This window comes from Corythoichthys intestinalis, chromosome 15 (assembly GCF_030265065.1).
Source record: "Corythoichthys intestinalis isolate RoL2023-P3 chromosome 15, ASM3026506v1, whole genome shotgun sequence".
NCBI classification, from domain to species: domain Eukaryota; kingdom Metazoa; phylum Chordata; class Actinopteri; order Syngnathiformes; family Syngnathidae; genus Corythoichthys; species Corythoichthys intestinalis.
Window position 1 is genome coordinate 53,159,613 of NC_080409.1, and position 72,089 is coordinate 53,231,701.

At 40.5% G+C, this 72,089-nt stretch overlaps 1 protein-coding gene across 1 annotated transcript; it reads right to left on the minus strand.

Moving 5' to 3' along the window:
* Positions 1-29,239: 29,239 nt before the first annotated feature.
* On the minus strand, positions 29,240-48,336 carry LOC130930715 (uncharacterized). Its single transcript, XM_057858759.1, has 5 exons — positions 48,133-48,336; positions 47,517-48,054; positions 46,332-46,340; positions 29,403-29,517; positions 29,240-29,357 (listed from the first exon to the last, which is right to left on the minus strand). The coding sequence occupies exons 1-5, from the start codon at positions 48,160-48,162 to the stop codon at positions 29,240-29,242; spliced, it is 810 nt and encodes a 269-aa protein (XP_057714742.1). The 5' UTR covers positions 48,163-48,336.
* Between the last annotated feature and the right edge of the window lie 23,753 nt (positions 48,337-72,089).

The window sequence follows — 72,089 nt, forward strand, 5'->3', positions numbered from 1 at the left end:
TGCGTCAACAATAATATACTCAAATAATTTGGGTAAGGTTTACTTAACCTTTTGACACAGATTATATCACTTAATACATATTTAAATTGAGTATTATTTACTCATGGTTGCAGTGTATTGTATTGTATATATATTTTATTGACATTTTTTTTTTTTAAATATTACCCTATTTTTCGGACTATAACTCGCACCAGCCATTAAATGCCCAACGAAGAGGAAAAAAACATATATAAATCGCACTGGAATATAAATCACATTTTGGGGGAAAATTTACTTGATAAAATCTAACACATAGAACAGATATGTCATCTTGAAAGGCAATTCAAAATAAAAATAGCATAGAGAACATCATGCTGAGTAAGTGCACAGTGTGATAATGTTAATTGATGCATGAACAACGAAATGCGAACGTGGCCGGTATGTAACGTAACATAGCTACTAAGGGTTATTCAGATTACTATAGCATAAAGAACATGCTAACAAGTTTACCAAACCATCAGTGTCACTCCAAAACACCAAAATAACATGTGAAATGATATGTGTGAAATTATCAACACATTATTATAAGTCGTTCCTGAGTATAAGTCGCACCCCCAGCCAAACTATGAAAAAAACTGACTTTTAGTCCAAAAAATACAGTACTTTTAATATAAACTTAATCATTACCATTGTAGGTTAGGCTTTTTTTTTAAAACTGAAGTCATTGTAGACGAGAAACATTTGATTGTCAACTGTTTTTTGACAATTTGCTCATTAGACATTTAACAAGTTGTCTTCCCAACATAAATTGCATGCAAACAGTTTTTCCTCATAGTATGAGTTCAAGTACAGAACCACTGATGAGTGAAGAACACGAGGGCATCTGTTCAAAAAAAGGTAACATGCAAAGAGCATGAGTTTCAGAACAGTTTTAACTGAACAGTGAACAACATGAGAGCATCAAGCATTTTTCAGTTTGAGATACAAATAAGGAAAAAATGCATTTGAATGAAATCATTTTGATAACTTAAGATGTAATATGTCTCATGAACAGTTTCACCAATTTTGAGTTGGATCCAATTAACTCCTTAGGTGCCAAGGTCTCAAATGCGCACACAGTACATCGATAAAAAATTCACATTCAAGCCAAAATACCAGATTTCCTGTTGGGTTTGGAATATGGATGCTGGAAAAAATTTAAAGCAATTTTGCACAACGTATCGACTCCCCAAATTTCATCGCTCTACGTTGAAGAAAAAAAAACTAATACGAGAAGCCTTTTTGAAATATTCATGGGGGCGCCACTGAGCCATTTTGCTACATTTTTTTGCAATGTTGCAAAATTATCGAAATTTACGCACAGCATGTATGTGCAAATTTTGGTGAGTTCAAACCTCCAAATAGGCTATTTTCCTTTGCCCTGAAAAGAAGAATAATCCTTTGCATATTGCATTACAATAGGGCTCTAGCACACTTGGTGCATGGGCCCTAATTAACCCTTAGATGCATAATTGGGTCAAAAATGACCCGGTGAGGTTGTTTTCTCGGAAATTGTTATCAATTCATATTCCAGGTCTTCCTTAAAAAACATGTTTTTGATATAATGCCATTCAAATCTTCGATGATTTTTTTTTTATACATTTTAAAAAAATGTCATTTTTGTATTACTACCCAAAGCTTCCACAAGTGGGTCAAAAATGACCCACATGCATTTTCTATGGAATTCAATGGGAATCCTTCATTCTTATCAACTTTGGCAGTCAGGAATAAATTTACCATGGACCACACAGACTTGGTATGTAAAAAGTGACATCCCTTAAGAAGATTATTTTACACAGCAAGAGCTGATACGTGTACTGTAAGTATTATGTCCATATAGTTTTTTGTGTGTGTGTGTCTTTCATGACTCTTTTTATCATTATTTATCAACAAATGAATCTACTTCATAACTAGCTAGCTAAGGCTAGATTGATACCGCAGATCCTAATGCACAATTCCGATTTTTTGTCATATCTATTTTTTGGGCGTAAAAATGTAGCCCGGATGGGAGTTTAACCACATACGAAAGTGACCTTGATCGAATTTAAAATGGTCCACTTTTATGCGATTTTTCCCGTTCAGTCGAGTCGGAAAAACACGAAAAAATCTGATTCGAACCTAGCCTAGATTAGCTAACATTATTGTATACATATAGTGTGTGTGTGTGTGTATTTATTTATACAGCTACATATTGATCTGTTGAAAACACTACTATTATGTTTTCTTATCCAAAATGTCATAGCTGCTAGATTTACAGCTGAAATGGTCCTACAGATGTTGGATGATGGAGAGGCAGTGACGGGGTTGGACTCAAGTGTGCAAAATTTCTAATGATGAGGACCCAGACTATTGTTCAGGTGGCTGTGGCAGTTGTCCACCTGGAAATCCAACTGAACAGGATCAATCTGACTCATAAGATTCCACTTATGTGTCCTCTGAAGAAGAAACTGTCCAAATCATGGCCAACAGGAAGAGTTGGTAGGGCTCTTACTAGAGTGAATTACCTGCCACCCATGGCAGAACACAGAGCCACAATATCCTCAGAAATATGTCAGTGCCTCCACAAGGGCTTATCACCGCTCCCTTACCAAAAAGATGCATGGGAGCTCTTCAACATTGATGATAAAATACAAGGAAGGATAAAGTCTATTGCTGTTCTGTTTTTGTTTTTTTCAAAAATGTTAATTGAATCATAAAGATATTTCAAGCATCAAATCATTCTTGTGTGGCCCTAAATATCATACTAATTAATATACAAGTGATTATTCTTCACCAAAATGGCATAAAAACACATTGGATCTAATATGGGTCATTTTTGACCCACTTATGGAAGAGTGTAGGGTCCAGTAACTTGTGCATCTAAGGGTTAAGGGGATCAAACAAAAAGGTATCAAAACTTACTTCAGCAAGCAGTACAAACCTTCGGGCTGGATTTAACACCCTGACGGCCCCTTCCGGCCCTCGGGTTTTGTTTAGCCTGTCAGGCACATTGTAGCTCATTCATACTGTACATACAAAATCACATGCTTAAGTTTGCACACTTTCAACCCTGAACTATACCCATATTCATAGCAGTACTAATAACGGCACCGTAACCACACAATAATTCCTTACTTAAGGTTAAAAAACATCACAATCATGCAACCTCTTACACATGCCATGATAATTTCCATCTGTGGTGACATCACTCGTGACACATCCGCGGTATGAAGGTATTCCGTCATGCAGCATGACATCCTCCAGAATTATCTACTAAAAGAGCCGTGACGCACTCCCACTGCAAGCTGTGCACAAATATTTCATAACGGACCTCCGCACGGTCAATTAAACTACATTAGACGCCAGCCCCGCAAATCAACCATATTCTTTTTTCAAATTATTTAATAGTTCAATCAGTGATTTAATGCGATGGTATTTTAAACGCCAATGCAATGCAGCACAATAGCGCTGCCTCTCATTCATAGTAAATCAAGAAATGTTTCCATATAATAGACATACTTTGTAATAGCCATCGACAAAGAATAACTCTGATTTAATCTCCCCGGCAATCAATATTTTTTGACAGCAATGACTGATGAGTATTAAGTAGGACTATTAACTGAGATGGAGTGGGGGTTGAAATCTACCGAGCGCTGTTCAATCAAAGAATTCATGTTAAAAGGCATAATTGTCAGCTCATTCAAAACTTGTATGGAAGTGAGAACATATTTACTGAATGAATATGTGAATTAACTCTATGCATTTCCATGACAATAGAAATCAATGCAAAGAAATGTCTGCACTTCATTAACGTTTTGCCCGGTGCGGATGCTGAAAGCAGCAGAATGTGTATTTAAACCCTCTGGTGGATCAAGGGTACGGCGCTGACCCTTTTAGAAGTAGCTTGTCAGACATTTAGCCGAGCAAGGGATCATTCAAACTATCCTCCATCTTATAACAACAGATCTTAATTGACTGCCCAATGTGACTTAGCTGACTGGACAAAAAAGAAAAATAACAAAGTGATACCTCAAGACACGAAATGAGTGGTTTTCGTATCACAATTTTTTTTTTGTATCATGAATGTTTTACATGTAAATCGCCTAATTCGTCACTAGCTCTACTAAAGCACCACATTACATTTTGTAATAAGGGTAAAACCAGAATGAAATATACATAACAATAGATTTGAGTCATTCAATATATCTAACCTAAGAGGAAGAAGGCCCAGAAAATATAGAAAATGGCGGGAAATATTAACACTTAACTTTATTAACCAATTAACATCTAAGCCTATTTTTTCCGAATGTACATGCCTTTGATGTTGCCTTTATATTGCAAAGAAAAAATTATTCACAATGGCCAGGTTGGGTCCCTTTTTTCAGGACACCATAACCTTCATGCCAAAACTGTTGTTTTCTTCACTGACCAATTATAAGCAACATTTTGGACCCAATGAAACAACAATCCCAAAATCTTTTGTCAAAATTTGTAATATTGATGTCCTATTGACAACCAAACATGTTCAACAAAACATTTTGAAGCATGCTTATATTTAACTTGTTTGGATTAATATTCAAACAGAAAAAAATAGACTGAATAGTTTTTTATTTGATAATTTAACAAAACCAGCAGGTGTGGTCTTTGTCCTTTCTACATTCTATGTTCAAAACAGGTTATATACAGTAGACCAACAGTGAAAAATACTGTATATGAATCAATTTGTTTGATACTTTTCCTCTAAATGTGCAAAACAGGCCACAAAAAAATAAAAAAATAAAAAAATAAACTACAGTGGTATGATAAAGTTTCTGAACCTTTTGGAATTTCCCACATTTCTGCATAAAATCACCATCAAATCTGATCTGATCTTTGTCAAAATCACACAGATGAAAAAAAACTGCTTCAACTAAAACCTCCCAAACATTTATAGGTTTTTCATATTTTAATGAGGATAGTATGCAAACAATGACATAAGAGGAAAAATAAGTAAGTGAACCATCACATTTAATATTTTGTGCCCCCCCCCCCATTTGGCAGCAATAACTTCAACCAGCGGCTTCCTGTAGCTGCAGATCAGACTGTCATATCGATCGGGAATAATCTCTACAAAACTGCTGTAGTTCAGTCAGATTCCTGGGATGTCTGGCCTGAATCGTTGTCTTTAGGTCATGCCACAGAATCTCAATGGGGTTCAAGTCTGGACTTCGTTTTGCTGCCTCAGGGCCTGGACAACTTGCAATCATTAATGGAAGAATAAATTCAAAAGTTTATCAGGATGTTTTGCAGGAAAACAGAGGCCGTTTGTCAGACTCTTGAAGCTAAAAAGAGGATGGATGCTGCAACAAGACAATGATCCAAATCACAGAAGTAAATAAACTTCAGAATGGTTTCAGAAAAACAAAATACACATTCTAGAGTGGCCAAGTCCAGACTTAAACCCCATTGAGATGCTGTGGCATGACCTAAATACAGCGATTCATGCCACACATCCCAGAAATCTGACTGATGTACAGCAGTTTTGTAGAGAAGAATGGGCCAAGATTAGTCCTGATTAATGTGCCAGACTGATCTGCAGCTACAGGAAGCGTCTGGCTGAAGTTACTGCTGCCAAATTGTGTGTGTGTGTGTGTGTGGGGGGGGGGGGGGGGGGGGGGGTACAAAATATTATTTATTTATTTATTTTATTTATTCTCCCTTCAGGCATGACAAATCTGAACAGCATTTTTTTTTTTTTTTTCTTTTAAACCTGTCCTGTTCAGCTGTTTGACACAGAAAATGGAAGTCTAAGTGCCCGGATTCTGAACAGTTTTAATGTTTCACATGGAGAGTCTGCCATACTCCCATTGTGATCCTTCAAAATACCTTTTTATTATGACAAAGCAGCGAACAGGAAGGGATTATGGGGGGACAGAAGAAAAGAAATACAAGAGAAGAAAGAAAAGAAACACATACACAAACAACAACAAGAAATACATTGAACATCTAAACTGAACTGAACAGCATTTATACGTGTTTACAATTATTCCATCTTTTCACAGAAGCCCAAACGTGTGCGCCACGAGCAAGATTGACGCTCCAACTCTGGCAATCAGTCCTCCAGACAAACAAACAAGGACAAAGACCAGCGCGCTTTGTCCTAAAATAAGTAGCGCCAGCCCGGATAACAAAGTTGATAGCAGGCGCTTGTGACGTCAAGACCAGCGTCGGTCGCTGTGGCAACCACATCTCGTCCACGCACGAACCTAAACAGCCCGAAACCGGCCAGAGAGGGATGATCCCACAGCAACGCCCGGACACACCTTCGGCCGGTCCACAGACTTAAAAAACACTGGACACTGAGATAAGACAGATTTGCTGCTCGGAAACATTTGCTATGTAGCCTTGCTTTGGATTCAGCATTGTTCCCTCCGTCGTCTGTTTTTGCCTTGTTTTTTACCAACCTGTTTTCGGTGCGTCTTTAAACTTTTGAAACATGGAGTCAGTACAAAGGGTTAAAAAAAGAAGAGAACGCGCGAAGTTCCGCCTTCCTGGTTGGCGCGTGCGGAGGCAGCATCGGCAGAGCGGCACTTTGTTCAACTGTCGCTGTTTCCGTGCGGCTTGTCTGAGGAGGCGAATTTCAACATGTTACTCAGCTTCTGTCATTGTTTGCCCACTATCCTCATTAAAATATGAAAACCTATAAATGTTTGGGTAGTTTTAGCTAAAGCAGTGTTTTCATCTGTGTGATTTTGACAAAGATCAGATCACATTTGATGGGGATTTTATGCAGAAAATTGCGAAATTCCAAAATGTTCAGATACTTTTTTCATACCACTGTACAGTATTTACACCCAAACTTCTTTCAAATACTCCGCCAGCAAAGCAATGTGCTACTGACCCTGTAAAAAAAGTCAGATTTTACAACAAAAGTCTTGATATGCGAACACAATCATGACAATAGCACAAGTAACTTTTGCGTAATCCTGTTGAGGGAAAACATTGCCTCTTTTTTTTTTCTCTGGCAATTATTCCTTTTGTTTTTATGCAAATCCTCTGTGTCTTTGTTAGCCTTCAGCACTTTCAAGTTTTTCCCTCATCAAATAGCTCCTCTCCTGGAAAGCCATTCGTCATCCGCTCTATAACGCAACCATTTGTGGAATTGAAGACAACTTCAGTTTCAAGCGTTGAACTTTGGTTGCCCTCTCCCTGTGCCTTTTTTTGCAGTCTCTATACACTTTTGTGCTTTCTTACCACTCCGTCAGGCAGTCTTGCCAGGTTTATCAGTGAACCACATCATTAAGAAGCGCCCTGCGGATCCCTGTCTAAACTGCACGCCGACTCGCTCCCGTCGGCTCCCCGGATAAAAAAGCTCAAGGCTGAGCGGGTTGACATTCCTGCCATACAAAAGGTAAATGATGGCAAGGAGGATGGTGGTCCAGAATCCCTCTCAGTGGTGTTGAGGGGAGAAGACAGGGAAGGAGAATGATGATGGATTGCCAGCAGGAGCAGGCCAAAGCGAATGTGCCCGAAGAGCACCATCTGCTGTCAGAATAGGCGACTCATTGCACACCACGAACATGTAAAAATAGACTGCGTCTCATTATTACTTCACATGTTAATTAACTCGTTTCCAGTAGATGAAAAAAGAAAAGGCGTATGTCAAGGAAAGGCAAATTACACTGTTAAGAGTAGGCTGCAGCATTTATTCCCAGAATGAGATTTCAGTCAGAGCTCTTAACTTTTCCCCCAGTGGCAAAGGAGACTTTGCGCACATCTCTCACCAGCAATGTGCACTCGCCTTATAATGGCAATACTTCATCCACGGAGCTCCCACGTGTGCCACTAGAGTCAAATAACAGGATAGCTTAGGGGTGAGGAAGCATTCGAGTGCCAGTATCAAATGACCGTGGCTGGCCTTCTGAAAAGAATGAGCGGTTTATTGATGATTTTAAGCATCTTAAGCATCGCTTCTCAGCCAACCAAGCCCAAATGGTTTACAGTACTGGCCAAAGGTATTGGGACCCCTGCAATTCTGTCAGATAATGCGCAATTTCTCCCAGAAAATGATTGCACATAAAAATGCTTTAGTAGTAATATCTACATTGATTTTGCTTGCAATGAAAAAAACACAAAAGAGAATGGGGGAAAAAATGAAATCATGATCATTTTACACAAGAGTCCAAAAATGGGCTGGACAAAAGTATTGGCACCATTTGAAAAATCTTGTGATGCAGCTCTAATTTGTGCAATTAACAGCACCTGTTACTTACCTGTGGCACATAACAGGCGGTGGCAATAACTAAATCACACTTGCAGCCAGTTAAAATGGATTAAAGTTGACCCAAGCTCTGTATCATGTCCTTGTGTGTACCACATTGAGCATGGAGAAAAGAAAGAAGACCGAAGAACTGTCTGAGGACTTGTGAAGCAAAATTGTGAGGAAGCATGGGCAATCTCAAGGCTACAAGTCCATCTCTTGAATGTTTCTACCGTGCGCAGTGTCATCAATAAGTGTAAAGCCCACTGCACTGTGGCTCACCTGCCTAGCTGTGGATGGAAATGAAAAATTGTCGAGGGATTTCAACGAAAGATTGTGCGGAATGTGGATAAAGAACCTCGACTAACATCCAAACAAGTTCAAGCTGTCCCCCGTACCGAGAGTACAACAGTGTCAACCCGTACTTTACGTCGGCGTCTGAATGAAAAGGGACTCTGTGGTAGGATACCCAGGAAGACCCCACTTTGGACCCGGAGACATAAAAAAGCCAGGCTGGAGTTTGCCAAAATTTACCTGAGAAAGCCAAAAAAAGTTTGGAAGAATGTTCTCTGGTCAGATAAGACATAAGTAGAGGTGTTTGGGAAAAGGCATCACCATAGAGTTTACGGGGGGAAAAAAACGAGGCATTCAAAGAAAAGGGTTCCCGCGGTCAAACATGGCGGAGGTTCCCTGATGTTTTGGGGTTGCTTTGCTGCCTCTGGGACTGGACTGCCTGATCGTGTGCATGGCATTATGAAGTCTGAAGACTACCAACAAATTTTGTAGCATAATGTAGGTCCCACTCTGAGAAAGTTGGGTCTCCCTCAGAGGTCATCCAGCAAGACAATAACCCAAAACACACTTCAAAAAGCACTGGAGACTTCTAAAGTGGCCAGCAATGAGTCTAGACCTAAATCCCATAGAACACCTGTGAAGAGATCTTAAAATGGCACCCTTCAAATCTCAGAGACCTGGAGCAGTTGGCAAAAGAAGAATGCTCTAAAATTCGGCAGATCACTGCAGCGTCTGCACCGATTCGTAGAGATGAAGAAGGAGCTGAGCCGAAAAGCGAAGCTCTCGATTTACCAGTCGATCTACAATTTACCAGTCGATCTACGTTCCTACCCTCACCTATGGTCAGGAGCTGTGGCTCATGACCGAAGAAAGAAGATCCCGGATACAAGCGACCGAAAGGAGTTTCCTACGCAGGGTGTCCGGACTCTTCCTTAGAGATAGAGTGAGAAGCTCAGTCATCCGGGAGTGACTCTGAGTCGAGCCGCTTCTCCTCCACATTGAGGGGAGCCAGTTGAGGTGGCTTGGCCATTTGGTTCGGATGCCTTCCGTCGTGGTGGAACAGTCCATTGTAGGGCTGGTGTGTGTGTGTGGGGGGGGAGATATATAAATATATAAATGCAGCATTCAAATGGCTTTCTATTTTGTTTTGTTATTTGTTTGTTTGGTATGCTGACATAATTATACATGATGAATAGTTGGGGGTGCTGCTGGCTCCGGTGGCCCAAGCCCTTGCTCGTTGGGGCAAAGGCAAGCTGGTTGGGGGCCCCCTACTGGTTGGGGGCCTAAGGTGATCGCCTACTTCGCCTGAATAGTAGATCCGCCTATGTTTACACAAAAAAATGTATGTTAAAAAAAGACACTACATTGCGGTTTTTCACTTTACGTGGTCGGTTCTGGTACCCATTAACAGTGATAAGTCAGGGATCACTGTATTCCACACAATCAACAGCATTCTTGCCGAATTGACCGTACTAGCTTTTTTAAGTTAATAGTTTAGTTTGCTACTCCTACCATGGCATTTCTGACACAGCCCTTGCTTTTATCCATTTTCTTTAGTAAAGGTGTAACAATTGAAGTAGCCTACTGCTGAAAGCCTTTTTGATTTCCAAATGGAAAAAAAATGAATTCCCCTCTGAGGGGGCATGCAGTTACATATTTCAGAGATGAGGTGTAGGGTCAGGATTAAAGTGGGGTCTAGTCATCTAAGATGTCATTTCAAGGGGTCCACAGGAGCATGATTGTCAATAAGAGGCAGCGGTATTGACACCTGTGACACCCTGCCTGGGACTTTCTGCCTCTGTCGTCAGCTCCTAGGCATAAGAGTGATCGGGCCATGCCGATAGCAAAAAGGTTGTAATTTATGAAAGGGCGTGACATGAAAGCGTGGATCAATGGCTTCCACGGGACCCTCGCGCACATCTCCGAGATTGACTGTATAGGTGATATTGTTAGTAGCGATCTGCGGGCGGTGTCAAGAGGGGATGCATGCTCAAGTTGAAAACGAGCCATTCTATAGGATTTGCGTCAGTCAGGCGGCAGGCTTGGACAGTGATGGGAGACCCCCGCTGACCTCCTCAAAGGATGATGTGCGCTTGTCAGTGGAAGACAGGTTCAGGCTATAGGGAGAATATTGTATTACGGCGAATAGGCCGAATGCTGGCCGGCACCAATCAAGAGCAGCCTCGCTCGGCTAAAAGTGTTTCGTAACAGTCGGCGCGCGATGAGACGGAGAGATGGATGTATGGGATTGTGATGAGATGATCCAGACAGATCTACCCAAGGGGAGGTGGAGTACATTAGCGAGCATCAGTGCCAATGGAAGAAAGCTTAAAAGTGAAGACACACACAATGTGTTGTGCATATAGCAACGCTCCCTTGAGCTCAGCAGTGACTTAAGCGTTGGATGACTTCCAGCAACAACAGAAGCGTCGCTTGAATAATATATCAAGTATTGAGATGCTATCAAAAAATAAGGAGCTGTTTGTCTTTTAAATTATGAACATTTTGAGAGTTTTATTATAAATACACAATGGCTGTTCCATACCTCTTGAATGTGAAATGTATTCAGGAGAATTAGTTAAGAGTGATGGGGCTCAGCAGTTGAGCTGAGATCTCCAGGAAGAATAAACCAATTCCAAACTAATTAAAATGTATACGCCACTTGCATATATGCCTGGTTATAACCATTATACATACACGCATAATTGTCTAACCTGCATGGTTTCATTGTAAAAGACAGTACAGTACTGCCTTCCGTTGTGGCACATTATGAAGCATGTAATATGACAACGGAGACCCCTAATTGTGGAACAGCTGAAGCTGAACATGAAGCAAGAACGGGAAAGAATTCCACCTAAAAAGCTTCAAAAATGTGTGCCCCCACTTCCTAAATGTTTATTGAATATTGTTAAAGGGATCCTTGGACTTAAAGACTTGTAGGCTCTAATAAGCCACAACTGTTCTCTTTTACTAAAATATTAGGGCTGTCAAACGATTAAAATTTTTAATCGAGTTAATCACAGCTTTAAAAAATTAATCGTAATTAACTGCAATTCAAACCATCTCTAAAATATGCCGTATTTTCTGTAAATTATTGTTGGAATGGAAAGATAAGACACAAGACGGATATATACATTCAACATACTGTACATAAGTACTGTATTTTTTTATTATAACAAATTCACAAGATGGCATTAACATTATTAATATTCTTCCTGTTAAAGGGATCCACGGACAGAAAGACTTGTAGTTCTTAAAGTGATCCTCTACCTTAAATGCATTTAGGCTCTAATAAACGACAATTGTTCTCTTGTACTAATTTATGTTGTTAGAAACACATAAAATGTTAAATCAAAGGCAATATTTTATAATATTCACTACATATTTTGACCGTTAGTTGGCGCCATGGATTGCGGGCTTACAGTGATGACGTCATTGGGATCTTTCCAAATGTGTAGCGTGTTCAACAATTGCTTATTGCTGCCTAAACTCGCGAAGTAAAATGCCACGATGTGCTGCTTTTGGATGAAATTTCCATTCCATTCCATTTTTAAACTGTAATTAACTTGATTAAAAATTGTAATCGTTTGACAGCCCTACTTATTAGCCAGAGTCCTCACAAATACAAGGAAGCTGGACCACATTACACCGGTTTTGAAATCGCTACACTGGCTTCCAGTGAGTCAAAGGATAGAATATAAAATACTACTGCTTGTCTACAAAACACCTGATGGCCTTGGACCAAAATACATGCTTGACTTGTTGGATTCCTATGAGACATCTAGACCCCAAAGGTCGTCTGGAACCGGTCTTCTGCATGTTCCAAGAACAAGAACCAAGCAGGGAGAGGCAGCATTTAGTTATTATGCTCCTCACCTCTAGAACAAGTTACCTGAACGTCTGAAGTATGCTCAAACTGTTAGCTCTTTCAAATCAGGGCTAAAAACACTTTTGTTTAGCACTGCATATCCATAACTGTCTATATATGTCAATCTACCTGCTTTCTATTCCTCTTGTGCTTATCTCCATTGCTGATTTCAAATTATTATTAGTAGTAGTGTTTTATTTTTATTTATTTATTTTTATTCTATTTGTGATTAAATGTGATCTTTTGTCTTGGTTTTTACGTTGTATTGATTTAAATGTGATTTTTATGATCTTCATGTGATGTAAAGCACTTTGAACTGCCTTGTGTTGAATTGTGCTATATAAATAAATTTGCCTTGCCTAGTAAAATTTATAGTGAATGTATATATAACAGATAATAGTAATAGAGATAGGTTTTTAAAAAGAGTTTGTAGAGAGGTTAGCCACCTCTCAGCATAGTTAGCCACACTAGAGAGGCGCTACATATGCAATCCCTATGTTCTTGTTGTCTGCTTGCTGTCTGAAGTCTGGCGCATTTTTTTAATGGCGACCTACTTGGGAACCTAATTTTTCAAATTTTAGAAAACGAAAACATTAGGAGGGCATTGAATATCAAATTATAACTCTTACTAACATTTGTCTTACAAGAGCTACAAGTCTTTCTGTCCATGGTTCCCTTTAAAAGAAAATGTTATGTAACAAAGTGGAGTGGTTTAAAAAAAAAAAAAAAAAAAAAAAAAAGACCCTTTCCCAGCATCTTTTTTGGAACATGTTTCAGTCGTAAATGTCTTGTCTTTGTTTTTTATTCAATTAAATATAGGTTGAACATAATTTGCAAATCATTGCATTTTGTTTTAATGTAGGTTCAACACAACATCTGTACTTATTGGAATTTGGTTGCATATATATTCAACTTTAGTGTCACAGGTACAGACTTTAGTCTTTTATTAACACAAATAATCAGGGGCAGGAACAAACTAAGGGCGCTCCAGAAGGAGTAAATAATAGGCTATTAAACAAAATGATACAAAGGCAAAACAAGAGAGTCATGCAAAATGCACTGGAGTAGATCACTACAAGAAAGGGCTAAGCATGAAGCACAAAATAACAACAAACTGTGGCAGAACACTACAAAACAACATAGCATGTCTTTGGCTATTGATAACAACGAAGGCCGAAGACACTTTGGTGACAAGAAATTTAAGCACATGAGGAATGGAGCACAGGTGGGAACAATAGGTAATCACAATCAGAGACAGGTGAGGCAGCAGGAAGGGTGAGTGGTGGAAATAGGAAGGTGAGGTTTCAAAATAAAACAGGAAGAGACAAAAATATACCTAGACAGGACAGCCCTTACCCAGGCGAGACATTTAGTCTGATTGGGAAATTGACTGAAAATAGTAAGCATTACTTTACTATTACAAAAAAACATACAAATGATGCATTGGTCTCCGCTAAAATGATGTTTGAATGGACAGGAAGACTCTAGAGTATCATGAATAATCATGCACCAAAAGCAAGAACCCCTGTTTCAATGTGAATGCTCCCATCCTAGAAATAGGCTGCTTTCAAACTGCAGACATATCTGATTCCAATAGTATTCCTTCTCTAGTTCTGACTGTTCACACTAGTTTTAGCAAGTGTCCAAATCAGATCTGGACCTGTTCAGACTGGGCTTCGTTATTGACACACCTGACAGCTTGCTGTGACGTCAAAGGCGTCATCCAGCATGGAGTGACGTCATGGAGAGTCAAATCCCGTTTGACCTGTTCAGACTAAGAAGCATCTTGTCCAAATTTGATATGAAACTACCCACAGTGGTATGAAAAAGTATCTGAAGCATTTGGAATTTCTTACATTTCCGCATAAAATCATTATCAAATGTGATCTGATCTTTGTCAAAATCACACAGATGTAAAAACAGTGTCTGTTTGGCTTAAAACCACCCAAACATTTATAGGATTTCATATTTCAATGAGGATAGCATGTAAAAAATGACAGAAAGGGGAAAAATAAGTACCGTAATTTCACGAATATAAGGCGCACCCGTGTATAACGCGCACCTCAAATTTACTTGTAAAATCTAGGGAAAATTATTGGACCCGTGTATAACGCGCACCCTAATTTTAGCACCAATAAATAGAAGAATACAAGAAAACAGCTCATGTACAGATACAGAAATGTCATTTTACTGACTGGTGAAACACAGCACAAGCATAGCACATTGGTAGTTCAAAACATTACCATAAACTGACAATATTTACGGTAATAATATGATTTGACAACTTCTCCAACTTACCAGAATCTAGGAGAAAACAAAACAGATGTGACTTTTCTTTTAAAGGCTGCTGTATAACTTGCTCGTTTCATCATGATGAATAAATGTTTCTTCCATGGATTGATACGGTAAAATGAAAGTGAGAACGTAAGTCGGAAATCCGTGAGAGCTCATCGATGTCGACACGATAGTAACAATAGGAACTATTGTTATTTGGGTTTGAGTTTCCCGAGGGACAGCTATAGTTGACGGACACAGGAAGTCTGTGTGCTTATGTTTGTTATGGTCCGAGTTGCGGAGCTGCAATAAACGTTGACTCAAATGAGTTCAAGAAACTAAATTCTGTGCTTTATGAAGAGTGAAAAAAGCAGAATTTAACACAGACGAAATCATTCTCCCGATCAGAGTGAAGTATTACCGAAACAAAATGGTGACGTCACGCACCGTAATGGTCGGCAACGGATCGCCTCATAAGTTTCTTCAACACAACGTGGCCGTGTCAAAAAAATAAATAAATTGGTTTATACAGTATATTTCTGTCTCCAGCCATGTACCCGTTTATAATGCGCACCATGATTTTACAAGTTGATTTTAGGGGGATAAAAAAGTGCGCGTTATATTCGGGAAATTACAGTAAGTGAACACTCTGTCGAAGGAGACTTAACGAGCAATTGAAACCAATTTTTACCAAACAATTTAAGTCAAGTGTGTGCCCAATCACTGATGAGTGGTTTAAAACTGCCCTGCCCACTATAAAACACACACCTTGTAAGAATTGTCTTGATGAGAAGCATTGTCTGATGTGCGTCATGGCTCGGTCAAAAGAGCTGTCTGAAGACCTCCGATCAAGGATTGTTGATTTGTATAAAGCTGGGAAAGGATATAAAACCAACTGTAAAAGTCGGGATGTTGTTTAATCGACAGTCAGAGAAGTTGTCGACAAATGGAGAGAGTTTGGCACTGTTGCTTCTCTCCCAAGGACTGGCTGTCCACCAAAGATGACGCCAAGAGTTCAGCGCAGAGTACTCAGAGAGGTAAAAAAAGAAACCTAGAGTGTCTGCTAAAGACTTACAGAAATCACTGGCACAGTCCAATATCTCCATATGTAAAAATATGGCCAAGAATGGTGTTCATGGGAGGACTCCACGGAGGAAACCACTGCTGTCTAAAAAAAAAACAAACAAAAAAACATCGTTGCTCGTTTAATGTTTGCAAAAAGGCACTTGGACGCTGCACAGATGTTTTGGCAAAATATTTTGTGGACCGAACAAACCAAAGTTGAATTGTTTGGGAGTAGGACACAACGTCATGTGCGGAGGAAAGATCACAGCTGACCAACATCAACACCTAATCCCCACCGTGAAGCATGGTGGAGGGAGCATTATGATTTGGGGCTGTTTTGCTTCCTCAGGGTCTGGACAACTTGTGATCATTAATGGAAGAATGAATTCAAAAGTTTATCAGGATGTGTTGCAGGAAAACCTGAGGCCATTTGTCAGACAGTTGAAGCTGAAAAGAGGAGGGTGCTGCAACAAGATAATGATCCAAAACATAAAGTAAATCAACTTCTGGATGGTTTCAGAAGAACACGTTCTGGAATGGCCAAGTCAAAGTCCAGACTTGAACCCCATTGAGATGCTGTGACATGACCTAAAGATAGCGATTCATGCCAAACATCCCTGGAATCTGACTGAACTACAGCAGTTTTGCTGAGAAGAATGGGCCAAGATCAGTCCTGATCAGTTTGCACGGCTGATTTGCAGCTACAGAAAGCGTCTGGTTGAAGTAATTGCTGCCGAGGCAGGGGCCACAAAATATTAAATGTAATGTTTCACTTACTTATTTTCCCTCCCCATTAATTCTTTGCATACGATCCTCATTAAAATATGAATACCTATAAATATTGGGGTGGTCTTAGTTAAAGCACTGTTTTTTCATCTGTATGATTTTGACAAAGATCAAATCACATTTGATGGTGATTTTATGCAGAAATGTGAGAAATTCCAAAAGGTTCAAATCTTTTTTTTCATACCACTTTATGTTGTTTCAATCATTCTCACAAAAATCGGATTTCTGTGCTTTGTGACTGTTCAGACTACAAAACAGCAATCCAGTTTCAATCTCGATTGGCTAAAAACCGGATTTTGGCTTCCGGTCTGAACAAGACCTCAGACATATATTCACAAGCGTTTTAAATTCTATGTGACATACAGACAATGTACCGTGTGAAACACATTTGCGTGAAATTCTACATCCTCATATATGGATCACAATGGCCGCCTCGTGTTAAATTTAAAAACATAAACCAACACATTTGATCACCTCAAGAGGCCGTGCTCACTCACACTGATCAGCAACATTGAAAACACTTCATTTTTTTTTGATGAATTACAGGAGGCTTCTAAACAAACAAGACCGATGATGCAGAATACATCCAACTCACTATGCAGAGGATAATCAATCGATGAACCCAGAATCCCACTCTAAAGCACCTTTAGCCAACAGTACAGTATGTGCTTGTTGACATTAATTGCATGCGCAGGAATGGTGAAGCCGAGCCCTGACAATTGATAGTAGCCATTAGTGAATGATTAGGCGGACAAAGATGAACTCAGTTGCATCGATTCGGGCCCGGCTTACATTTCCGACTTTTGCAGGCGAATAAATAAATCCACCTGCAAATCTATAATGCATGACTGTACATTCATAATGGCCACTAGAGAGGCTCCTTAGCGCTCTCATTTCCACGGTGTACACTGTAAGTTTGGCAGCTTGTTGAAATCACGCGTCCATGGTGGTTTGTGCCAAATCATAACTGTTTATTCAGCCAAAAGCCACGTTATGAATCACTGTGAAGATTTATAATGAGATCAGGATGAGGAAGCAGAACTCATTCTCTCCCTTTAACTCATTTCAGTCTGGATTTCGGCCACACCACAGCATCGAGACCGTGCTTATCAAAGTCCTAAATGATATCTGACGGAATAATGACGCAAGAAAATCATCGGTTCTGCTACTATTGGATCTCAATGCCGCATTCAACACGGCTGAACACAACATACTTCTCAGCAGATTGGAACAGTGGGTCAAGCTCACTGAAACTGTTCTTCAGTAGTTTACATCTTATTTACATGATAGGGATTTCTTTGTTTCAATTGGAACGAACCAAATTCACATGTGGTGTTCCTCAAGGGTCCATTCACAGACCGCTTTTATTTAACTTCTACAACCCCTGGCAAAAACTATGGAATCGCCAGTCCAATGCAGATTCTTGACTCCTGACAACTCTTAACAATTCACATGCGGTGTTCCTCAAGGGTCCATTCACAGACAACTTTTATTTAACTTCTACAACTCCTAGCAAAAACTATGGAATCACCAGTCCAATGCAGATTCTTGACTCTTGACAAGGGGATGATGCTGGAACTTTGGTTTGGTGCTGTTCCAGTGAGATTTACAAAGATGACCGCCTAAAGAATACATCAAAATTCCCTCAGTCCTTGATGATATGGGGCTGCATGTCAGGCAAAGGCACTGGGGAGATGGCTGTGGTTAAATCTTCAATAAATGCACAAGTTTACATTGAAGTTTTGGACCGCTTTCTTATCCCTCCAATTGAAAATATGTTTGTCATTTTCCAAGATAACAATGCATCATGCCACAGAGCTAAAACTGTTAAAGCATTCCTTGGAGAAAAACTCACCGGGTCTATGTCATGGAAATAGCCCAGATCTCAAACCTATTGATAACCTGTGGTGGAAATTGAAAAAAAATGGTCCACAACAAAGCTCCGACCTGCAAGGATGATCTGGCAACTGCAGTTAAAGAGAGTTGGCACCAAATTGATGAAAAATACTCCTCAAGTCCACGCCTCAGAGATTGCAAGCTTTCATAAAAGCCAGAGGTGGTGCTAGTAAATACTGCACATGTTTTGATTGTTATTTCTTTGTTTGTTTCTCATGATTCCATATTTTTTTCCCTCAGAATGAAGTGATTCCGTATATAGTTCCGAGACTGGTGATTCCATACTTTTTGCTAGGGGTTGTATAAGGCCAAATCTAGACCTCCATGGGTTGATACATTTGATTTTCAAGGATTTTGTGTGACTTTATTTTCAGCACATTCAACTATAGAAAGACCAATTCAGATCTACGTGTTACGCTAGTATTCCCTTTATATCAGGATAATCCAGAGAATTGCCAAAAGTCAGGGTTAACTTTTTTGCCCCATAGCCAAGTGCTCCAGAGTGATTTCAAATCCTCATAGGACTGCACTGCTTCACACAACATGACTGAGCTTCTGTGCTTGTGTCCTCACCTTCAAAACTCCCAAATTGCTTGCGTGCCAGGTTCCCAGGACACACGGTTAGGTTGTAATCAAATGTGTGTGGCGTCCTCCAACCTAATTTGGCTGTTTGCGCCACTGACCTCCCGACATATGACATTCCAACCCACCCGGTCGAGGTACGTGGCGATTTATTTACTTTGTCAAGACACAAGCCAGACGAGCCTCATGGCAAGAATGTTTGGAACTCAAAATACAAATAAAAGCCAAATTAAACTGGAACCAGCCGAGGCCACCCAATACAGGATGGCGCGGTAACAGTCAAGCCCTTTTCTATTATTAATTCATATTGGCGCTATTCAAACATCTTCACCCTTTAAACGAGTTCATTTTCACTGACTGCAATCAATACGATCATTTATCGAGACAATAAGCTGCAGCGAAGGCGCATGCTCGTCAATAGGAATGTTCCAAATTGCAGCCTTAGGAGGGTAATATGCATATCAATACAGGAATCATTAGTCTGGCTGCTTCACAAAGAATCTTTTGTGGCCAGCAAATGGAAGGAATCAAACATCATTCAGGGGTGAAAGGTGATGAAGGAAAAACAGAATGTAAGAGCACTTACTACAGACGACCAAAAAAAAAAGCTTCTCGTTCCTCCCATCTCCCCCCTTTCCTGTCTCTCTTTTATGGCTGGTTTGCTTTTGCTTGTGCAAGTGTTTGCTTACACCTGCCAGGGTAGGAACAAGCAGTCGTTTGGCATGCTGTGCTGGAAAAGAAATCGCGTGATCATTTCAGTGCAATGTTAAAAATGAAAAACATTACAAAACTCTCGCTTAGACACGGCTGAACATAACGTCAATTATATATCAATTCTGACTTTTTGTTATTTATCTAAAAAAATGAATTACTTTTGTTTCGAATTACAAAATACTGTATTCCTAAAATGTTGTTTTTTGACAGACAATCCATATTGTAAATATAATCAGGTAAATTTACCAGAGTTAGCCAAAAGGCTAGTTTTCATAAGTTCTCCTCTGCCAATTACATAGGGACCCGTCGGCGTCTGAATGAAAAGGGAGTCTACCCAGGAAGACCCCACTTCTGACCCAGAGACATAAAAAAAGCCAGGCTGGAGTTTTGGAAGAATGTTCTCTGGTCAGATGAGACAAATGTAGAGCTTTTTGGGAAAAGGCATCAACAGAGTTTACAATGAAAACAAAACAAGGCCTTCAAAGAAAAGAACACAGTCCCCACAGTCAAACATGGTGGAGGTTCCCTGATATATTACAGGGTCCCCCCAGTTTTGATAAATCTAAATTCAAGACTTTTAAGACCTTTTTTAATGCCATTTCAACTGAAAATTAATACTTTTCTCGCACCCATTATTTAGATAATATTGAATCACATTAAAAAAACAAAGCACTGAACATCAAATTTAACCTCAATTACTAAGTGTGTTTGACAAAAGAATGCACATTTACTGAATATACAATTAAAACACATTTAAATATAAGGTCTTTCAGATTTTTTTTTCCCAGGATAAAATGGATTTTACACTATTTTTGTAAAGCAACTTCAGAAATTACATTTGCAACACAACAGGTTTCCCTTTTAAGAGGACCTAGTCAAGGTGGTAGGTTGGTGATTGTCAAGTGGGTCACCTTAACTGGTGATTGTCAAGTTGGTCACCTTAACTGTAAAGTGCTTGGGAAAATCTTGCAATTGGCAGTGAAAGTTTAAAAAACAGCCACTAAATGGCAGTAGTTTACCATTAATTACCACAAAAGAAAAAAGCTACACATGACCATTTCCCTTGGTAACTGTTTTTTTCTAATCACATTACAAGAAGTATACAAAACACATGTTAATCCTTTGTTAGCTATTGAAGACATTTCTTTTAATCAGATAGAGAAAATCCATACTCTTATTCAATCAAGAAAAACATTTAAATATACCAGGAGGTGTTTTACTATCACCTACATTATAATTTGCCTATCACCATGCCATGTTATTCAGATCAACTTTACCCCGCACTCGTTCCAATAATAGTATCAAGCGTGTTGTGTATCTGAGGGTGATGGTGGATCTACGACTCCGGTTTATCCATGCTAAGGCTAGTGCACCTGCCAATACCCCATTGAACATGGCTAACTCTTGAGTTAAAACTACGAAATTCACATTCATTCGAAAGGCAAACCGTGCAGAAATACATTATTGCATCTAACACATTTTAAATGGAGAAGTTGGCAACTTACTTTGAAATGTTAAGCAGGTCCACTGCCTTCGCATGACCCATAAACTGCGAACTAAAGTATCTGGCTGCAACTTGGTCGCCGATCCAATACCTCACATGCCGGTCCAACTGTTTGGACTTGATTGTCTTGTTGAGGCTTTCGTCAAACATAACAACTAAGGCATCTGAGCAGTTCCTTACGTTAGCACACAGTACTGTGCGATTGCCTGCTGTTGTGATGTTGATGCTAATGATGCTAACAGCGCACACGCACGAGGTGCATTATGATTTGTAGTGCAGTGCATCGTACAAATTCTACGTGTCATCTTTGTTATGGATTAAAAAAAGAAAAAACTTCGTCACGGATATAATTTAGGTTGCACTGAGATGTTCTTCAAAATTAAAACCACGGTGAAAAAATTCCAGACTTACGACAGCTAATTTAATACTTTTAATACCTTTAATAATGGAAAACTAAATTCAATGCTTTTTTAATACTTTTAATAACCCGCGGGTACCCTGTATATAGTCCAGACCTGAATCCCATAAAACACCAGTGGAGAGATCTGAAAATGGCACCCTTCAAATCTCAGAAACCTGGAGCAGTTGGCCAAAGACGAATGGTCTAAAATTCCAGCAGAGCATTGTAAGAACCTCATTGATGGATACCGAAAGCAGTTGTTCACAGTTATTTTGTCCCTAGGTTGTGCTACCAAGTATTAGGCTGACGGTGCCAATACTTTTGTTCGGCCCATTTTTGGAGTTTCATGTAAAATGATAATGATTTTTTTTTCCCCCCATTCTCTTTTGTGTTTTTTCATTGCAAGCAAAATAAATGAAGAAATTTACTACCAAAGCATTTGTAATTGCAATCATTTTCTGGGAGAAATTGAGCATTATCTAACAGAATTGCAGGGGTGCCAATACTTTTGGCCAGCAGTGTATTGCTATCCTGCCTCAACACAATACTGCTTTAAACTTTATGGAGGAAGTCGGACATCCGGGCATTTAATGACGTCACCAGCCACAACAAAGCGTCGCTATATTGACAATGGGGCAAAAGACGAGTCACAAGCAGTTGCTCTGTCGTGCATTGTAATGCAAACGCGTTTAACTTTCATTTTATTTGCGGTCTTTTTTCCGTCGGAATGACTAAAAGTTGCTGTGTTGCGGGTTGTCACACAAGGAAGAGTTCGGAGCCCCATTTGAAGTTCTTCATTCTTCAACGTGAGAAGAAAAGGAGAAACAAATGGCTGAGAGAAATTAATCGAGGAACCGTAAAAGAAGACGGTTCCGTGGACTATTTTCGCCTGTGGGAACCTAAATCCAAGCACATTTACGTTTGCAGCCGACATTTTATTACTGGTGAGTAAACTTTAATTTTTGCCCAATTAGCTGCTAGGATTCAATAGACTAGGCAGTGGTTATTATTACCGTAACCGGCAACTCGCAAAGCGTTATTTTTCTTTTGCCGTGAACTGCTCTGATTAGTCGATCGGTATATTATTGGCCTGGTGGGAATTGGTAATTTTGCCGTGACGTGCTCACAGCTAAATAACGCTTGGAGGCGAATTACCAGTTACGGCAGAAATAATCACTTCGTACTGTATATACTACCAATTTTCTCAGTTCCACACAGTACATATGTAACCAGTGTGTCAGCGCCGCCCCGCGTTCCGCTCGAACCCACGCGCCACAACCCTTCCACTCGGCAGGCAAGGACGGTAATCATTGCGCCAATAAAGCTCGAGCCAACGGCACAGCCGTTAGCGTCCTTACATGAAAGAATCGGCAGGGAGGTTTCCACGCTCCACAACGGACCTGCGTGTACTCGTTACACATATTCCACGTAAATGATAAAGGTCAACTTACTGGGTGACTTTATGAGGTAGTTGTAGATGTTTCCGAACTCCACTGCAGGCCATTCCTTTTTTTATCCAGCTATCAGCTGCGACTTTGTATCGGCAGCCTTGCTAGCCTATAAACGCTAATTTTAAATTGCATCGCCTCCTCGCATCTGTCGGCAGTGACTCGTGATAATAGTATGCCACGTTTAAGACGTTTTCAGGAAAAAGGACGCAAAACACACTTGAAATATATTAATTTCAGACGTTTGTCGATGGAACGTTTAGCTGTGCGTTCCGCCTTCACAAAATGGCGACACGTTGCTAATCAAGGTGACGTCATCGTGACATCACGCCGACTTCCTCCATTGGACTGTACCCGTCTGTGGAATTTTAGCTTACCATACATAACTAACAAATTTCCATCCATCCCAAAGAGACAATAATGTGCTGTGTCTTTGCATTTACATACCAGACACTAAAGGCTACTGACGAAATTGAAGAGGTTGTTGAGTTTTGCACCATAACTCTCATGGAGTAAGGCATCCATAGAACATGCATTTCTAACCGTGTCCCTGGAGAGTTATGCAACAGTAGTTTGCCCCCAGTTACACAAAACAAAAAGTCCCACCTAACATTAAAGTTTTCAGCGCAAGTAGCCTCTCTGAAGACTTCTCATTTTGCTGAGTTTGTGCGCCTCATCCAATGTTCCACTCCTGCGCAGCTGGTGTCTTTTCCCTCCTCTCCAAAAATAGGCCTGTGGCTGGGCCTTGGAACGTTTGGCTGTTTCCTCCCCCCCATCTTGTCCATGCCTGTTAGACAGTTCAAACTACTCTCATGCTGACCACAGTTTCCATTGCTCATCAGTGTTTAACTCACAGACTCCTTCTGGAGTCTATTAGCAAGACGAGCTTCCCCCAGATTTATCGCCGCTATGACCTGCAGCAGCCCAAACAGCTGCGTGAACCCACTCACTGCTGATGCTGGACTATCATTGGAAGTGCAGGGCTGCAAATAATTGAAATGCAAGTTCTGTATTGTGCAAACTTTGTTTATGTTACATGCACTAATTTCAGTTGTTTTTGCAACACTGCTAAAACCTTTTATCATAATGTAAGGCAACTCGGTGCATATGCAGCTAAAAATGAAAGAACTCTGAAATCTGTATCGGTAAGGAAAAGTCAAAAACAGGGGTGTCAAACATACGGCATACTGTACATGTAAAATCATATGCTTTTATTTTGGCACTGGTGGCGTAAAACCGTAGATTTGCCATTTGGTAAGTGGCCAGTACTTATGTTGCGCATTTATCTACATGGTTACCATGCTCAAAGCGCTTTACATTAACACACATTTACCCTTTCACACACACATTTACGCACCAATGGTGCTGCTGCCATGCAAAGCGTTGTCAACCCATTGGGGGCAAATTAAGGTTCAGTGCCTTGCCCAAGGTCACTTCGACAGTGGGCAGTCGTAGCCGGGAATCGAACCGGCTAAGGACAACTCCAGCTACCAACTGCACCACGGCCGCAGGTACGTGCCTCACTGCGACATGGCTTAATTTCGTGCTTGCAGTTACATTCATTCATTTGCCCTCTTCCAGTCAAAATGGATTAGACCAAAAGCATCATAAATAGCCGCCAGTGAGTTAACAAAAAATGTGCAAAAAATCAACATGAAATGATCAAAAATTTACAGGAAGTGAAACTGAACCTAGAAAGTTCGGTTGGCTCGGTGTGAATGCTGAACCTTTTCAACAACTCATTTGTTGCGAGGTGAAGGGAATAGGTACCGTTCTCACACACACCATATAATTGTTTGCATTAGTCTAACACATTCATCTAACTATAGGCAGACTTCACTCCGTGCCCTTGAACACAATAAAGTGAATCACCTTATCGGCGCTCATGAGGGAGAAAAGGAAAAATGGTACCATTTGTCATATGCACCGTCTAACTTTGCATTATTCGAACACACGTAATCAGGGAATAGTATCATTTCTCATATTTACTGTAGGACTGCACTACTGTAACACACCTAATGTAAAATAAATAGCACACCATAGTTTAAAGAAGCAGAATAGATACACAACGCCATCTTATCACAGAAGCCCAACGCGTGCGAGCAAGATTGACGCACCAACTCTTGCAATCAGTTCTCCCGACAACGAACAAGGACAAAGACCAGCGCGCTTTGTCCTAAAACAAGTAGCGCCAGCTCGGATAACAAAGTTGATAGAGGGCGCTTGGGACGTCAAGACCAGCGTCGGTCACTGTGGCAACCACGTCACATCCACGCACGAACCTAAACTGGCCACAGAGGGAAGGTCCCAAAAACAACGCCCGGACACACCTTCGGCCCGGCCTCCTGCACCACGGACTTAAAATACACTGGACACTGAGATAACACAGATTTGCTGCACTATTCAATGTAGCCTTGTTTTGGATACAGAATTGTCCCTCTGTCGTCTGTTTTTGCCTTGTTTTTTGACCATTGTCGACGAATAAATTTTCCACCTGCTTTCGGTGAGTCTTCTTCAAACTTTTGAAACATGGAGTCAGTACAAAGGGTTACAATAAGAATAGAACGTGCGGCATATCCGCCCTCCCGGGGGGTGCACGGAAGCGGTAAGCAGCGGAGCACCACTCCGTCCGGCTGTCGCCACTCCCGCGTGCGTCTTGGCCGGGGGGGGGCGAATTCCAACAGAGGTTGCAAGTGTTGTTGCGAGAGGTACTGTAGCTCTCCAACCGGACCCTGGTCCTCTTGATTGAGTGCCTTGAAAATCCAAAGTGAAAACATTTTCTTCCAAATGATTGGCTTATTAGAGTAGAACAGGAAACAGCGACAAAGTTATACAGTGAAATATTGAATGTTGGATAAACTTCACCTGTTTTAAATTGCTCTTTTCAATTAACATTTGTTTGCTTGCCCCCATGTTTGTTTGTTTGTTGAACATGTTCATTTCATGACTTGCTTTATTATATAGTAAAAAGCTAGCTGTACGCAATGAAGTAATTACACTTTAATTGATGAGCTAATAGACGTGTAAATTATGCAGAAGCCGGCAGCCGAGTAGAAAGAACGGATTGTGTTGCATAATTACAAACGCCAGCTGCCACGCTCCTGTACAAGAGTCATGAATTAAGCTCACAAAATTTGAATCAGTGCACCCTTTCTCCTTTGCTGCGCAGTATTGATGTGCAGCAATGTTGCATGTAGTTATTACATATTGTGGTGGTGGTGTTATCAAGCTCACAATTACGAGACTATGGCTACTGCAGTGCATGAAAAATATAGCCTATATATATAATTATTGAAGGAATAGTATATTTCACGAATTTACTGTTTGTATAACTCTAACATACCCAATATAAAATAAATAGGATTTATATGATAGTTTAAGGAAAACAAGCAGAATAAAATTAGACATAGGGCATAAGAGATACATGACGCCTTCTGACCACGGAATCCCAACGCATGCATCATGCAGCTGACTGAGCAAGATGGACGCTGACTACCAGGTGATAGACAAGACATCTACAGGCCCACGTCTGCAGCACCAAATCCTGCAATCAGCTCTTGAGGATAGTCTAGAACAAATGGCGGGACGTGCTGTCCCAACACAAGGAACTCCGGAGAACGCCCGATATCCGAGTGATAACACGACTGATAAGACTCCAAGAGCCCCTTTAATGCTGAGGTGGCAAAATCCACAACCCTCTTTGCCCTGACAAAAGTAACTCTCGAATCCTCCTGTACAATCCGCAAACAGAAAATAATCCTAAACAGCGCCCAAGCACACCCATCTTCTGCCCACAGCCCGGCTCGCGAGAGCCTTCAAAAAGACTGAATGTTTAACTAACAACATCCGATAACAAAAACAATTGTAAGTTTGATAGCTCGGCGCCTCTCAGACGGTGAGGCGTGCCGAACCTCCCACCTCAGTTGCCTAATTAACCATGACCCAGCAACGGTGACACAAGAACTTGACCGCCCAAATCTGCAACAGAAGAAGACCCAAACACAACCCTCTTCCTGCCCACGGCCCGCCCCGCAAGAACCTTCAAAAAGACTGAATATTTAGCTAATCATTGTCATTTTTTTCGGGAACCTTTTGTTGACTTGTGATATGGTGACAGTGAGTCTGCCTCCGCGACTGGGTCTGTCGCTATTTTGCCTTGCATTTTGATCGCTGTCGACCTGAATAAATTGTCAACTTGTGTTTCGGACCCTTTTTCCAGCTTTCAAAATGGAATCAGTACAAGGGGTTAAGACTAAGGTGAACGCTCGGAGTTTGGCCTTTTGGCCGGGTTGTTGGGGTTTGCTAGCCCGGGTCATTGGAGCTGCGCCAGCACGTTCCGGCGGTTCAGCTGACGTGATTATGGCAATTTGCCTAAAAGGTCAGATTCCTTCAATATATACACTGCTTAAAAATATAAAGGGAATGCTAAAGTACAGCATTGTAGATCTGAAAGAATTAAATATTTCTATTAAATATATTATTCTTTCCATAGTTGAAGGTACTGACAAGAAAATCAAATGAAAAATATCAATGAAAATCAAATGTATCAACCCGTGGAGGTCCTGATTTGGAGTTACACTAAAACTTAAAGTGGAAAAACACAATACAGACTGATCAAACTTTGATGTAATGTAGTAGCGGTAGTGTGTGAGGCTACCGTGTGCCTGTATGACCTCCCTTGAACGCCTGGGGATCCTTCTGATCAGGTGTTCTCCTGAGGGGTCTCCTCTGAGATCTGGACAAGGGCATCACTGAGCTCCTGGACAGTCTGAGGAGCAACCTGGTGGTGCAGATGGCCCTAAACATAATGTGTCAGAGGTGCTCTATTGGGTTTAGGTCAGGCAAACTTGGGGGCGAGTCAGTGTTATCAATTCATTCTTCCTTTAGGAACTGCTTGCAAACTCCAGCCACAAGAGGTTGGGCATTGTTGTGAACTAGAAGGTCCCACTTCACAAGTGTAGCTTATGAAGGAAATCTGACCTTCTAGCCAGATTGCCCGAATAACACCAGCCAAACCGCCGAACCTGTGCTGGCACAGATCCAACAACCCGGCCAAAAGGCCAAACTCCACGCGTTCACCCTATTCTTAACCCCTTGTACTGACTCCATTTTGAAAGCTGGAAAAATTCTTTGAAACACACACGAGTTGACAATTTATTCTGAGTCGACAACAATCATACAGCACAGAGGGTCCCAGGCAAGGATTCAGGGTCACCATATCACAAGTCAACAAAAGGTTCCCGAGAAAAAAATGACGATTAGTTAAACATTCAGTCTTTTTGGAGGCTCTCGTGGGGCAGACTGTGGGCAGAAGAAGAGTGTGCTTGGGTGTTGTTTAGGATTATTGTCTGTTTGTGGATTGGACAGGAGGATTCGGGAGTTACTTTTGTCAGGGCAACGACGGTTGTGGATTTTGCCACCTCAGCGCCAAAGGGGCTCTTTGAGTCTTATCAGTCGTGTCATCAGCTGGATATCGGGCATTCTCCGGTGGTCCTTATGTTGTGACAGGGCGTCCCGCCATTTCTTCTGGACTGTCCGGGAGAACTGATTGCGAGAGTTGGTGGTGCAGACGTGGGCTTGTCAGCGTCAATCTTGCTCAGTCAGTTGCATGAGCCACACATTGGGCTTCCATGATAAGAAGGCGTCATGTATCTCTTATGCCATATATTCTGCTTGTTTTCCTTTAACTATGGTATAAGGGCTATTTATTTTATATTGAGTGTGTTAGAGTAATACAAACAGTCAAACAGTAAATACAAGAAACAATATTATTCCCTGATTGGTTATATTACGTGTGATAGAATAATGCAAACAGTTAGACGGTGGTAGGTACATCTCCTTCACTTATGGAATGGGTCCAAGGATTTCATCCCGATACCTAATCGCAGTCAGGGTGCCATTATCTAACCTGTAGAGGTCTGTGTATCCCTCCAGGGATAAGCCTCCCCTGACCATCACTCACCCACCACCATAAGCTGATGTTGCAGGCAGGATGACGTTCTCACGACATCTCCGGACGCTTTCAGGTCTGTCGCATGTGCTCAGGTTGAACTTGCTTTCATTGGTGAAGAGCACAGACCCAGTGGCATAGTGGTAAATTCTGTTGGTCTATGGCAGATGCCAATCGAGCTCTACTGTGATTGGCAGTGAGCACAGGGCTCACTACAGGATTTCACGCCCTCAGGCCATCCTCATGGAGCCCGTTTCTGATTGTTTGGTAAGAAACATTCACACCAGTGGCCTGCTGGAGGTCATTTTGTAGGGCTCTGGCAGTGCTCACCCTGTTCCTCCTTGAACAAAGGAGCGGATACCGATCCTGTTGAGGGTTTAAGAACCTTCTACGGCACTGTCCAGCTCTTCTGGGGTAACTACATATCTCCTGGAATCTCCTACAAGCCGCCAGGTTGCACCTCAGACTGTCCAGGAACTCGGTTATGTCCTGTTTCATATCTGGGAGGAGATCCCTCAGGAGAACACCTCATCAGGGGCGTTGTGGGGAGGTCATACAGGCACGCGGAGGGCAGAGACACGACTGAGCCTCATTTTGACTTGTTTAAATGACATCAGCCTGTATTGTGTTTTTCCACTCTACTTTTGAGTATGAACTCCAAATCCAGACCTTCTTGGGTTAATACATTGGATTTTCATTGATAATTTTTTGTCAGCACATTCAACTATGGAAAGAACAAAGTATTTAATAAGAATATTTCATTCATTCAGATCTGCAGCATGCTACATTAGTGTTCCCTTTGTTTTTTTTGAGCAGTGTATGTCTATAGGTAGAGAGATATTTTTTAGTGACTGTCATGACCAATCCTCAAAGGTAGCACAAAAACGCTTTCACACTCCAGTGAGTACCTTTGGGTAAAGCCATCTGCAAACATTGTGTAAGCATATTTCACTGCTAAAATGATGCCCAACGAGGGTTTTCAATCCCCTTTTTTAAATTTTTGCAATGTCATTACCTGATTGATACATTAGACAGAACTAGCAATATTTTCACAGGTAACAGCATGCTGTTCGGGTCAAACATGGTTTGTTATGATGATCTAAACATATGTAAGAGTAAGCTCTTCCTGTGAGCGAGGTTCTTGAGTTTCAGTGCGCTCTGAGTGCTCATTTTCACCACGTTATTTCCGCTTTTCACATGCGGCTGACATCAGTGTGAAGCAGATGTCTTCTGGCGTCATATGCTCCTGGAACAACATGTCCAAAAAGCACAACTTCTCTAATATTGATCAATCAAAACAATATGAGCTGATAGAAAAAGCATTTGAATCTCAAACAATTAAGTATTCCTAAAAACGTTCTGGTAAAAAAAAAAAAAAAGTACCGTAATTTCCCAAATATAACGCGCACTTTTTTTCCCCCAAAATCAACTTGTAAAATCATGGTGCGCATTATAAACAGGTACATGGATGGAGACAGAAATATATATATTTTATATACACTCACCGGCCACTTTATTAGGTACACCATGCTAGTAACGGGTTGGACCCCCTATTGCCTTCAGAACTGCCTCAATTCTTCATGGCATTAATTCAACAAGGTGCTGGAAGCAGTTTGGTCCATATAGACATGATGGCATCACACAGTTGGTGCAGATTTGTCGGCTGCACATCCATGATGCCAATCTGCCATTCCACCACATCCCAAAGATGCTCTATTGGACTGAGATCTGGTGACTGTGGAGGCCATTTGAGTACAGTGAACTCATTGTCATGTTCAAGAAACCAGTCTGAGATGATTCAATGGCGCATTATCCTGCTGAAAGTAGCCATCAGAAGTTGGGTACATTGTAGTCATAAAGGGATGGACATGGTCGGCAACAATACTCAGGTAGGCTATGGCGTTCCAACGATGCTCAATTGGTACCAAAGAGTGCCAAGAAAATATTCCCCACACCATTACACCACCACCACCAGCCTGAACCGTTGATACACAGCAGGATGGATCCATGCTTTCATGTTGTTGACTCCAAATTTTGACCCTACCATCCGAATGTCGCAGCAGAAATCGAGACTCATCAGGCCAGGCAACGTTTTTCCAATCTTCTATTGTCCAATTTCGATGAGCTTGTGCAAAGTGTAGCCTCGGTTTCCTGTTCTTAGCTGAAAGGAGTGGCACCCGGCGTGGTCTTCTGCTGCTGTAGCCCATCTGCCTCAAAGTTCGACATATTGTGCATTCAGAGATGCTCTTCTGCCTACCTTGGTTGTAACGGGTGGTTATTTGAGTCACTGTTGCCTCTCTATCAGCTTGAACCAGTCTGGCCATTCTCCTCTGACCTCTGGCATCAACAAGGCATTTCCGCCCACAGAACCGCCGCTCACCGGATATTTTTTCTTTTTCGGACCATTCTCTGTAAACCCTAGAGATGGTTGTGGGTGAAAATCCCAGTAGATCAGCAGTTTCTGAAATACTCAGACCAGCGCTTCTGGCACCAACAGCCATGCCACGTTCAAAGTCACTCAAATCACCTTTCTTCCCCATACCGATGCTCGATTTGAACTGCAAGAGATTGTCTTAAACCATGTCTACATGCCTATGTGCACTGAGTTCCCGTCATGTGATTGGCTGATTAGAAAGCAGTTGGACAGGTGTACCTAATAAAGTGGCCGGTGAGTGTATATATATATATATATATATATATATATACCTTTTTTTTTTTTTTTTTTTTTAATTGACACGGCCACGTTGTGTTGAAGAAACGTATGCGGCGATCCGTTGCTGACCATTACGGTACGTGACGTCACCATTTTGTTTCGGTAATACTTCACTCTGATTGGCCGAATGATTTCGTCTGTGTTAAATTCTGCTTGTTTCACTCTTCATAAAGCACAGAATTTAGTTTCTTGAACTCATTTAAGTCAACGTTTATTGCAGCTCCTCAACTCGGACCATAACAAACGTAACAACACAGACTTCCTGTGTGTGTTCGTCAACTATATCTGTCCCTCGGGAAACTCAAACCCAAATAACAATTGTTTCTGTTGTTACTGTCTTGTCGATAGCGATGAGCTCTCTCGGATTTCCGACTTACGTTCTCACTTTCATTTTACCGTATCAATCCACCGAAGAAACATTTATTTATCATGATGAAACGTGCAAGTTATACAGCAGCCTTTAAAAGAAAAGTCACGTCTGTTTTGTTTTCTCCTAGATTCTGGTAAGTAGGAGAAGTTGTCAAATCATATTATTACCATAAATATTGTCAGTTTATGGTAATGTTTTGAACTACCAATATGCTATGCTTGTGCTGTTTCACCAGTCAGTAAAATGACATTTCTGTATCTGTACACCAGCTCTGTTTTCTTGTATTCTTCTATTTATTGTAGGGCTGTCCCAAACGACTAATTTTCTCCCGATTAGTCAGCCGACTATTTTTATGATTAGTCGACTAATCTAATAATTAAATGTCTTTTTTTTTTTTTTTTTTTTAACTAATTAAGCAATTATTTTTTTTTTGTTGATGCTTATCAATTCACAAAAAAAAATTAGAACCCTAAAATTATTTATTAAAGCACAAATAAAAACATAAATAACAGTAATATATCGCAAATAAACAATGAGTCCAAATGCTGATAGAATTAACTCGTGCAAAATAATGGAATGTAAACAGATTCAGAACACTGACTTCGCCTTTCCAACATGATTCAGAACAATTCTTAAAAAAACACCTAGCATTAATATTATAGTATAGTACTATATATAATAGTATTATAATAATTATTCATTGCCAATTGCCGATTTTTCATAAAGGGTATCTTATAAAGGTATTCTTAGTGTAGAATCTGAATTCTGAAGTATGTGGGATTAACTCCAGAAATCGTTATACGACGAACATGACTTGCTTTTATTTTGAAATGCTCACCGGAAGTACGTTCGCTAAACCACTAACTTCAGCTTTACATTCCGCAAAAAAGCACTTTTTGTCATTGCATGTGGTGTCAGTGATATTTTTTTTTCATTTTTTTCGTTTGCAAATGCTGTTAACCAGCGATTTTTCATGTTTGAATTGTCACCTTTTAACCGCAAGTTTGCTTTCACGAGACGACTGCCAATGTTTTATAGCAGGATAAAGTAGGTTGCCTTTTTTCCCCCATTCACCTCAGTGTAGCAGTGCTAACATTACAGTGTTTAATATAGATGTGTTTTATTTTGTATGTCTGAACTTTAATTCTACAGCGTGTTGATAAGAGAAAGGAACTGGAGTCTCATAAGCCATCAGCACGCACGCACCAATGATGCACGCACGCACGCACGCACGCGTGCAGCATGAAACGCAGCCGTGAAAATTACCGCCCTCATTTTGATTTGCCGTGCGATAAATGGACTCATTGCATATCGCGACAGGCTTAGCAACTTTAATAAAACATGTCGTTAGTTAGTTAGTTAGTTAGTTAGTTAGTTAGTTAGTTAGATGGACTTACAAACTGGGTGACGGCGCTTTAAGTGTTTATTCACGGCCGACGTGCAGCCAAGCTTGGCATTGAAGAGACAGGACACAAGCGTGTACCCTCCTTTGTTTCTTTGAAATAAGTCAATGTTTTGGACACTCTGGTGGGGTTTTTTGGCTTTGTGCCGCTTTCCCCGCTTGCATACAGAGCGTCCGACATTCTGAACTTTCCACGCATATATTTTTTTAACCCTTCATTAACCGTCGATGGGATGTCGTGCTCGTCGACGGATTTATGTCATTGTCGACTAGTTTAATTGATTGGTGCTAAAATTAGGGTGCGCGTTATAAACGGGTACAATAATTTTCCCTAGATTTTACAAGTAAATTTGGGGTGCGCATTATACACGGGTGTGCCTTATATTCGGGAAATTACGGTATGTTCCCCGAGGTCACATGTGCCACCCTGTGCGGGGGGGTGGCACACCCCACTATTTGAGAAGTACTGCACAAGGTCAATGAGTCTAACATTCCTGTCTGCCATGGTGTATTCTCTTGTTCAGAAGATTGTTCTCAAAGTCCCTTTAAGGCACTTTGCTATTGAGAAACTGTTTCAAATGCAAACATTTGTCCTTTGTTGAAAGCTGTAGCACCGGTGTCTCAATTGACTACTGTTGGCTTGAATAAGACACACTAAAAGTGAATGTAGCCTGGCAGCCAGAAGAGTTCATCTGCTGTTCATTCCGACCTGGTTTGAACGTCTGCTTCAATAGGCGTTCCATTCCAATTTGCTGTCGTTTCCCTCTCCGCCGTTATTAGCCTTCTCTTGCCTATGTGAGATTTTGGTTTTCTTCCTAGCTATTCTTTTCCCGGTAAAGTAGCAAGGACAGCGCAATCAGCATCGCCATTGTTTATTGTGATAAGTTGGGATAATGAACAAATGAGCTGCCACCTGGAGCACTTAGAGTCCGGTGTTAAACTTGGGTTATAAAAACCTCTCCCGGCTCTATTGATTTACTGGCAACATTTGATTGTACCCATAGGGCAGGGGGTAGGCGGTGATGGGGCTGCACAGAGCTCTTACTGTTTTACAGTCCTTATTACAGCAAACAAATAAATCTCCTGACCGTTCATTTACCGCCTGTGTCTATAGCCGACTGTTCCCCAGCGGTAGGCCAAAAATCGGAGCAGTTTCAGGATGATTGGCAAAACGAAGTTACAGTGCCCTCCATAATTATTGGCACCCCTGAAAAAGATTGTGTTTTTTAGCTTCTAATATATTTTTTTGAAAATTCAAATAATATGGGACCTTAATGGAAAAAAGAGAAAAATCCAACCTTCAATACAAGTGCCTTCATTCAGTGGGGAAAAAAAATCCCACATAATGAAAAAAATATTTGACATCAAATAATGTGTGTCACAATTATTAGCACTACTGGTGTTAATACTTTGTTCAACCCCCTTTTGCCAACAAAACAAAGTCTGGGGACTGAGATGGCCATGGGAGGAGCTTGATTTTGTGTCTGGTGAACCATTTCTGTGTAGATTTGGCCATATGTTTAGGGTCATTGTCTTGCTGAAAGACCCAGTGACGACCCATCTTCAGCTTTCGGCAGAAGGCAACAGATTTTGATTTAAAATGTCCTGGTATTTCAAAGCATTCATGCACCCTAACAAGGTTCCCAGGGCCTTTGGAAGCCAGACCCACTTAGAGTGTTTGTTGCCAAAAAGCTCAATCTTGGTCTCATCTGACCAAAGCACACGGTCCCAGTTGAAGCCTGTTTATGTAACAGTTGACTTTTTCTGACTGTTATCAGGTATGTCGTGGCCAGTGTTGTTAATCTTACTGAAAAAAAGTAATTAATTATAGTTACAAATTACTTCTCCCAAAAAGTAATTGCGTTAGTAACTCAATTACCTGAATGTAAGAGTAATTAGTTACTTGGCAAAGTAATTGGTGATAATTACTTTTTTTTTTTTCCCCTCAAAAAAAAAATAAATAAAATAAAACATTGGCCACACTATGTGAAGTTTTTTGTGAAGGTTTTTGGTACAATTGGCCCGAGCCCAATTCTTTACCCTAATTTACCTTTTACCCTGAATCAACTGTTAAAAGTTGTTAAAATTGCTCCCATTATTGCATTAGTTCCCTTCCCTCTACTTTCGACATATGAAAGTTTTAAAACTGCTTCATCATTTAAAGATAGATTCAAGTCAAGATTTTGCCGATTTAGAAGTATTTTAGATAAAAAGTTACTTAGGTTCGCTAGGAAGGTTCTCTACAACAGAGCCGTCCTAAAAAGTCTACTGCTTTAAGATGGCGGCTGTCTACTAACGCATTTAGTGCCATGTCTGTCATTTTGCATCTAGTTATATCTATATACAGTACATGTGATATCTACCATGTCTACCATATCTACCATAACATGCGGGCGTAGTTTGTAGGCTATCAGCTACAACATGTATTATTGGAGCTACCTAGCATCGCGTTTGCTCGGCGTCACAACTTTCTTGCCTCCTCCCCACTCCTGCTCTGCTCTGTCGTCTCGGTCAGTCCGTCTCCTTCAGACTTTTCGACCAATATTGTAACGCATAGTAACGCATGCCTTTCCGTCCTCAGTAACGGTAACGGCGTTGCCAAGATGAGAAAAGTAATTAATTAGATTACCCACTACTGAAAAAAAATAACGCCGCTATATTGTAACGCCGTTATTAACAACACTGGATGTCGAAGGAGAGGGGCACATTGTTAAAGCCATGTTTAATGGGAGGATTGACTTTTTCTGACTGTTATCAGATAAAAAGCAAGTCACACCAGACTCTTGACTCCCGTCGTCATTCCAAACTAAACATACAACGCAGAGTCGAAACCCACCGGTCACACTGAATCGTAATTGAATCGAATCGTGGGGTGCCCAAGATGGCACACCCCTATTGAGCACTTACTAACAATGGACTGAAAAAGACGATCCAGCGACATGGTGGATCTCTGGCCTGCTTATGTAGGCTGTTGATGATGATTGCTGACACCTGATCTTGCTCCACCTGTCAGGTGCTGGTCCTGGAATGGGATGACTGACACACCCACACACTTGCCCAGCCCGGGGCCCTATAAAATAAAATGAAAAATGAAACATTTTTGCCAACTTGTTTACCATACTCTAAATCACCAGCATACCATCTGATTGTAGACTTACGTAATGACCTGTCAAATCCACTTTAAGGGCTGCCAACTGCTTTCCCGCTGCAAACCAATGCGTAATCATGAACATATGCAACGTATACTCATTCTGTGGTCGCGCTCGCATTAAAGTACACGCACGCATGCAGGATGCACACTCATCCTTTGCGTGATGTCGCTTCCAAATAAAAGCTTGAATGGCTGATGCGCAAACCTCAGCGGGCGCTGCCTCCGATTAAAAAGCTTGCTAAGCATATACACTTACCGTTCTTGGAGGCATATGCAACTTTCCCGGCCCTCGGAAGTCCTCTCCTTTCTTATTCCCTCGTGGCCGAACATGGCACGTAAACATTGGTACATCAGTTAAATCAATGCAAACACGACAGCTTGGAATCATCAAGCTTAGAAAAGCATTTTCTCAAGAGGAGACTCTGGATAAAGAAAGAAAAAAGCAGCAGACTATTGACCACCTAATCCACAGAATGTTGCGCTAATTAAACAGGCTGCATTGAAAAGTAAATATACAGAAGAGCTACCACAAAGGGAGTAACGAGGAGCACTTTTTTAATGTGGTTACCTGAAGAGGTGGGAACAGTAGACATTTAAAAAAAAAAAAAAAGATTACTCAAATAAAAGTAGTCATCCAAAAACTTACTTAAGTACAAGTTAAAAAGTATTCGTTGAGTTATGGGTAACATTGTGAGTAACAGCTTACAGTGTAAGATTTTTTGAATAACGGTATATCGTGTTCTCAGCACAGCTTCATCTATATAAACTGTTATTATTATGCTGTACTACAACCTAATACATAACCATATTAGGCCAAAAAGATGACACAAAAATCATCAAATTCAGAGCAGAACAACACTATGAAAAATCACTCGAACAAAGAGCAAGAGTGCCCTCTAAAAACATTGTTACCTCTCATTGTTAAAATGGAGTCATGTGGTTATTCTTGTGACGTCTCATTGGTGAAACTGATGCTGCATTCGTGGAAGGTGGGAAGTCAGTCTTCCAACCTCCAATCAGGAAAAATATCTTTGTGTTGAGTCAGTCACGAACGATTCGTTTGGAGGAAAGAGATTGATTTAAACACCTTCTGCACTGATTCGTTCTTAACCCTTAAAAGTCGTGGGGCACGCCCACACACGTCCTGCATGCATGTCATCTTTGAAGCTTCGTCATATAATTCGTCGTCGTATAATTACGTCACCTACATGCTCTTTTATACCGATAATGAGTTAAAACAGGTGCCATTAATTCAGGTAATGAGTGGAGCCTCGTTAGACCTCGTTAGAAGATGTTAGACCCCTTTGACAGACAGAAATCTTGCTTGTTTGTAGGTGACCAAATCCTTATTTTACACTCTAATTTGGAAATAAATTCTTTTAAAATTAAACAATGTGATTTTCTGTTTTTTTTTTCCACATTCTGTGTCTCATGGTTGAAGTTTACCCATGTTGACAATTACAGGCCTCTCTAATCTTTTCAAGTAGGAGAACTTGCACAATTGGTGGTTGACTAAATACTTATTTGCTCCACTGTATCTTATAGAGTCCACCCCACCCCCCTCCTTTCCCTGGTCAACAGGCCCCCCACGGTGTCAACCAGAAATACGTCTAGCTGATAGCATCAACATATTCATAGTTAGTGTAGGCGTTCAACGTATTTCTTGTTGTTGTTTGTGCTTCTTTACTTTCTTTTCTTGTGTTTCTCTTCTTCTTCCCCCAAAACCCCTTCCTGTCTGCTGCTTTGTCTTAATAAACGAGGTATGTTGAATGATCACATTCTCCGTGTCAAACAGCTGAACAGGACAGGTTTAAAAAAAAAGTTTTGGGCTACTCTGCCCACTTCTGAACAAAGGTGATACGTTATTGCGCAGCAGCAGCAGCCTCTATTTTAATGTCAAGCGCAGCTCTAGACTTGCGTGTCAAATTCGACCAGAGCGCAGGCAGGTGCATTTGAAAAACCCTTGATTGTGACCACTGGCATTCTCTTTAGAATTGGCACAGTACGCAACAGTACTCAATTTGTTAGATAACATAAGCAAGTTCCCTCATCAAATGAGCTGTCAAATAAGTTTACTGACATGGCGTGTTGTTCATCTGGCCGGTCTATCTTCAACGACACACCTTGGCGAGCAGGTAAATTCCCAAACTGGTGCAGTGTATTCAAAGATGAAGATGTGCCGTCTATGAAAAGAGAGCCCTGATGCCAGTAATCGGGCTGATGTAATCAACAATGTCAACAATCAGAGCCATGAATGATAGATGGGTGCACACATGCTGCTATGACAAATGACCTTGTTTTGTCAGTTGCAACATCAGTAAACGACTTTCCCAACCCCAGTGATACATCATCTCTTCTTGGGATGATTATTTAAATGAAGTAAAAATATATGAGTGCAGTATGAATGTTTATGGTGGACTTCACATGCATTAATTTTCATTATTTTTATCTTCACTGATTAGCTGTAGTAGGGTGAGCAAACGTCCTCTTTTGCCCGGACAAGTCCTACTTTCACGTAGTATCCTCGTCGTCCGGGCAGGTTTTATAAATTCATAAAAATGTCCGGTTCTTATGATTTTTCACGGTGAAGAGAATCCCTCCGGCCGCTGAGTGGCAGCGCCTGCCTATAATGACATGGCTCCTAGTAGTAGGGAGGGAAGGAGTAGTTCTTCTTGTTTTTGTAGGCAGTTTACCCCTATTATGAAGCATTACCGCCATCTACTGGGTTGACGATTTAGCCACCACGCCTGAAGTTTTTATTTACGATAAATATGTATATAATGGCAACTGTTGACTTCTGTCGGAGCTTTGACTGTAAAATCCCGTTTGGTGTCGCATTGATGCGCTGCCGATGATTGTAAACTTTAATAGCAAAGTTTGATTTTTGCCTCAGCTAGCTAACAGTAAGCTAAACCGCGCTAGGCATTATGGGAAATGTAGTTTTGAACTGCTACGTTTGGAAACATCCTAGTTGAATAGTTTGTCTTTTTATTTCGGTTTTTGTTTGTGTGCAATCTAGAACATTGAATGAGAATATCAATTGAATGGGAATAACAATTTGTCAAGCACAATTGTCGTGATAGTAATTTATAAAGATGTTTAGTTGGCACATAGCCTAGTGTGTGTATGTGTATTGACTGGACTACATTTCTATGGGTCTGCATTATATTTTATACTTGTATATATCTAATTTTTTTTAAGTCATTAATTTTTTTTTTTTTTTTTTTTCCAAACTGCATTTTTCCATCCAAAGTGAGGGGGCACACTTTAAATATATTAAAGTGATATAGGCATTTTTGAGTGAACTTGCAGTAAAATTCAAGTATCTTGAGGCCGGGCTGAGTGTCCTCTTTTTTGGAAATCAAAATATGGTCACCCTAGCTGTAGGCAATTGCATAGTGAATTTCCAGATTTTTCTTCGGTACGGTCAGTGCAAGATTTTGCCTTTTTACCATCTGCTTGTTTGGTGACATTAGCGACACCACTGAGTTGCATGTTAATCTGCCAATGGCGTACCGTACGCATGCTATTTTTAGACCATGACGTCACATCGTAAAGCGGAAGTGAAGCCGAAGTGGGACATTATCGACCTGCCCTCGCATAGAAACAACGTAATTTGTGCAAATTTTCGCCGGTAATCTTTCAAAAACGAACATGCCAATCACGCATGGCTTTTTTGGAACTTGTAGAAACGACTCTAGACATTATGACACATGAAGGATGTTTTCTTCAAACGTTTCCGGAAACCAAAAACTGTGAGAAAAAAATGTGAAGACCGAATCAACTTGCGCGGACTTTAACACCAGCTCGGTGAATCCATTCACATTTCATATGAAGTAAACATTTTGTTGGGTTGGCATGGTCTTTCAGAGGACAAAAAATTAAGCAATTTTTATATCTTTAACTTATTTTTTTTGTGTAACGTTGTGCCGTACTGCTTCTGTCTGACAATGAATGACCTGAAAAGAATTACAATGGTATCTGACTGCCACTGTTACCGTTTCTGTTACATATATAACAACTTTAGTAAGGGGGAAGTGTAAATAAATTATAGAATTAAGATTTGTTATCAATGAAAAAATGAAAAGTGTTCGTTGGCTGTCACTGAGTAGCATTTGCGATCGCTACACAAAGCTAATTAAAATACCCCCAAGATCGGTCAGAGACGTAGGACAACCAGAGGATATATAAGAAAGACAGGGCTGATGGTAAAGGATAGCTTGTTAAAACGGGAGAACGTCCTTTGTCAGTCGCGTCGATAAAAAAGCTAAGGCTATGCTTAGGTCGGCTCGTTTTTTTCGTCTTTTTCAGCCTTCGACACTATAGCCATCTCTTTAACTGATCATTTATCATTTTTATGTTCTTCCACATCTTTGCCAGTAAATTTGGCACCAGGCACATCATTTTTGGAGACAATTTGTAGGTTTAGCTCTGTAAACATCTCCTTCGTACACGATTTCCATTCATTTCCTATTAGGGACAAATGGTGGCTTGTCCCTACTTAGCAACAGTAGATAATGTCATGAATATTAATGAGCGGAAGTGACGTGTTGCTTGCGGTACGCCATTGAGGTGGGAAGATCAAAGCATTAGCATACTCTAAAAATTCTAAGCTAGTTCTTTCCTAACCCTTTATCAAGATGGGTTATTATTTATACCAACATTCTTTAATGAAATTCTATTACATCACTATACTTCACTGGTGGAACCCGGCACATCCATGGACACATGTACATATTTGCGAAGCTGGTGCAAGACATGCGACATCTGTTCTCTCGATGGTGAGCTAATGTCCTCGACCTCATTCACATTTTCTGCGAACACCTGGAGAAGGGGGCAATGTATGACAAGGGGATGCAGCATAGAAGAATGGGTGGCATGTGTCGCTTGGGTTTGAGTGCAACTTTGTCAGCAGGACGTTAGGCAGACTGAATGAATCATCAACCAGAGCAAGATGGCCGCCATAACAGCCATTTTCTGCCGTGGCCTTGACCTGAACGTGTTGCTTTTTTTGACATCAGTCATGTGATCTACAGTGGTATGATAAAGTATCTGAACCTTTTGGAATTTCTCACATTTCTGCATAAAATCACCATCAAATGTGATTTGATCTTTGTCAAAAATCACACAGATGAAAAAACAGGGTCTGCTTTAACTAAAACCACCCAAACGTTTATAGATTTTCATATTTTAATGAGGATAGTATGCAAAATATGACAGATGGGGGGGGGGGGGGGGGATAAGTGAAACATCACTTTTAATATTTTGTGGCTATTTAGTGGGGGCACTGCCCGGCTGCCTCCCCACAATCTCTGCATATGGTTTTGGGGCATTTTTAGGTCACGCCCTGTTAACTCATTGGCTGCCATTGACTAGTCAGTTCTTTATCAGTATTAGTGCATAGTTACTGATTTCTTGATCTCTCGAGTGACATATTTGGCCACTACGTTGCTATACAGAATTAAGGCCGAGTCTGATAACCTTACTTTTATCTGATTTGTATCTGATTTTATTTGTGTTTCTTTTAGTCTTTTTTATTCTTAGTCTTTTTATTTTATTTTTTTACATGGTAATGTGCACTTTGAGATTTGTTTTTCAAATGTAAAGAGCATTCTAAATAAAATGTATTATTATTAGGGCTGTCAAATTTATCGCGTTAACGGGCGATAATTAATTCTTAATTAATCACGTTAAAATATTTAACACAATTAACGCATGGGCGGAACGACCCACTCAAGCATTACCGCAAACTGCCTACAATGGCGCTGTTGTACTTATATACAGTGCTAAGAGACAGCACTAAGTGAGTGGAATAGATACAAGCAATCAGTGCAAACGCGTTTTTAACAGCCATCTTGCACACAGTAACTATAGATAGTGTGGGAATTGACGTGGGGAAGAATGGTAAAAGTTGATCTTTCCTTAACACCATGTATTGCACACAGCGCAGAGAAGATATAGCATTTGCGGGCACCACACACAGTCATGGTTGCAACCATGGGGGGGGGGGGGCCTCACGGTTACCTCCTCACGACAGACCCCGCCATCCCTGCACCTTTTTTAACGCACCCCACACATCATACTCCACAGGAGAGCTTCGGCATAGGGCGGTGGGACGGGCGGCTGGGTAGAAATTACATGCTGCGGTCCCACTGGAGTTGGTTGTGCATCCCCTCTTGCCATCCCTGACGGTGTATTTGGTGTTTGGCGCCCTCTACTGGCGTTTGGGTCCAAATGATTTTATGGGTTTAAGCACAATGAGTGAGCATGGTGAAATTATTGACATCAACAATAGCGAGCTACTAGTTTATTTTTTTTATTTAAAATTTTACAAAATTTAATATAGCGAAAACATTAAGAGGGGTTTTAATATGAAATTTCTTTAACTTGTACTAACATTTATCTTTTAAGAACTACAAGTCTTTATATCCATGGATCACTTTAAGAGAATGTTAATAATGTTAATGCCATCTTGTTGATTTATTGTTATAATTAACAAATACAGTACTTATGTACTGTATATTGAATGTATATATCCGTATTGTGTCTTATCTTTCCATTCCAACAATAATTTACAGAAAAATATGGCATGTTTTATAGATGGTTTAAAATGCGATTTATTACGATTAATTAATTTTTAAGCTGTAATTAACTCGATTAAAAATTTTAATCGTTTGACAGCTCTAACCTAAATATCTGCAGAAATGTGAGGGATGTACTCACTTTGGTGATACACTGTAGGCCAGACATGCCCAAAGTCCGGCCCGGGGGCCAAATGTGGCCCATGGTCAAATTTCGTCCAGCCCCCAGCCTCTGTCATAAAATCAATAACATCTGGCCCGCACACAGACTTAATAAATTGGTCAGCAGTACTGCAACCAGCATATGAAGTAGCTTACACACAAAATGCTGCTCCTCATTTACCTACTAACAGCCAGCAGCACTCTAAGCAACATTACTCCGTGTGACCCTCTCCTTCCAATTTTCTACAATGGCGATAATCAACAAAAAAAAGTTGACTGTAACGTCAGACGCTTCAAGGATAGGTGGAAATTGGACTATTTCTTCACTAAAATACGCAACAACTGTGTCTTGCCTCATTTGCAAAGAGACAGTCGCTGTTTTTAAAGATTTCAATGTGAGGCGATATTACCAAACAAGACACGCTGACATGTAAGACAAGATTACAGGGAAGATACATAGCCAGAAATTGAAGCAACTTAAAGCTAAATTTCACAGCAGTAGTATTTTGCAAGAGCCCGAGAGTCCAAAGAGAACGCCGCAAAGGCTAGTTGCAAGATTGTTGAAATTATTCATTAAAAAAATAATAAAGCAAATGTGACACACTGAATGGCTTGCTAAATTTTGCTTAAATATTTTGTTCTACTTAAAGGACGTCAGCCAAGGTCGGCCCCCCACATTTTTACCACGCCAAATCTGGCCCCCTTTGCAAAAAGTTTGGACACCCCTGCTGTAGGTTCTCTTTTTACAATATCATGGACATATGTCCATGTCGTATTTGCCTGGTGAGAGGAGTGTCCGCCTCTGAAAACAGCCTGTCTGTTTAGCACATTGACTCAGCGTCGAGCGGGAGCCGTGGATTTGTTGGCTCAGCGTAGCTTTCTCTAACAGCCTTGTCAAATCGTTAAGGGATGAAATGGGTGCCATTCAAACTAGAAATTCATTGACAAGCGAGCAGCTTTTCATCTTGCAATGAAATAAATGCTGTCGGAGCCAATAAGCTAACATCTGTTATCCTAACCCAATCAAGCTGCGCATAATAGGATATGACACGCCAGACATTTATGTTCACTTTTTTCCCCCATTCTCTTAATTGATTATTGCCTAATCAGTCAACGATCATGGCTCTCCGCCCGTTTTGCTTGTACGTAGACACGCAAACACGCGGTGAGATAAGCAGCGCGCCAGCTTTGAGTTTCCTGATACTGGCTGATTATGGAAAATGCAGACACAATTGACCTTGGCACACATCGCATCTATCCACGGGCTTTCCCCCCCCCCGTCTCTAGCTATCCGGAGTGGCCCCTATCCTGCAGCTTATTGGGGGGCCTGCAGCCACCTTTCCATCTTAGACAGGCCCTAATCTGGGAGGCAAATGATAAGGTTGTGGTTTACAGTAGGGGCTTTGCGCTCTCACCAAAATTTGCATTTAAAGGCCCTCAAGTAATCTGAGGCTTATTTAAATCTCAGCTAGACACTAGCACGGGAGGGGGACGTGAGCACATCCACCTCCAATGTTTCCTTCCCATGGCGGGCCAAATCCCCGCTATAAACCAGCAGGCATCACACTGCCATTCTCTGCATTATCAACAGTGTCTAATTGACTGAGAATTATTTTGCTCTCCACAACAAAATAAACCCACCACATGGGACCCAGGCTTTAACCATCACTGAAAATGAACCAACCCTTCCTTTTTGTTTGGGTTTTTTTCCTAAGCAGAATAATGAAACCGACTTTTGGCTCAAATTGCTAAAATGAAGTTTATCTTATTTTTCTGTGTGGCAGTTTGTTGTACATGACAACATGTGTATTCTCATGTACAACCCCTAGCAAAAAGTAAGGAATCTCTAGCCTCGGACGAGCTCTCACTCAGACATTTTATCATGTAGAACAAACTCTGATAAAAAGCTAAAAAGAGATTTAAAAAAACTCTTTAGCATTCAGAAACACTAAAAGAAATAAGGGCTGTCAAATGATTAAAATTTTTAATCAAGTTAATTACAGCTTAAAATTTATTGTAATTAATCACAATTCAACCCATCCATAAAATATGCCATATTTTTCTGTAAATTATTGTTGGAATGGAAAGATAAGACACAAGATGGATGTATACATTCAACATACGGTACATAAGTACTGTATTTGTTTATTATAACAATAAATCAACAAGATGACATTAACGTTATTAACATTCTGTTAAAGCGATCCATGGATAGAAAGACTTGTAGTTCTTAAAAGATAAATGTTAGTACAAGTTTTAGAAATTTTATAGTAAAACCCCTCTTCATGTTTTCGTTTTAATAAAATTTGTTAAATTTTCAATCAAAAAATAAACTAGTAGCTCGCCATTGTTGATGTCAATAATTACACAATGCCCATGGTGCATAAAATCAGTCGCACCCAAGCACCAGCAGAGGGAGACAAAAAACACAAGTAACAAGTGGATATGACACTCTGCTGTCATTTTAATGTTTGAGCGGGGCATGTGCGTTAATTGCGTCAAATATTTTAACGTGATTAATAAAAAAAAAAAAAAAAATTAATTACCGCCCGTTAACGCGATAACTTTGACAGCCCTAAATATAATATAATATAATATAATATAATATAATATAATATAATATAATATAATAATAACACTATTAATTAAATAGATAATAACCAAATAACCTTATCTGGGTTCTTCACATAAAAAAGCCAGGAAATACACAACACTACTGAAAAAAAAAATTTTTGAAATTGAAAAAATTTTTTTTTTTTCATTCATTCATTCATTCATTTTCCATGCCGCCAATTTAAAAATTTTATTTCATTTTTTTTGTTCAAGGGGCCGGACCAAATGTGGCTGCGGGCCTTGTCCGGCCCGCGGGCCATAGTTTGGGGACCCCTGATCTACATAATTATACTGGGATAACTTTGAAAACGCAATATCTTACCTTGAAGATCTGCCAACAAAAAAATTCGGAGTTCTTAACAGCATACACTCTCTGCTCCGTTATCATTGAGACGCACTTGCAGCGAGTACATCACCAGTTTTGCCCAATTCTTCTCTTATAAGGTGCTGTATTTCCTGTTATCGTTTTGCCTTTGCTGCTCGTCTTGTGAACGACCGACAGTGCTGTCCTGCTCTTCACTTTTCCGATCTGGTTCAAATTGGAAGGGCAGAACCGACGGCATGTTGGGGTAGCTAAGAGCGACACGCCGGAAGTTCGGCTCGTCACGCACTGCGACGTAACAAGAATGGCGACCTATTACTTAAAATAATTTTACAAATTTTATTAAAAAGAAAACATAAAGAGGGGTTTTAATATCAAATCATTATAACTCACACTAATATTTATCTTTTAAGAATTACTTGTCTTAAAGAGCGAGGATCACTTTGAGGGGCAAAAAAAACCTAACCACATATGTGTGTAAAATTATTGGCGTGTGTGTGAATGCTACAAATTTGCCCAACATGAACACACAGGCCCACAGTGCCCATCAGCAAGTACACATTAAAAAGAGAAAAAAACAATATGCCAAACTCCCTAGGAAAATAAACACCACTAAAGTGTAGCCATAACTTTGTTTGAATGTTCTGCTCTCCTGTAGTTTTTTGTGTAATGTGTGTAAATACTTGGAATCGGCCATAAAAGGCAGTGTTTTGCTGTCAGCATTTTTTGTGTACGTCTAAAGTACATTCACAGCATCCCATCACACAGTACAGTATGTACATAACAGCACAATGCTTCTGCACAGCCAATTCATGTCAGCATCAGGGGGTTATTTCCAGTGCGGGACTGTATGTAAGGGCCATCCTACACATCCAGAAGGGATTTGAAAGATTAATCCTCACCTTTCCAACTGAATGTATGTAATTTGGTTTGACAAACACCAGCCCCACAGGGACGCTTTCTTCATTAATACTTGACAATGTGCCTCGCGTCTCAGCTTGAGGAGATGTAGCGGTGTGACGGACGAGAATGCATTCAAGTGACCCAGATTCAATCTTTCTTTTTCTTTTACTCACACAGCTTTTAAAGCACCTGTGATACAAAATTCAGTCGACGAAGCAACAAAAGACGCGGTATTTTCATTGGTTGCAAACGGAGAGGGAGATGGAACACAATTTGATCTACCTCTAAGGCCGTAGTACCCTGAAATATTCAACAAGGATACGAAAGTATGTTCTTCATGCTGTGTGGTGTACGAACGTTTGTGTACGCTGATTGGTCGATTATGAATTTCATGGAATGGGCGCGCCTTTAAACAAGGCCGTGTCTTGTTCTGAGCCACTCCAAGGCCTTGGTCTTCTTCGCTTCTGAAGTCACATCCTTGGAGAAGTTGGCACCAAAACAGTTGAAGAGGGACCACTGAGAACTCCAGCAGGTGCTCTTGTGCTTCCTGCACATCAGGGAGTCCCACAGTGGCTGTCCGAAGGACGCCATGTGGGCCATGGGGACAGATGGCCGTTTGAGGACCGCCCGGCCCGTCTCCAGGTCTCCCTTGTCCTCTGGAACATCTCCAGATGTTGGTCCCGACGCTCTGCTTCTCGATTGAAGCGCGTGCCAGCAACTTCTGGGTCAACTTGGAGCCTGCCTTGACAGACTTGTAGCTCTCCAACCTGGCCAGCAACCTCCAGCTCGAGAATCGGGCCATCCTCATCCTCTCAGGCTCCTAAAAAACATGTTTGTTTTAGAATGCTAGGTGTTTTGATTTATCTTTTTTATAAAGTGAATAATGCTGGCCACTTACTTCAGCCCCTGGACACCTGTGCAGCACCATACAGCCGTTGTTGTGGAAGCTGCTGTATATGTTCTTCCAAAGGTGCACGGGGTCAAAGTAGACGAAGATCTGCTAGTTGCCGTCGGCGTAGGGCTTGGTGTAGGACCATGGTGTTTCACTTAAAGTTATTAGATTGAAATATTACATAAAATATAACTCGTAAAAGATGATTGTTTTTAATATGGACGCAGAAATGTCTAAAATAAAATCTAGAGGTGCAAAACAATGAGGTTTTTACAATGAAATTCTTGTGAATAAAAGATCCCTGAATTCTTTATATATATGGACGTAAAACGGTCTCGATTCTTGGGTAAAAGCAAAAGAAACCGCGCAGGTAGCATGTATTTTATGTAAATATGGCGAATGTGTGGCCCGTCTCTAAGTTCACTGTGGCGCCGCCTCACAACAAGTCCAGAGCAAAGAGCTTTTTACATTAAATTCTCGTGAATAAATGCTTAAATCCCTGAATTCTTTATAGATATGGACGTAAAACAGTCTCTATTCTTGGTTAAAAGCAAAAGAAACCGTGCAGGTAGCATTTATTGTACGTAAATATGGCGAACAAGGAGCCTAGTCAGTTATGAATATTAGCCGCCTTCATGTGTAAACAAAGAAGAAAATTCTTGCGAATAAATGCTTCATTCACTGAATTCTTTATAGATATGGACGTCAACTTTCTCGATTCTTTGTTAAAAGAGCTAAAAACCGGGCAGTTACGCATCTATTTTGAGTATTTATGTCAAAGAATGACGCCAATGCCGTAGCGGTTCCCATTCTCCTATTGATTTTTTTCACGTTTCAAAATGCATGCATGGGACCAGTCTTGTCACAGATTACTTGAAAAAGTCAATTTAATTACTGATTACTGATTACGCCTCAAAAAAAGTAATCTAGTTACTTTATTGATTACTTCATTATCAAAGTAACCAAGTTACTTTAAAAGGAATCCATCAGTTCAATCAAACCCCGCTAACTCTAAGATTAAGCCTAATGTCAAAACCTCTGAATTTCGGGTTATGGTTAACAGCATATCAGTGCCAATGTAAAACAATGCAAACTGACTGCACAAAATTGCAAAGGTGGTGGCGGGCGCGGATGCGATCGCTATATTTATTTAGTTTTTTTTTAATCCTGCGCCATGAAAATGAGTGACTTCCAGCAACAGTCTCGAGTTGAGAAAGAGGGCGCTGTGACATGTATGGTAGAAAGACTCCACTTCACTATCCAGCCGTACTGTTGTATGAGAAGGACTAAGGATTCAGCTGGTTTTGCGAATTAATTCGTTTATTTTTCGCAACATGCCAGCCAAACGGCTGCAGAAAAATGTTGCTTCACCAGGGAGAGGCCTTTGAGCCTTTTTGGGGTTTCAAAAGGTTCCCATTGGATATTGGATATTGGCCAAAACAAGCCCTACTACTGTGGGACCATGGGACTTACGAGGAAGTGAGTAAACATCGTGTTTTGTATTATGTCAAATAATGGGACCATTTTAATATGTAGGTGGCTTGCATTTTGTGACATGCTCTTTGTCCCCTCGGCACTACTACTATACTCGGCTTATTCCCCTCTTCATTCCAGTGCCCGGTGTTCTGTCAAATTTTCCGACCGATCAGAAATTGAGACTCTGAGTTAAAAATAGCCGCAAATACAGCGATTACAAAAGAAACACTACAAACTTTCTTTAAATAAAGGACTACTTACGCTTGATCATAGATTGGCATGTAAATGTTCAGCGGTCATTGTCCAGCTGCTTCCCGGCGAGCTCTCCTGTCCATAGTAGCAGGGCAACGAGCTGTAAATTGCTCTCCGCTGGGCGGTTTGCCGATCGGCAAAGACAACAACCCAGTCGTCATGTGGAATGATCCGGGCTAGTTATGTGTGATTTTCCGCTTTGAAGACTTTGAAACATCACTCGGTTCGGGTAAGCATGTCGGCTAGCTGTCACGCCTCTTGGTTTGTTTACATTCTCCGAAGCCGGGGAAGGGAAAGGACATATGTCCGATTTAGGTGTCATAAAATATCGTTCGGGAGGTGCGACAGTAAAGGTGAAGTCGACAGTTTTGACCATTATGGAGTAATTTTGCCATGTCGTCTTGAATAAATGCATTTTTATCATTTCATATTCCATTTAGCACAAGAATGTTATTTGTCATGACCATGCCATTAATATAGCTATTGGGTAAAAATACTAGGATAAAAAGAATATCCTGTAAAAATACTGGAGTAGAGAGACTGAAACAATGACATTTTGCGGCTCTCTTCGTCGCGTTTTCCTCGATGTGAACAATTCCCCCTCAATGGGCTGCATACTAAATCAGATGAAATCGTGACTCCGCTGACGTCATCCACCTGATGGGGACGCTAGAGCCCTATAATGGTAGGCGTGGCTAACCGGCAGATTAAAAGGCTAATTTCTCGTCATCTGTGCTTTGCTAAATTATTGTATATGGTTGAATTGTCTCAAAATATGATTCTAATTCACATAATAATCATATTTAAGACTTTTTTTCTCGTGTCGTACGCACTTTAAAGCAATACCATGAGAATGTACATGAATAAAATAATATCTTTGCTCGTAAAACTATTACATTGACTGAGAGAATGTTTCAAAGGCGTCAACAGCCTGAGAAGCATATCAGGTGTCTGTCTTTTAAACCCATTCTGCTGTCAGTGAAACTCTTTGAGCAATTACACATCTGTCAAGTGTCGCCTATCTGGGCTCTCACTGACATGGGTTATGTCAAGCAGTCAGCCATTACAGCGGCCCAAATGGAGTCGGCATTGTTTGGAGCGCGCAGGAAGTGGCTACGGCACGGAAGAGTGAGCAGAGGCTCTGCGTAGTGTGACTGAGAAGTCGAGCTAAGGGCTAGTTTTGGAGATTGGAGGATCGTGGTGTGTGGGGTAGGGAAATGGGGGGTCTCATCTTTTTTCTCATGGTGAGAATCGCAGCAAGTGTTTTTTTTTTTTTTCACCCCCTCAGTGCATTGAGCCTGGAGACTCATCCCGGTAAGTTAAATCATAGCCCAGGGCACCAGCCTTTTTATTCATGAGCTCCAGTTGACCTGTCTTCAGGCTGAAAGGAGGTGTATGCAAAATGAAGGAGAAAAAAAACAAATATTAATCTGCGCTCAGGCTCTTCTTTTTAATAGTATGTGCTCGTTGTACTATGTGCATTTACTGTATGTATATTTTTTAGGGCTGTCAAAAGATTAAAATTTTTAATCAAGTTAATTACAGCTTAAAAATTAATCGTAATTAATCGCAATTCAAACCATCTATGAAATATTCCATATTTTTCTGTAAATTATTGTTGGAATGGAAAGATAAGACACAAGACGCATATATACATTCAACATACGGTACATAAGTACTGTATTTGTATATCATAACAATAAATCAACAAGATGGCATTAACATTATTAACATTCTCTTAAAGCGATCCATGGATAGAAAGACTTGTAGTTCTTAAAAGATAAATGTTAGTACAAGTTATAGAAATTTTATATTAAAACCTCTCTTAATGTTTTCATTTTATTAAAATTTGTAAAATTTTCAATCAGAAAATAAACAAGTAGCTCGCCATTGTTGATGTCAATAATTACACCATGTTCACTCATGGTACAAACCCATAAAATCAGTTGGACCCAAGCGCCAGCAGAGGGAGCCAAACACCAAAAAACAGGTAACAAGCGGACATTACACTAAACTGTCATTTTAGTCTGTTTGAGCGGGGCATGTGCGTTAGTTGTAGAGCTGAAACAAATACTCGAGCAACTCGAGTTTAAAAACTGATCCGAGTAATTTTATTCACCTCGAGGAATCGTTTCATTTTGCCAGCTCTAAGCATTACGCTTTGCCTGGACTACTTTTAATGCGGGACAATGCGCTGATGTCACGGGCGCAGAGGAAGAAGCAATAAAAAAAAACCTTTCTGCAGCCGACAGCCGCTACAAACTACGCCGACGTTGCTAAAAACTAGTCCGCATGTTGCGGTGGTAGCAGGTAGCATCTGATGAGTCGCATAGATATCACATGTATGTTGAACTAGATGCGAAATGACAGAGTCAGCGGTGTTAGTAAACAGTCGTCATCTTAAAGCTGTACACTTCTCAGCGCTACTAAGATTAACGTTACTGTCACTCGCTCACGTACGTAACGTTAGCCCTGCGGAGGGCTAGGTTTCTATTAAGACCACTGTCGTTGCGTGGCTAACGTGTCTTACATACAGGCTTTATTTAATCTGTGAAACATAGCGCTGTAGAGTGATGAGGGTGAAAAATGAAAATATGATAAAGCAAACTGTCAATTTTAGCTCAGTAGTCATTGCATAAAACACCAAGTAGCACTGACCCCTAATGTGCTCCAATACAGCAGGTATCATACTGTAACGTTGACAAAGAGTCACCCGCTTCGTTAGGTTGCAATTATTTCTTTTTTGGGAACTTGTGGAACGACAACAACAACAGGAAGGCACGTCTCTCGCTCACCCACACTTCCCTCACCACCGCACGTCACGCGGTGCATTCAGGCACGCATGCAAATATCCCCGCCATATTATAACCTGATATGTTAAAATACATTTATTTTGAACACTGCAAAAACTCAAAATCCTATCAGGACTTACAGTTTAGACTAACTTAAAGCTTAACTAGAACTTTAAAATGGCTTGACACAAATGGAAATTCAATTGACACACGTGGGAAAAACACTTACCTTTTAAGTGATGTGTGTTATCAAGCGTAATGGCATTTTTAGATAAGAACTATATATATTTTTTATAAAATCTAAAAGTTTTTCGAGTAAAAGCAGTGAATTGGTCTTTTTTTTTTTTTTTTCCTAGTCACATCTGTGAGCCAATTGTTGGCTGTTTTCAACATTGTACATAGAAAATAAAGACATTGATTGACTGAAACTGGTTCAATATTAAATGAAATGTCTTTTTTTCTCATGTATATTTATAATTACTCTTTACCTAAAAAATATGTTTTATCCGATTATTCGATTAATCGATGGGATTTTCAGTCGATTACTCGATTACTAAAATATTCGATAGCTGCAGCCCTAGTTAATTGCGTCAAATATTTTAACATGATTAATTTAAAAAATTAATTACCGCCCGTTAACGTGATAATTTTGACAGCCCTAATATTTTTACAAAGTGGACGGGAAAATCCATAGAATGAAACGTACCTTCTTATCAAATAAGTATAATGAATGAAATAAATTAAAGCAGTGGTCCCAACGTTTTTTGCACCACGGACCGGTTTGATGTCCGCCTTCACAGTTGTGTCTTGAAACTCGGTGATACATGCTACATGGAGTTTTTGGATCGAAACGAAGTCAGTACACGATAATATGTCATTACAGTCATGGCGTCTTTAATTATGCTCTCTCATGCTCTCACCTTGAGTTAGGGTTCAGGGGTTTCATTTTTTTTTTTTTTTGTCTTTAAATGCCCTCCTGATCAAAATGTTTCTTCCCCCAGAAAATTGAGATTTTAAGCTTTTCCAATGATATATCACACATGCATATAGGACAATTTTGAAATTTGGCCAAATTGAGACCATCTCAGAGCGGAACTTCAAGTCACTTGTGTGTTTTCCGCCACATACTGCATCTGGTTGTACAGTATATAACATGTATTGTATTTTTTGAATGATTTGAGTGTTTTCCACCATATTTAAAAGTTGTTGTTTTTTTTTTTTTAATTATACTTTGGGGGGGATAAAAATTGAATCTTTTATACATATATATCCAATGCTTAATCTGAATTAATACATTGAACACACACACACACATAAAAAAAAAAAAATTGGGTGCGCACCCCCACCCCAAAAAAATATATGGCGGAAAATACTCAGGTGACTTGAAGTTCCGCTCTGAGACCCCCAATTTGGCCAAATTTCAAAATTGTCCTAAAGGCATGGGTGATACATCATTGGAAAGCTTAAAATCTCAATTTTCTGGGGGAAGAAAATTTTGAACTGGAGGGCATTTAATAAATATATATATACAGTGGGGAGAACAAGTATTTGATACACTGCCAATGGGTTTTCCCATTGGCAGTGTATCAAATACTTGTTCTCCCCACTGTATATATATATATTTTTTTTTAAACAGCAAAACCCTAACTGGAGGTGAGAGCACGTGAGAGCATAATTAAAGAGTTATTTACAGATACAATTTTTTTTCATAGTGATGTAATTTGTTTAAAAGTTTAAAATATACGAGTGAATAATTTTTAAAGTCGTTTAAAAAAAAAAAAAAAAAAAAAAAAAAAAAAAACATTAGACATCAATTCATGATTCTAGGCTAAAAATGACAGACATTTCGAATAATAAATATGATTATTTACCTTCTTTTTATGGCTAGGTTGAAACAAAAGCGGTTGCGCGACATCTGTAAACGGGGTCCAAATTTGGTTCAAACACCCACAAAAAAAAAAAAAAAAATTGTAGCGCCCCCCCCCCCCACACACACACACACAAAAAAAAAGGTTTTTTTTGGGGGGGGGGGGGCAGGGTGCTACTATGTGGTTTTTCATTTATCGCGGCGGGTTTGGGTCCTCATTAACCGTGAAAAACTAGTAAAAATAAATCAATCAATCAAGCCCTTTTCTTCACTCTCAATTGCCTTCCGTGTCTACTTAAAACATGTTATTTAGCTCTGCTTGCTGGCCCTCTACATGTTACAGGGCCAGCAAGCTCGACTCCCAGTATGGCTCCAAAGAATTTGAAATCTGGAGACTTGGATGAAATAAAATCCTCCGTACAGATATTGGAGGTCTCCTTGACTGGCTTGATTCAAAACCAGAATCAAGAAATCGTCAGAGAGCTCCAGTTAATGCGCGCTGAAAACGAGAAACTCAAGCAGGCGGTCGAGGAGAGAGATGTTCGCATCAAAAGGCTGGAAATTTTGGCCGACGATCTCGACCAGTGCCGACGCTGTGCAAATGAGCTCATCATTTCGGGATTACAACTGACGCCTAGCCCAGGTGATACAGTGGCGCAACTGGCAATTGCTAAGCTGAAAAAGTATGGAATAAACATGGAACCGCTGGACATCCGTCGCTGCTTTCTGCTCCCATTTGGGGGGAGAGGACCGGCGACGGTGCTCATGAAGATAGCAGACCACAAGACCAAGACTGCCCTGCTTAACCAGAGCCGCCACCTGAAAGGGTCAAAGATTTTTTTGAATGACACCTTGACTCGCCGATATACCGAAATTGCAAGAAAAGCACGTCAACTCAAGAAAGCTGGGAAAATAGCCAACACCTGGGTCTCGAATTGCAGGATCCTTATCAAGATGCAATATATGAAGATTAAAGCTATTAGGAGTCTTGACGAGTTGACACCACTTGAAAATTAATGATGACATCTGATACCACACTTGATTAAAACTGGATGAACAGATTGAAGAGTGCCATGATGACCCAAATGAGTAGCTTTATCTGGACCACAACTTCTACAGTAGCTAGATAACTGCAAATACTACACAGCGGACCAGTACCACAAAGAGGTCATGGCCCTGACCAAGGCCAAACGTCGGCAAAACTGCAGGATTTTCACCTACACGGATTACGATCGCTACTCATAACCTTGTACGCCCTGAAATTCAGACCACTAATCTTGTGCAAGAGACTGCTGTGTCAACAACCGCAATCGAGCTGCTTGACTGGACGCTGAGTTATTGTAAACCCAGATTGTTGATTGTGTTATTCTACAGTTTGTGGCCATGTGATGTATGTAACTGTAAACAAACCTGCAGAACGGCCTTCTTTCACCTGTGCAACATAGCCAAAATTAGAAATATTTTATCTAAAAGCGATGCAGAAAAATTAATTCACGCGTTCGTTACATCGAGATTGGATTACTGTAACTCCCTACTTGCAGCTTGTCCTAAAAGTTCTCTATAAGGTCTTCAGCCGGTCCAAAACGCAGCAGCAAGACTTTTAACAGGAACCAATAGAAGAGAGCACATCACCCCTGTGTTCCAGGCCCTTCACTGGCTTCCAGGTGAGTTTAGAATTAAATTTTAAATCCCCCTTCTTACATTTAAGACCATTAATGGGTTGGGGCCATCTTATCTGATCGATGCTCTGGTTCCACACCGCCCCAACAGAACACTCCACTCTCAGAATGCAGGTCAACTGGTAGTTCCCAGGGTTTCTAAAAGTACTGTTGGAGCTAGAGCCTTTAGCCACCAAGCCCGTTTAATGGAATCAGCTTCCAGCTAATATTAAAGAAGCCTAGACAGTCTGCACATTTAAGATTAGATTAAAAATGTTCCTATTCGACAAAGCTTATGGTCAGGCTAGTTGAAGTCGGAGTAGACTCACAGTTTAGTCTAAGCTGCACTAGAACCGATAATGCTGGGGGAAGTACAGCCACTGAGTTCCATCTCCTTTTTTTTCACTCTACCTACCACTTGTCTTACTTTATTTCTATTTTCCAATGTTAATATCTAGTTGTCTAGTTTCTTCATCACTAGTCACCCGCTGTCCCCTTTCCTCCCTCCCCTCTGGGGAGGGGCTATTTTTCAGCTGCAGCCTCCTGACTGTCCGGACCCCTGGCTGGATGGACGTCCTCGTTGCTACCCCCGTCTCATCTGGCTTGATGGACCTCTTCTTGTTCCTTTACTCCACTGCATCTTTACGGACTGTAACTTTGCCTGCTAATTCCCATTAGCAGTCCTGGGGCTTCCTGTCTATCCGTCCTGGGAGTGGATCTCTCCTGACTGTGGTACTCCCCAAGGTTTCTCATTTTCTCCCAAAGACTCTGGAGTTTTTTAAGTTTTTCCTTGCCGACATGGAGGGTCTAAGGATGGGGGATACCCAAGACTTGAACTTTATTTATTCATCTTTGTTGCTTCATTTGCTGTTTCTGATTGTGTATCATATTGCCTCTGCAAAGCCTTTTGAGACAACGTTGTTGTGATCCAGGGCTATACAAATAAAATTGAATTGAACTGTACCATGTCTGATTGTGCATCTTTAGCTGTATGGGGGGACGGGAAAGTGATAAGCAAATGCTTCCTCCCGTCTGCCTTTGTCTTCTTCTTCGGTTCCTTCCTTCGGGCAAATCATAGCACATTTTGTAATTGTCAATGATTGTCAATGATACCGATGAGGATGACAATAAATATTTCATTCATTCATTCATTTTTGAACACATTTTAATGGTATGTCTGCAAAATGGTTTTCAAATTTTGTGATTCAAAGGGTGTCGCGCATTTGGTGTAGCGGTACATTCATTTGACTTTGGTGCAGCCAGCATTGGTTCAGTGCTGGTGGTGCAACCCTGTTTGCGGGTGTAAAGTGGGCATTGTTGGGTGAGGGGAGGGTCAAACATAAATGGTAAGCTGATTCGCAGAGCTGTAATATAGTGTTTTTGGTGTTAAACTATCTCTGACTGCCCACTCACCTGCCTGGCCGGTTGTCTGGAGAGGAGAGTATCATTTTCCTGAAATCTTAGAAGAAATTTACCAAATTTTAGGCTATTTGACCTTGGGCCAGCTAAGAAATTGTAAGTTTTAAACAGCAGCTATCGCTGTACATACACTTTACATATAAGGGCTGACGGTGACTGAATGCACCCCGGAGGCGAAACTCAGTTCATCAGGGGTGTTTTCACTTATAATTGGGGTAAGCTTTCATCCTGCCTGCCAAAAGGCAAGGCAGCGAGGAAGATGAGCACCGAGAGGGAGCTATCACGTCCCCTATTTCCTGGCCCCAGACAAAGTCACCCGAGCAGCAGGCGCGCTGAGGATGATGTCTCTTCTGATCAAAGGGCCCGAAGCTGTCAGCAGCCTCGACGAGCTCGGCAACCTGATTGCTCCTGGATAGATTTGTCCCTTTGATCAGAGCAGACGCCGACTGCGAGCGCCGTTAATGCAAAGAGAAGACTGAAGAATCTGTATGTGGAAGCGCGTTATCAGGCCTGTGCTTAAGGGCAAAGTGTGTTGGCTCGCACAGTACAGTATGTACAGGATGAAATCTGTTAGAGTAAGTAGCGCTAATGAGATAACACGGCGAAAAGCCCTTGTTCAGATCTGTTGTTGCAGAGCTTATGCACTGGCTAGAAAAATTCAGTGCATTAAAACATCCAAGCAAGTGGTTAAACTAACATTTGTCGTTAAACATACCTGTAAAGCAAGGGCATAGGTTTCGTCTCAATATTGGTAGGGACGATATAAAAGCATAACCGACATGTACACTTTTTGCGGGGGACGGGATACTAATAAGACCAAACAGATTGGGTGAATAGGGCTGAGGGCTACATTTCTCACCAATATGAATCTAATTAATTGATAGGCTAAATCAGGGGTATCCAAACTTTTTGCAAAGGGGGCCAGATTTGGTGTCGTAAAAATGTGGAGGGTCGACCTTGGCTGACGTCCGAACAACATATTTAAGCAAATTTTAGCAAGCTATTCTGTGTGTCACATTTGCTTTGTTATTATTATTTTTTAGTTAATTTAGGGCTGTCAAAATGATCGCGTTAATGGGTCGTAATTATTTTTTCAAATTAATCACGTTAAAATAGTTGACGCAATTAACCTACATGCCCCGCTGAAACAGATTAAAATGACAGCACAGTGTCATGTCCACTTGTTACTTGTGTTTTTGGGTGTTTTGTCGCCCTCTGCTGGCGCTTGGGTGCGACTGATTTTATGGGTTTCAGCACCAGTAGCATTGTGTAATTATTGACATCAACAATGGCGAGCTACTAGTTTATTTTTTTGATTGAAAATTTTGCAAATTTTATTTAAAACGAAAACATGAAGAGGGGTTTTAATATTAAATTCCTAAAACTCTTTTAAGAACTACAAGTGTTTCTATCCATGGATCGCTTTAACAGAATGTTAATGTTAATGCCATCTTATTGATTTATTGTTATAATAAACAAATACAGGACTTATGTACAGTATGTTGAATGTATATATCCGTCTTGTGTCTTATCTTTCCATTCCAACAATAATTTACAAAAAAATACGGCATATTTTATAGATGGTTTGAATTGCGATTGATTACGATTAATTCATTTTTAAGCTGTGATTAACTCGATTAAAAAAGTTAATCGTTTGACAGCCCTAAATTAATTATTTCAACAATCTCGCAACTAGCCTTTGTGGCGTTCTCTTTCGACTCTCGGGCTCTTGCGAAATACTGCTGCTGTAAAATGAAACTAGCTTCAAGTTGCTTCAATTTCATCGCTACGTATCTTCTCTGTAATCTTGTCGTACATGTCAGCGTGTCTTGTTTGGTAATATCGCCTCACATTGAACTCTTTGAAAACAGCGATTGTCTCTTTGCAAAAGATGCAGACACAGTTGTTGCATATTTTAGAGAATAGTCCAATTTCCACCTATCCTTGAAGCGTCGGCCGTCACAGTCAACTTTTTTTTTGTTGATTGTCGCCATTTTAGAAATGGGGAATAAAGGCTAACATGGGGTAATGTTGCTTAGAGTGCTGCTGCCTTTTAGTGGGTAAATGAGGAGCAGCATTTAGTGTGTAAGCTACTTCATATGCTGGTAGCAATACTGCTGACCAATTTATTAAGTCTGTGTGCGGGCCAGACGTTATTGATATTATGACAGAGGCTGGGGGCCGGATGAAATTTGACCACTGGCCGCATTTGGACCCCGGGCCGGACTTTGGAAATGTCTACTCTACCTTAAATACATGTAGGCTCTAATAAACCACAATTGTTCTCTTGTACTAAAATATGTTGTTAGAAACACATAAAATGTTAAATCAATGGCAATATTTTATAATATTTACTACATTTTTTGACCGTTAGTTGGCGCCATGGTTTGCGGGCTCGCAGTGATGACTTCATTGGGATCTTTCCAAATGTGTAGCGTGTTCAACAATTGCTTATTGCTGCCTAAACTGGCGAAGTAAAATGCCACAATGTGCTGCTTTTGGATGCAATTTCCAGTCAAATGGAAACAAGGGGAGTGAAGTGAGTGGTCAAGGTGAAATTATTATTTCTAGTCAATAAATGTGCATAAGTAGAAGCTTCTCCCCCTTTTCGGTCCCTGTATGCACGTATCCTACCCACCACGCGTTACAACTGGCGGCCGAACATTTTTCCTGGATCCTCAGTCAAGTAAGGGATTGGTCTATTTTCTGAATCCGACGGTCCCACCGCGTCTGCAATATTGGTTTCGGATATGTCTATTTTTTTTTTATTCGTCGGTCCCACAGCGGCTTGTCGGATCAGTCTATTTTGTGGAATCGACGACCTGAACATTGCCATGGGATTGGTCTAATTCCTGGATCTTCGAGTGAGTAAAAAAACGCGGATTTGGATTACTATTGCAATCTTTTTGTTGACTATCTTTGTGGACGTTTCCCCAAATCATACCAAATAATCAAAGCACTATGGCACGCTAAAGTGACGACAGTGACTCTGACGTGGACCTTACAACAATGTGGAGTTCGTCAGGGAACGCGTGTTTGTGTACTGCTGAGCTCCCGAGTGAAGAGTAGTCAAGGTGGAAGTATTATTTTTTGTGTATAAAATTTGCATAGGTGGAAGGTTCTCCCCTTTTTGGTACTTTTATACATGCATCCTAGCTACCACGCGTTTCAATGTACAAGACATGGATTATACAAGGTGTGCTCTTTGGCCTGTATTGTATGTAAAGCACACGACAGCTCTGGATGCTAACTATCTACATAATTATATTGGGATAAGTTTGAAAATGCAATATGCTTACCTTGAATATCTGCTAATAAAACCGGAGTTCCCAACAGCATACACTCTCGCTCCCAACCGGAGTTCCCAACAGCATACGCTCTCTCGCTCTGTTGTCATTGAGACTTTTGCCCAACTTTTGTCTTATCAGGAATTTGCTGCACGCATTTTTCCCTGAAGCTCGTCTTGTGAATGACCGACAGTGCTGTCCTGCTCCTCACTTTTCAGATCTGGTTCAAATAGGAAGGGTAGAACCGATGACATGTTGGGAAAGCTAACGAGTGACACGCTGGAATTTCGGCAACGTCACGCACTGCGACGTAACAAGAATGGCGACCTATCACTTAAAATAATTTTACAAACTTTATTAAAACAAAAACATTAAGAGGGGTTTTAATATTAAATTATTGTAACTCATACTAACATTTATCTTTTAAGAATTACTTGTCTTAAAAAGAGAAGATCCCTTTAAACAAGGTGGCTTAAAAGTTGATGGGGACAATTTGAGCATCCTAAAAAGTTGCTCGTGTTATGTCCTTACCGTAGCGTCCCTATGCAAACCTACGCCCTTGCTGTAAAGTGAAGATAAAAAGTATTTTCACACACCACAGATAAGTGTTATCTTTTGGGTTATGACTACTATCTTGACACATTGTTGTCACCTTCTTTATTATGGCAGCAATATTTGGATAAGTGCCATGTCGAGTGCATCCCAATATTCTGAGTAAGTGCTCTTTAAAAGATCACCCAAAAAGCATACACTTTCCCTGGCATGGTATGTCATAAAAATGTGTTTCAGTAGGTGTTACGCAAATGCAATAATTCTTTTGAAATAGAGAATCCTATTAGGTTCTCATGAGATCGTTTAGTCACAACACAGTGGCATCACTATTGTTCCATGTCTGGTAATATTCATTCCAGCAGGTCATAAGATTGTACTTACAAGTCCCAAAGTGACCTGGGCTGTGTTCCCATCTGAGGAGAAACATTCTTTGGTATATGGCCTACAAGAGTTCAAACACTAAAATGTCAAACACACTTGACTTCAAAACACACTGAGAGAAGGTTACAGTGGGAGATGCAGTAACAGGCTGAAGCTAAAGGGGGTCTCCTTGGATGGAAATTGATGTACTTGATTGACGTGGATTTAGAGAAGAAACTGTGCCATACTGTGTCTTATTAAAACATCTAATAATATTGACAGTACATTATATGCAATCCCTCGGTTATTGTTGTCTGTTTGCTTCCGCATTCGCGAACCGTAACAGATGTGTTGGGTTTCATCTGAGGACTTGTTACTGATTGCAGCTAATAGCTTGATCCCAATACATATACGATCGATGTAGAAAAAAAAACGTGGTCCTTGTGGTGTTACGTTCATGTTAATAAACAATGTGGCTTGAACACTACTTGCATGCAGCGACAGTTCGGGGTCCGCAGCTGTTTCTGTCACAAGACCAACGCTACCGGTGTTCTGCAATTGTTGTTCCGTTGACCACATTCGTCACGTAGCGTATTCAAACTAGTGTTGTGTAACGGGTACACGCAGGTCCGCTTGCGTGAAGCGGTGCGTGGAAAACCTTCCCTCCGATGCCTTCATGTGGGTGCGCTGGCGGCTAGGTTCGTCAGCCCGAGCTTATGGCTTAACGGTTAATGCCTCCACCTGCCGAGTGGAAGCGTCGTGCGTCGTTTGCGTCCCAGCCTGGTCAGAGGGGGGAGCGGACACTCCGGTTACATTGGTGCCGTGACCCGGATTGGCAAGGTTTTCGGGGGGTGAGTGTAACGGGTATACGCAGGTCCGCGTGTGTGTGTAGCGGAGAATCCTCCGATGCCTTCATGTGGGTGTGCTGGTGGCTAGCGGTTAGTGCCTCCACCGGCTGAGTGGAAGGATCATGCGCGTGTGGGTTTGAATCCTTCCTGGACGAGGAGGATCGGATCACGGCACGTGTCACACCGGTACCATTTTTTGGCCCCGATACCTGGCTGTGCCGTATCGGCCGATACCACTCCATTTATATACATATGTTGTTGTTTTTTTTTAAATTTTGGATCGAAACAAGGTAAGTACGCGATAATATCTCTTTAAAGTCATGGCGTCTGTAATTCTGCTCTCGTGTGCTCTTGCCTCCAGATAAGGTTTTGATGTTTAAAAAATATATTTTTTAAATGCCCTCCCGATCAAATTTTTTCTTCCCCCAGAAAATGGAGATTTTAAGCTTTCCAATGATGTACCACACATGCATCTCGGACAATTTTGAAATTTAGCCAAATCGGGGTTCTCAGAGCGGAACTTCAAGTCACCTGAGTGTTTTCTGCCATATATACAGTATATATATATACATTTTTTTTGTTTTTTCTCAAAAGAGCTGCATTACATACTTGGATGTGAAATCATTGATTTCATGGCTTTGTCAGGCTGCTGCTTACCTTTGCGAAACAGGAAAAAGACATTTACAATGTGAATCCAGTAGAACCTTTTATTGCATACCTGGTATGGGTGAATATAGTTGAATAAACCTTTGGCTCTCATAGGCCAAAATACTGCTATACAGTATTTGTGAAATTAAAACATGTATAATACTAGCCCAACAGTAAGAAAGTAGAAATACATAATAATCATCTCAGGATGAACTTAATAAATGAACTTTTTTTTAAAACCTCTCAAAGGCCAAACAGTCAAAATGGGTTTGACACCCCTGTCTTACACAATACTTAAGCTAACATTTCAATCTTAATGAATGTTTTTCCTTTCTGGGATAAAAGTCATGTGAAACATTCAATAAGTTTGTTCCATCTTCTGACAGGTGAAACCCGGTGTGCTAGGCGAGCCGCAAAGTTGATGGCGAGCGTGCTTAGTGGTTATGTAAACTGTGATTAACATATCTGACGGCTGCATTTGGGTCAAACAGTGATGGGTAATTCAGGTCATTTGTGACAGCTGATGAAAACAGAAATCATCGTGGCGGGCGTAATTATGTATTTATGAGCGCAAGAGGACCTCGGGGGTAGCGAGCAGAAGCGACGAGCACGTGGCGAGAGGAGCTTCGCCGCTGTAATGACAGCTCGTTTCCCCTGCGCGCTTGTTTTTCTCAGCTCGGCGCCAAGCTTTTGTTGGTCCCAAAAGCTTACTGTACCTGCCAGCCAAAGCCTTTTATGGGCAATACAAGCGGAGGGAGGGGGTGCTAAGTGATGCATTATTAAGGGATAAATGCTCCGTTGAGACTGAGGCCAAAAGAAAGGGAAAGCATGTACAGTAGGTCTTACCTACCTGAGCGACCTCCGTGGCAGCTTGTTTATGCTGTAAGAAACACTGTTGGGGATATGCAGATTTGAAGAAAAATACTCTGTATGAGTACAGGAAAAAGACATTGACCTTGTGCACTGTGTTGCTGCAGCATCTTTCGCCAGCCATGCTGATTTAAGTGCAACAATCCACAAAATGACATTACTATATTTTCTACACTTGGTTTTTAAGTTATTCCCTTGTATCTGTCACCTTGCCGCATTGTTTTCGTCAACGGTGACGATAACAAAATTATATAGTCGGGAAACTATTTTTTCATGATGGTGGCGAGATGATAACATGTCTCAGGAGAGTAAAACATACCAAGACTAATTCCAATTTTCGTCCAACCATAGACTTCATAATGATATTGACGGGTCAGATTCAACCTTCAAGTATGGGGCCATCCCACAATCCGCTTCAATTATTCGCAGTCGGTCGCGGCAACACATGCAGCGATCCAACGCCGGATTTATGTTGAAAAAGTACGAAAGCTGTACGGCATACAAACAGGAAGGATTGTCTCAGGAGTGATTTGTTCGATGATTCAAGGTCATTATATATTTTTCGTTTTTCACAAGAATTTTCAATGTAAAAGGCTCTTTGTTGTAAGGCTGCCACCACATTGACTAACGGACTAGCATCATTCTTCGACATATTTTTACATAAAATAAATGCTAACTGCCCGATTTTTTGCTCTTTTAACAATGAATCAAGACTGTTTTACGTTCATATCTTTACAAGAATCTGGGGATTTAAGCATTTATTCACAAGAATTTTCAACGTAAAAAGCTCTTTGTTGTAAGGCTGCTGCCACATTGACTAACAGACTAGCATCGTACTTCGACATATTTATGTAAAATAAATGCTAACTGCACGTTTTTTGCTCTTTTAACAAAGAATCGAGACAGTTTTACGTCCATATCTATAAGGAATTTGGGGATTTAAGCATTTATTCACAAGAATTTTCACCAAAAAAGCTCTGTATACATAATTTGGTTGCCACATTGACCAACAAACTAGCATCATACTTCAACATATTTACGTGCAATAAATGCTAACTGCACATTTTGTTTTTGCTTTTAACCATGAATCAAGACTGTTTTACGTTCATATCTTTAAAAGAATCTGGGGATTTAAGCATTTATTCACAAGAATTTTCAACGTAAAAAGCTCTTTGTTGTAAGGCTGCTGCCACATTGACTAACAGACTAGCATCGTACTTCGACAAAATTATTTTAAAATAAATGCTAACTGCACGTTTTTTGCTCTTTTAACAAAGAATCGAGACAGTTTTACGTCCATATCTATAAGGAATTTGGGGATTTAAGCATTTATTCACAAGAATTTTCACCAAAAAAGCTCTGTATACATAATTTGGTTGCCACATTGACCAACAAACTAGCATCATACTTCGACATATTTACGTGCAATAAATGCTAACTGCACATTTTGTTTTTGCTTTTAACCATGAATCAAGACTGTTTTACATCTAAATCTATCAAGAATTCAGGGACTTTAGCATTTATTTACAATAGTTTTCACCAGAAAAGCTTTGTTTACATATTGAGGTTGGCACATTGACTGACTAGCATCATACTTAGACATATTTATGTCAAATAATTGCTAACTGCACATTTTGATTTTTGCTTTTAACCAAGACTCGAGACTGTTTTACGTTCATATCCATAAAGAATTCAGGGATTTTAGCATTTTTTTACAAGAATTTTCAACGAATAAAGCTCTTTGTCTGTGATTCCACTCGGTCAGCTTTGACAGCCACGCCAACAATGCAGGCCCCCTATTAATCAGCCCCATGTCCCGTCAGTTATTATAATCATTATGAAGTCCATGGTTTGGCGAGATAAAAACGTGATGTTTACAATGTATGACATGGTGCTGTGTTACTCATGTGGCTTGCGCATCCAACCCGACCGTCACCGGTGATAGTGCTTAACTTATTCAGTACCAAAGACGTGAGCAATGATGTTCTTCAAGAAGGTGAGTGTGGGGGGGGGGGTGTATAATGTGTAAATAATGATACGAGCCTTACACACGCGCTCCTTCTCTGTTAATATTCAACTAATTAATATTAATAATAAAGTAGTGGTATATTAACCCAGAAAAGGTGAACATGCTCACATTCCTGCATCATAACTTGAACTCAGAAATATGTAGAAAATGAGCATGTCTTAAAAAATGTTGAGATGGAGCTTTAAAGTCAGTGAAGTGCTATATATTAATACAGTGTATCACAAAAGTGAGTGCACCCCTGGCATTTCTGCAGATATTTAAGTATATCTTTTCATGGGACAACACTGACAAAATGACACTTTGACACAATGAAAAGTAGTCTGTGTGCAGCTTATATAATAGAGTTCATTTATTTCCCCCTCAAAATATAGCCATTAATATCTAAACCCCTGGCAACAAAGCAGCAAAGTGAGTAGAGCCCTTAGTTAAAATGTACATCCCTAAATGTCCAGATTGAGTACTGCTTGTCATCTTCCCTCCAAAATGTCATGTGCCTCGTTACAGGAGTGCTGTCAGCATAGAGTGGTGGGGGCTCAGCCTGTTACTGCTCAGACCATACGCCACACTCTACATCAAACTGGTCTGCATGGCTGTCACCCCAGGAGGAAGCCTCTTCTGAAGACGGTACACAAGAAAGCCTGCAAAGAGTTTGCTGAAGACATGTCCACAAACCACATGGATTACTGGAACCATATCCTATGGTCTGATGAGACGGGCGGGCTCTCTTGACTACCGTCTTCAGAAGAGGCTTCCTCCTGGGGTGACAGCCATGCACACATGATAAGCAGTACTCAATTTGGACATTTAGGGGTGTACGTTTTTTCAAAGGGGTGTACTCACTTTTTAGGTTTAGATATTCATGGCTATATTTTGAGCTATTTTGAGGGGAAAATAAATGAACTCTATTATATAAGCTGCACACAGACTACTTTTCATTGTGTCAAAGTGTCATTTTGTCAGTGTTGTCCCATGAAATGATATAGGCTACTTAAATATCTGCAGAAATGCGAGGGGTGTACTCACTTTTTTTTTTTTTTTTTTTTCATTTAGTGTTTTTACTTTATTATGGAAAATAATTATTTTTATTGTAATGTTTAGCAACTTGAGCTGTGGTAGTGGGGTTAGTCTTTAAGTTCTATTTATTTCAATTTTATTTTATTTATTTAACATTATATTCATGTTGACGTTCAAATTTGCAAATATTTTGTGAAAAATTTAAAAATCCTGTTCAATGGATGTTTTTTTAATCCATACATCTCAAAATAACACATTTTAGAGCTATAATTGCAATACTGTGATACCGTACAACTGGTATTTTTGCTTAAGGTTATCATACCGTCAAAATCTCATACCGGCAAATGGCTAATATGCAACTGCACTTTTTTCTTGTATGGCAAAAAAAGGATGTTTCCCGTAGTCACGTGTGCCACCCCCCGGCATCGCTCTGGCCCCACTATTTGAGAAGTACTGGTCTATGCTCAGTGATCATCACACACTAAATGTAACTCAGGGCGTTAGCATGGCATTCGCGTTTGCATTAGCATTAACTTTAGCGTAACGTGCGTCCTAAAACTGTTTTTTTTCCTTTTGTTGACATTGTCAAAGGCTTACAGAAGTAGTACTCCCTGCTTCTGGTTGCAAATATAACCATTGGAAAATGTGTATGACGTTGGTGTTGTCCTCGTAGACGCTACGATATGTGCTCGTCTGTCAATGTTCATTTGAAATTGTTGGACAAAAACTAGACAAAAACATTTTGAGTATATGTCGACAAAAACTAGACAAAGATTTTTGGAATGAATAAAATATAACTGAGACTAATAGGTATTTTATCCAAAATACTAAAACAAACATTAAAAAGGTTGCAAAAAAACATTTATTTGATGCATACCGTATTTTTCGGACTATAAGTCGCAGTTTTTTTTCATAGTTTGGCTGGGGGTGCGACTTAAACTCAGGAGCGACTTATGTGTGAAATTATTAACACGTTATGATATCATTTCACATGTTACTTTGGTGTTTTGGAGTGACACTGATGGTTGTGTAAACTTCTTAGCATGTTCTTTATGCTATAGTTATCTGAATAACTTAATAGCTATGGCCACGTTCGCGTTCTGCCTTTGGCAATGTATGTTCAATTGTATTATTGACTTTTTTATATTGAAACGCATGCTTTTAATTTGTGGCGCTTTCACGCCCACGTGGGGGCGCACTCGCACTTGTTTACGTGAAGAAGAGCGCTCACACGCCAGAAGAAGACCGACAGCTATGTAGCTGTGTGAGTGGGCGAGTTAGCGAGAGAGAAACACGGCTGTGAACCTACGTTCATTGTTTATGCTTGTAAAATATCTCTATAGAGACAACGCTTGTGTGTATCATCTTTCCTGTTGTTGTTGTGTGTTTTCCACCCACGATCGGACACTTAGAGCCAGTTGTGTGGTTGTTTGAACGATGCGCTAATGCTAGCGAACGCATGCTAACCGTTTGTGCCATTGCTGTAATAGCACCTAATTATCATTTATTTATGTCGATGCGAACCTGTTTGGTATCGAGGACGAAATTGATTCAGCAAATTATACGGACGTCTGGCATCGTCATTTGGGAGTTTAGCCCGCTGAATAGCCAGGACCGAGCCGTAGCTTCCTGGTGAGGATTCGTATTTTGTTGTTCACGTACTGTACACTTATTCAGCATGTTGTTCTCTATTGTATTTATATAATTTAAATTGCCTTTCAAGATGACATGTCTGTTCTATGTGTTGGATTTTATCAAGTAAATTTCCCCAAAAAATGCGACTTTGGTGCAACTTGTATATGTTTTTTTTTCTCTTCGTTGGGCATTTTATGGCTGGTGCGACTTATACTCAGGTGTGACTTGTAGTCCGAAAAATACGGTAAATACTCTGAATGAGGATAAGAATGTTTGGTCACCTTATGCACTGTGATGATGCTGCAGCATCTTCGGCCAGCCATGTTGACGTCAATGCTACAATCCACAAAATTACATCTCTATATTGTTTACAGCTGCTTTTTTTTAATTCCCTTGTATTTGTCACCTCGCAGCGTTTAAGTCACGATTCAATTTCCTCGACAAATGGTGAGAGAAAAGGATGCATGAAACCACATGTGAATAAGGCTGCAGTTAAATCAAAGCCGTCTTCAAATCAATGCTCGCCTTTCTCTGTCAGTCCGCAGTGACATTTGTAATGCGGGCGCCACTTTCAATCAGCCGCCGCCTCCACCGTTGGCCGCGTAAAGTTTAATGAGCACCTTTTGTGGAGTGATATGAATAATGTATACATTACGGCGGTTTAAAGCGCCTATGGCGCATCTGTCTGCACAATGGACAGAAGCCACGGGAAAGACCAGTGGAAATTATAATGCCTGAGGGGAAAGAAGCGGTAGAAAGCAAAAATAGAGAAAAGTTGAAGGCAGTCACATTCATTTAAATGCGTACGTGTGTCACTTTTACCTCAGCATAAAAGTCAAAAGTATTAATGGCAGACCCCCAACACACAGAAGCTCGTCTGTGTCAAGCTGCTCCTCACATCTGGGTACAGAGCATGCAGAACGTACAGAGAGGACAAGGTGAACGTCTCCTTGAAAACTTTGTGGTGATGTGAAGCAAGTATAACTCACTGTAAAGTAGACAAATCCTTCACAACAATTAGTTTTATGTGCAAACCTAATTGTTACAATTTGCAGGAAGCCCCGGGTTACGACATACTCACACAATTTTACGACGCTGGAGTCTCGTCCGCCATTTTGTCTCCGGTCGTTTATTTCTTTATTCGCATAAACAGTATCTTATTGTACTTCACAGTATGCTATTTTTTCGTCTTTAATTATGCTTTCGCGTGCTCTCACCTCCATTTAGTTTTGCTGTTTAAGTTTTGTTTTGTTTTTTTCAAATGCCCTCCTGTTCAAAATGTTTCTTCCCCTAGAAAATTGAGATTTTAAGCTTTCCAATGATGTATCCCACATGCATATCGGACAATATTGAAATTTGGCCAAATTGGGGGTCTCAGAGCGGAACTTCAAGTCACCTAAGTGTTTTCCGCCATATATTAGCTGAAACAACTTACAGCCTAGCTTATCTGTACTAGCATAGACATAGCCTAAGTGACGCTTCCTTTACTCGGGGCAAACAAGTGGAGGACGAGTGACGGCAACAACAACTTCAATAAATTCCTCTGCTTTGCGCACTACATGTTCTTGGCTTGCGTCTAAAATATCTCTAAGAAACACTTGAGAAAGTTGAAGTATATCCTCCGTAGCCGCCGTGTTTTAAAAGACTTTAGATGACAGCAATGGATTAAACTTAGATCAGCCTTAGACCCGCCCACTGATTTTGATGGGTGAGTTTGATAGGTGAAATAATTCATGAAGTGCTGCAACAAGTGTCCATGAAATAACTCATTAAATAGTGTAACAATAATATGTTTTCACATGAAATGATCGGGTATTTTAATGAATTAATAACACATTTCATGACACTTTTATTGATTTAATTCCCATTTTAATTAATGACACTTTTAAGTATTTATTTAAAGACTTATACAGTGTATTACAAAAGTGAATACACCCCTCGCATTTCTGCAGATATTTAAGTATATCTTTTCATGGGACAACACTCAAGTAAAAAAGTATAAAAAGAATAAAAATGTATACAAGTATGAAAAGAATCCTCAAGTAATGAGTAACTTTTATTATATGTTATATACCTTCGTTGGATTTTTTTTTTTTTTAAACAGTTTTTTTTTCTGAGCACCAAGTTATTTATGTGCACTATTGTTATAATGATACTGTACAATAACCCATTACACAACGACATGAAGCCAAAGAAATACGAAAAAAAAAAAAAAAATCATTGAATTCTGATGAGAGAAAAAAAAATAAATGAAGCAATACTCGTCCAAAGAGCATGACTGCCCTCTGGTGGATAAAATTGTGTGTATGCGGTACAGCTTTCATACTTTATCAACCTGAATCCGGCGTTGGATCGCTGCATGTGTCGCTGTGACCGACTGCGAATAACTTAAGCGGTGTGTTAGATGGCCCCCTACTTGAATGTGTGGCGCAGTGTATGTGCAATGTGACCCATCAATATAATTACGAAGTCTATGGTTTTGATCTCGCTCATTTTTTTTCTTTTTTAACATAATCCTTCAATTTAACCGGGAGAGAAGTGGCAAGGCCTTTTAACCTCTAAGAGCATTACAGGGAAAAACTCACTCTGGATTTAACTATCACCATCCTCTGCTCATTCAGACTTCTGTATCCTAAAACGAGGTGGAAAAAAAGAGAAACCACCTACAAGTTAGGCTGTCAAAAGATTGGTGGGCCTTTATCTTCTTAAAAATCTCCCCCTTTTGAATAAGCAATGGAGTTTTCCCTCTTTGCCTGTCCACACCAGGCTAACCTGAACGACCCAAGCCTACGTTTTCTTCCCTTTTTCCATCTCCACAGATTGACACACCCGCCCCCTTTACCATCATCTTCCCCTCCTCCTCTTCCTTCCCTTCCACAGCCTCCGCCAACAGGGTATACACGGCCACACAAAAGAAGGCTCCGGCTTAGTGGCCTTGTGATGGATGCATTTTCATAGGCCAATCTCCGTTATCTTGGCGAAACAGGTCCCACTGTTCATTCTCTTAGGGCTTTACAGTTTTTCTCCCTTACCCCGCCTCTTTATTTCCACCTCCTCCCTTCAGCTTCATGTCCTCCTCCAGCATTTCACGAAGGTCACTCATTAATACTGCTGAGCACCGATGCTGACCCCTTGAACCCAAGCCCTTTTTCCAGATCCTCAGTTTGGAAGCTTAGAACCCCCCTTCTTCCAAGGTCAAGGACTGGCCCTCAAAACAAAAGGAGGCCCTTTTCCTCAACGCATCCCCTCTGACCTG

Excerpts from the sequence above, each read along its gene's own strand:
- LOC130930715 (XM_057858759.1), bottom strand. The coding sequence starts at position 48,162 with ATGGTGCTGCACAGGTGTCCAGGGGCTGAA. Across the intron at positions 48,055-48,132 it reads ACAGGTGTCCAGGGGCTGAA|GAGCCTGAGAGGATGAGGAT; the intron begins GTAAGTGGCCAG and ends CATGTTTTTTAG. Across the intron at positions 29,358-29,402 it reads GCTGGACAGTGCCGTAGAAG|GAGGAACAGGGTGAGCACTG; the intron begins GTTCTTAAACCC and ends CCTTTGTTCAAG.